Here is a 72,089-nt window from a genome sequence, read left to right as displayed (position 1 = left end):
ACATTAATTCTCTTCACACCTAACTTGGTCCCAGGGACGGTCATTGAGATAACTCATGTTCAGTCCACGTAATGACCCCTCTCGAAAAAAAGAAATGTTAATATTCCCTAAAATTTAATACCCAGACATTCAGGAAGAAGGAAAGTATTCATAGAAAAAAGCATAAGAAGAAATAGGTTCAATAAACACTAACTTAACAAACATTAGCTCTTTTTTTTTTTTTTTAAAGATTTTATTTATTTATTTGAAAGAGAGAGAGAGAGCACATGAGAGGGGGGAGGGTCAGAGGGAGAAGCAGACTCCCTGCCGAGCAGGGAGCCCGATGCGGGACTCGATCCTGGGACTCCAGGATCATGACCTGAGCCGAAGGCAGTCGCTTAACCAACTGAGCCACCCAGGCGTCCAACATTAGCTCTTTTGACTTGAAGCTATACTAATCCAATATTGAATTCTTACATTTAACTACAGGTATACAGATTACAGTTGCTTGAAAATAATACGGTTTTCCTACAAAAGGTGGTTATCAACTCTACAATCACAACTCAAAAACTAGATATCAAGGCTCTCTGTTTACACATTTAGAGAATAAACTAAACAAAGAAAAAAGTATATTTTTTAAAAAATGTAGAATTTTCCAGTTTCTAAAAGGTAAGGAATACGTGTTTCATGTTAAATAAAGTATAAAAACATCCACCTTCCCATATAAAATCAGTGTGAGATGACCCACTCCCATTCTCCTGGAATAATCCAAATGTGTCTCTCATTTCATGTTTAGCAATTAAACACAAAAGACTGATGATGTTTTGAGATATTTTATTCAAATAGTGAGTCTGAGAAGCCTGTATATAAATTAAAAAGGCATGATCTGGGATTCCCGCACAGCATCAAATACTAGTCCATGTAATCAGGGGATCTGTTTTGTCTCTAGCTCAAAGTAGATATTGCTTGACAAATATTTATCTCATTCTGAGATAAAATTCTGCCTCATTTATGCTCAAATACACTTCTCTATATGTCAAAGAAGTATATATTCAGTAGACTTGAATTCATGAGAAATATCCTACTTTTAGTGACTTCCTCATCTGAGCTCTCATAGCATTTCCCCAAAACTCTTACGGCACTTACAATGTTTTGTTTAAAATAATTATTTATAGAAAATTCAATATAACATGGCTTTTACCAGTTTCTAGCTTTGCAAGTAAGAGGATATGAGTTCAAATCCTGACTTTTTCATTTGCCAATTAAATTACTTTAAAGAAGTTACTTAACATCTTCAAACTTTATTTTTATCCCTTATAAAATGAGGTTAATAACAGTACTTCGCAGAGCTGTTGAAAGAATTACTCAATATATATTTTTAACTGTTAAAATTAGCTACTTTTTGGCCCTAAAACCATAAACCATAAGGATATGAATAGAGTTGATTTTTATATCTGTCCAAGTGTCTGGTAGAGTACCTGACATATAATAGAGAATTAATAAATATTTGTCGAATAAATGCAAATAAAAAGGGGAATTGAATGATTGAATGCAAAACATTGAGGTGTGCCTATACACTTCAGGGTTCATCAAAAAAAGCTTTTCAGGATGCCCTATTATTTTACATATTTGGTCAGGATAGAGGCAGAGAAAGAACTAATGAGATAAGGGGTTCTACTATAACTTTATTTTGGAAATTTGGACAAGATTGTACTGAATTTGACGTCTACTCATACAAATTTCAAACCTACTTATGTAGATGTATAAAAACTCTCCTATGTTGTTCTAATGAAACAAATAATGAAATTTATTGCTTTCAGAATTCATCCAGGATGAAGAAAACAAAATGCTTTTTTTTTTTACCTATACGAGAATGAAGGGCATGAAGTGAGTGTAGGAAGGAAACAAAATTACTCCAATAGTTTAGATCATAAAAAATTCTCACATGGATTGAGTTGAGTTCTCAAGAAAAGACATAAAATGTGAAGATGAGGATTTTAATTATTTCCTACACTAAAAAAGTAGAAATCATTTAATGCATCATGTTCGAATAACTTGTCATTTATTCACTCAACAACTGTTTTTCTGTTAAGGCATTTCTATAGACCCACCCTGTTCATACAGTAGCCATTAGACACATGGCACTATTTAAATTTAAGTTTATATTGAATAAAATTAAACACAATTTAAAATTTAGTTTCTTAGTCGCACTAGCCACATTCCAATTGCTCAAGAGCCACATGTGGCTGGTGGATATTATATTGGATAGAGCAAAAAACATGTCTACACTGCAGAAAGTCCTAGAGCATGAGCACCCTTCTAGACAGTTGGGGGACACTGAAATGAGTTGAGACCAGGAGGTTGTAGCCAAAGACATGCTGAATGAGATGAGACATGAGAAAAATCCCTTTAATACCAAACAATTTTAGTTTTACAAAACCAAGTACCCTAGGAATACTGAGGATGGGGTGACCACAGAAAAATTTATGTTAAGATTTGAGTTTAATTTTGAAGAATGAGCATAATTACATTTGCATCAGTTGCAGATCTTAAAATTTCTCACTTCATATAAAAAATTAAAACCTTAGAGCAATGCAGTTAGGAAAGTGAAGGTGTGTAATGCTATTTGGCTAATGTTTTTTCTTACTTGATAAATTTTTTTATGGTTTTACTAGAAATAGGGTGAATTTGTTTTCAACTTAACATAGTTAATATTTGATGATTTCTAAATAACTCTTATTTGTTGAATGCTTGGGAAATAATGCATTTTTGAGTCATTTCAAACTCAAAAAATTGTTTTATTGAGATTTGATATTAAGCCTAGCTCAAGTTTAAAAAAATGAGTATAATGTGTCAAATGCAAAATCAACTTAGGATCAGAGCTATGAATTTAACTTACAAAATTCTTTCCTGAAATAAAACATTTATATTAAAAGGTACAGAAATACTTTTTGTTTTGTCTGACTAGCCATTTCTTTATTTTGTTTTCTTTATCTTTCTCAGAACATAAACACAGCTAAATACATAAGGTTAAGAGTTTAAAATGACTGAGAAGCTGTTATGCATGCCTATTTCACTCAACAGCTTTCATTACTGACTGAGCTCTCATTTACTACAATGGCAAGGGCCTCCCATAGGTGTCCCAGGAAGGTGTAATAACTTACCAACACAAGGTGGTGCTCTGTTCTTATGAAACAGCCTGTCTTTGATTTGGTTCTAAGGAAGCAGAGGTCAAACATCCTTATTGCTTGACCAGGGTTTTGGAAGATTTAAAAAACTGTCAATGTATAATTCTTACTTGAAAACCTCATTGTAGCCATTCAAAAGATCATTTTTAGAAAGTTTTCTTAATCATAACTTCAACCACTCCAGGAGGATCCAATTTATCTCATTGTACTCAACAGTACTCATTTTGATGGCAGGCGACTGATTGTTTCTTTTCATTTTTTCTCTGTTTGTGATTCCTTTTGATCAGATAGTTCTTACACTTTTCTTTGGGTTGTCTCAAGCCTACTGTTTCTGTGAATTGATCAGACTTTTTCTAGATGAAGTCTTCCAGGTTGACCCCCAAATGGTTAGAATGACTTTGACTCTCCTTCAAGCAATCAATAAATTAACTAATCATTTCTTTTATTCTGCTTCCATATGTAATAGTCACATGATTGTATATTTTTATATTTACCCAATGACAAATCTCTCACCTTCACCTTCCTCTGGGGAAAAGCTGACAGCATTATTTGAAAATGTGACTTAAGCAGAGTTCCACATTTAAATAGTCTTCCTTACTGCTGGAGAGAAAGCAAGCCATATTCCATTTAACAGTTTTTTTTTTCCTACTGGAGAATAATTAGATATTGTTTCAAATCTCAGTGTTTTCCTTTTTTCCTTTTCCTGCTTCCATAGCCACTGGACTATTATGAAGTGTGGAATACAGATACATCTCCCCAGAGAGGTCTAAAGTAATGATTATAACACTGAATAATTTCATGTATGCCAAACCTGTTCATGGAATGGAATCTGTTATGCTACCCCACCAGGTAGGCATGTATTTTTAAAAATATTTCTCAAGGAAACCTTCTATAGCTGCTTTAAATTTCTGGGATTTGATCTCAAAATAATGTCAACCCATGTTCTTCTATTCTGAATCTTATAAAAACATGTATCCTGTCTAAGAAATTGGTTAAAAATTTTCTCAAGGAATCAGATTGGGAGAAGTTGCATATTTCTCAAATGTTTTAAAATTGCAAAACAAATAAATTTAAAAAAAGATAAGGAAAAAGTTTCACTTGTTTGGAATGGTGTTCTACAGTCACATCTCTAATGAACATTTGTTGACGCCATGACAGTGTCATGGGTTCAGCTCTTCGAAGAACATACGGTCTGGTTACTATAGTATTTCTATATTTGGATTAATTAGAAACGGAAATGTGGATAGCATTAGCTTTGAAATTAAATGAGCCCCCTAACGGGGAAGCTAATTACTGAATTCATTTTGACGTTCTGTTTTACCAGTGAAAATTTAGGTTATTGAATTGAACAATATGTACTCAGGGCTAGAAATGGAAATCAGGGCATCCATGGACAGAGCAGAGTGGAACCAGTGACTCTTACCAAGTCAGACCTGATATCAGTCTTTTGTTAGAGAGGATTATTATTGTTAATATTGTCACCTGTATGACAAAGGTTCTAATATGAAGAGTACTTGGAATTCTTAAAAAGCTTCCATTAGTCTATTCAATGCCATACTTCTGACTTCCATTAATGTATCTTTCCCACTGTGTGATTAGGTGGCTCCACCGGAAGCCATAATCTGGATGTGCTGGGGAAGATTTAGGGAGGAAACTTCTATGAGCTTGAAAGACAAAAGGGTAATTTAACTAGGCTTCAGTATAAAAAATGTTTCTTCTTGAGATTTCATTTTCTGAACAGAAATTTGTAGTGAACAAAGACTACTACATTCATGGTATTTGCTTTTCAACCAATACACACACACACACACACACACACACACACTACATATATAACCACAATAATAAAGATAACAGGGAGCAGGTGATGGTTTGGGGAAATTCAACTGTCTTTGTTATGCTATTTAAATAATGACACATATTGCACTAATATCCATGGCTGTTTTAAATCAAGTAGCAGTAACTGTGCTATTTCATTAGAAGAGAATTTCTTAGGAACTGGAGAGAAGTTTTTCAGCATTACATCAGATATGCAACTAATACTTAATAAAGGCTGATTTGAATATGCCGATCTTTTGATCTCTTTTGGGATGAATATCCCGGTGTTGTCCTTAAATCCTAATTCAATAAAACAATGTGTGGAAAATGCTGGCCTAAAAGGGCCTTCATGCTAGAAAGCTAGTATTTAATGTTCTTAACAGAGCCCTATGCTAAAAACATGGGAGTTTCACATCTATTCTAGGATGATCCCAATTACTTTCTCTCTGTCCACCTCCCATGGCCCATATTGGGTTAATCTCTAGAATTCTCCCTAAAGGAGATAAAACATTTGCTTAATGTATTTCCTATCAATCTTTATTTTATGTTTCTCTATCTGGGGTCCCCCTATTCAAAGAGCTTCCAGCCATACTGTTGCTGTGTGGGCCAGAGGATGTCATACATTCCTTCCAAGATACTCGATGCATAATGAACTAATAAGGACTTCAATACGACTTATGTCTCCCTGTTTAGGTGAGTTAAATTATTTGTAAATTATGTGTCAAACACAGTAATAGAAACCATACATTTTTCTGTTTTGCTCCAAAAATATTGGCATTCTGTAATTGGGAAATTAAAAGTCGGCTACGTGCTGGGGCATCTGGATGGCTCAGGTGGTTAAGCATCTGACTCTTGATTTCAGCTCAGGTCCTGATCTCAGGATCATGAGATTGAGCCCCACATTGGGCTCCTTGGTCAGCGTGGAGCTTGCCTGAAATTCTCTCTCTCCCTCTCCCTCTGCCCCTCTGCCCCCCACATGTGCACGTTTTTTTTTTAATCTCTCTCTCTCAAAAAAAAAGTTAGCTATGTGCTGATGTACTATTTATCATAGACTTGTGAAGTATATGGCTCCTTTAAAAAAAAAGAAATAGGTCTGAAGATAGTAGAGTGATTTTTTTTCTTTCTTTTTATTTTTTTAAGATCTCACAGCTGAGAACTCCAGGGGTTTCAGGCCCAGGAAACAGGAAAAGAGGAACCTTATAAAATATGGATTCTGGCATGGGCTAGGTAAAATGAAAGGAACAGAGAAGAGGTGCTGTCATGGAAATGAGGCAAGAACTGTTCTGCAGAGTTGTGAAAGAAAACCAATGCTGGGTTGCAGAATCATTAGCCTGTGCTTCCTTATCTGCTTTCTATGTGAACAGTCAGAATGTTCTGACCAGTATGTAGTAAATGACATTGTATCTGTATATATATAATAGTATATTATTCAGTGACTTAAAATGTTGGAAATGTCATGTCACTGGAAAATGTTATTGCTAAAGGGGAAATATTAAAAAGGCTTAATGTGAAAAATTAAAATATGGGGCATAATCTCAACTATGTAAGATAATTTACATAGGAAAAAAACTTGAAGAAAATATGCCAAAAAATTATAAGTGGCTAAGATTTTAGATGGTAAATTTAGGCCCTACATATCTGGTTACTTGTATCTTGCTGAGGTCATCTTTTGCTATCACCCCTCCCATAACTCTGATAGAGCCAAACTGCTGTCCTCCATGTCCCTTGAACACGCTAGGCACACACACCTCTCCAGATGAAATTAGAACCACACTCTATTCCTCTTTTATCCTTTAGTTGTTAACATTACCTCCCATAATATAGTTTATTTATTTTCTTTGTTTTTTACTAGTCTCCCCAATGAGAGGATGAGTTCCAAGAGAGGATGACAGGAGCAAACCGAAGATATATCTGAGGGAGTGATTAAATAATTGACCGTGGCATTTAGGCTGATATGGAAGGAAGTAATAATATTCGGAGGAGGTGGAAGTATCAGGCAGTAACAAGGAAAACAATAATTGTATTGTACCTCACAAAGAATTTTTTGGATCAGGGAACTAGCGTGAGTGACCCTGGGAAAGTAAGAAGTACTGGTTTGTTGGAAACTCAGATTGTGGAGGATGCAACTACTGAAAATGACAAAGTCCACAGCAGCCCCTCCCTACCCAATGGCTTTGGGACTGAATTATTCAGAAAGAGAAGAGAAGGGAAGGGATAAAGGATGAGCCACTGTTACCATTTCGATATATATGGTTAGCAGGCTTCTGTCTATGTAGGTATCACCTATAGATATGTCCCTTCTTTTTGAAAAAATAAAAATAAAAATTCAATCAAATAAGATATCATTTTGCAAACTGCTTTTCTTGCATTTATTAATAGGTCATGAATATTCTTTCTTTCTTTTAAAGATTTATTTGAGAGAGAGCAAGCATGGGGGTGGGGAGGAGGGGAGAGGGAGGGGGAAGGGCAAGGGAGGGAGAAGGAGAGAGAGTCCTAAGCAGACTCCACACTGAGCACTGAGTAGGGTGCTGAGCTCATCTCACAATCCTGAGAACACTCCCTGAGCCCAAACCAAGACTTTGATGCTTAACCGACTGCACCACTCAGGTGCCCTAGTCATGAACATTATTTCTTGTTAATACATACACATCTATATTTTCAAAATTATATAATATTTCATTGTATGTAAAGACCATAGATTATTTAACCAAAAACTGAATTGTTGAACATGCAGATCTTTACATCCTTAGGGTAAATACTTAGAGGTGAAATTGTATAGCAAAAGACTATATAAGAGTTAAATGTTGATATTAATTTATTGAACAGCATTTATAGAACCAATTTATAAGAATTACAACATGCAAAGTGCTCTTCTAGGACTTGTGAACATAGCAATAAGCAAAACAGAAGAGAATGGCATCACTCATGGAGCTTACATTCTGGTGGAAATGTGGTTGAGAATATTCTATGGAAAGTTACATTAAAAGGTGTCTGGGGGGCTCAATCCATTAAGGTCTGCCTTCAGCTCAGGTCATGATCCCAGGGTCCTGGGATGCAGTCCCGCGTGGGGCTCCCTGCTCAGCGGGGAGTCTCTCCTTCCCCCCCGCACCTCCGCTCATGTTCCCCCTCTCTCTCTCTCAAAAGTAAATAAAATCTTTAAAAAAAAAAAGTTACATTAATTTATATTCCCAGTAACACCATATCAAAGCGTCCATTACCTCACATTCTCACCGGCACTGGGTATTTCCAAACTTTTATAATTTGGGTTGATAATTTCTTTGCATATTTTAATTTTTAATAATTTTCATTATTTGATTGAGAAGTATTTCTACTTCTACACTGCTTTTTAATGTCATGTGCTCATTTTTGTTGTTGTTGGAGTATCTGGTCTTTAAATGCAAAGAGTTTCATGCTTTAGTAGAAAATAATTGGGCTGCCCAGCAAACAAATTCCCTTTTTAATTTGAGAGAATTCCATTCTGCTTTGCACTCTGGAAGCTAAATGGGAAATAACATTTTCTCTCTCCATCTTCTGGCAAGTAAAACAGAGTCACATGATCTAAGGATGGCCAATCAGATACTTTTGCTGGGAATGCTGACTCTAGAAGTGATGTGGAGACGGAGTCTATTAAAGATAATATGAGATGGCAGTGGTAGAGTAAAAGGTCTGTAAGTTTCACAATGACCACCTGGTGATAAGATGTTATTACCGTATAGGACCTTGGCTATACCTGCTCTGCCTTGCTCACTGATTCAAACCTACCTCTCAAATCTTCCTGTTAGTTCTATGAGCAACTCCCAAAATTACTTTTCTGTCTATGTTAATCAGTCATCTTCTGTTGTTTGTAACTAAGAACATTAAAGTATTGATGTTTTATAAATATATATCTTCAACCATGTTTTCTAGTTTTTCACAGTGTATTTGTAAAATACTATGTTTTAATTTTTATTTAATTGAATATGTGAATATATATTCTATGTAGTCTACCATTGATGTGTGCTTAGAGGGCTTTGTAATGCCAAAATTGTTAAAATATTTAACTAATATTTCTTCTAGTACTTATATTATATCTTTAATGCATTTGAAATTCATGTTGATCTGAGGTCTGACTTACAGCTCTATTTATTTTATTTATTTTGGTTCTCAATAGATATCCAATTGCTTTTTGCTGCTTCTTCTTTCTTTCTTTTTTTTTTTTTTTGTTTTAGTAACCAAAACCTTGTTCAATGATTCAAATACTTTTGTCAGATATTAATTTTGCTGTCAATTTATGGAGACTTTGTTCTGTTTCATTGATTGGTCTAATCTTGGAGTCTCACCACACTTTCAATCAATGTAGCTTAAATTACAACTTCATATTTGACAAGATTAGTGCCTTCATTACCTATCTTTTTCAGAATTTTACTGGATATTTTTATCTACTTATTTTTCTAAATATATTTTACAAATTTTTCAAGAAAAATCTTTGTAATTTTGATTGTTATTGCATGAAATACACAGCTTAATTTGGAGAAAATTCACAAATATTCCAAGACCATGTAATACTTTTCTATTTACTTGTTTTCTTTTTATATTCCTCAGTAGAATTTTCTTTTCATGTATGTTCTGCACATTTCTTGGTAAGTGTATGTGTTTTGAATTAAATCTTTATTTAACTGAATTTTAAAACATTATTGTTAGCTTTCAAGGGAGTTACTAGGGAGGTTTAGTATATTTATTTTGTATCAGTTTATTTATTGAACTCACATTTTAATTCTAGTAGTTTGGTTTTCTTGGTATGTAACCATATGTATAAATAAGTCTAATTTAATGTTTTTTCAACTCATGTCTTGTTTTGTAATTACATAGCTCTTTATCATTTTAAAATTATAATAGAAAAATATCTTCTATCTTGCTCTACCTACCTTAATAGGTCATGTCCAGGGTTTTTTGTTCATTTGTTTACCTGCTTTCTTTTGTTTTGTTTAGCATTAAATTTGATGCTTTTGGGGGAGGACTACCAATTTTAAGCATGATATAGATTCATATTATTAATAACATTAATTAAGAAATTTGTAGGAGGTCATTGTGGTTGTGGGAGTTGAGGTATTTTTGTCTCTGTTTGCCTTATATTTATTGAAACTTTTCACAGGGAGCCCACCCAGCCTAAATAGAGAAAGGAGGATTTCATGACTGTCGGAAAGTACATTCCAATTTTAGATTGCTCTCCTGTATTGCCATTTTGGCAATACAATTGATAAAATATAAGATTTTCAGTCTAAGGCTTTCTGTGGTGATGCTTCATTTGTCTGTTATTAGTTCACTGCTGTAAAAAGTAGCTTCAAACAGATTGTTTTCATATCTTCTACATTATTCCCCAGTCATAGCAAACTTGGTGGGATCTTGGAATATCTCCTTTCTGAAAAACTGATACTCAACATGCACGTAATACCAGGTATCTACTGATCATCCTCTTTCACAAAGTTTGCTCAATACAAACAAGACAAAATATGGAATTTTTCCTCAAACCATGTCTTGAAAATCTGAGCCAGAGTATAAACAATTTTAGCAAAGGTAGCACAGCAAGACTGATAACTGCTAATTTCTGAACAATATCTTGCTGAACATCATTTTACAATTACAGATAAGGTTGTTACATCTTTGAACTGTTCACTGGAATATGTAGGTTGCTAGAAGAATCCCTAAAAGAGCTTTAATTTGTCACTCACTTCTGGGGATAGGAAAAGGTATATGGTTTACAGGAAAAAAATATTATGTATATACATACATATATAGTGTGTGTGTGTGTATGTGTGTGCATGTGAGTGTGTGTCAAGTGGGCACAGATGTTCCCTCTACTAAGTAAACCTGTTTAAACATTTAGTCCCTCTGTAAGAATTACCCAAATCCAATCTTTCTGCTATAAAATACAACTGACTACAAGTACAAAAAGACAACTCTCTAGAGATTATTGCTAGAAGCCTAACAGACAGTAGGGTAGTTCAACTGTTGGTCCCCATTCACTCTCTCCACTCTTCCAAAGTGATTCAGCCACTCCAGGAGCAGCTCTGAAGGGAAGATAGTGAACCAAATGGCCAATGATTGTTGTGCACGATTTTCTACGGAGCTAATTAAATTTGAGAGCTCTGCAGATAGTGTGGAAGGCATAGATACACAACTGTGACTTTACTCCAGTTTGCCTTTTTGGTTTTTAATCTATGTTTAAAACACACAATAAATTTAAGAAACTTGATATATAGCAATCGAAACAAAGGCAGTGTCTGGCAAAAAGCATTATTGATTTATTTGTTTGTTTGCCTTCCACAAGGGCAGATGATCAAAAAGTGATAATAACTTCCAGGAAATAATGAGACATGGTCAGATCCATGGCTAAGTCTAGTCCTACTAGATAAGGAATGCTATTGATCTGCAGTGGAAGAAAGAGTTTCTATTTTTCCTATAAGATCTCCTAATCAGAGCATATATTGATATTTGATGGAATTTCATCTACTAATTTTATCTCATAATAATATGCTGATACATTAAGAAAAGAGGTTGTCAGTTCCCAAAGTCATCTTTATATTTGATATAAATATTTGAAAAAAATGCTTTGAAGTTTAATAGGGAATAGTAGCAACCAGTGGAATTGTTGCCACTATTTCTTATTTCATTGCTGATATTTTACTCCCCCAATTCCTTCTTTTTTAATCATTTGGACAGATTCCAGAAGTTGGTAAAGGAAGTTATAAGGCAATATCTTTGGCTCCATCTTTTTAAAAAGTTTCATTTAATTTTTCATATCAATGGTTTTGGTCACCATTTTGGTTATGTAAGAGTCAGTTTCTAGGAAACTGTGGTCAGGAAAGCAAGTATGAGATGAGCTCTCTTTTCTCTTGGAGAAGAGGAAACATCAGGTATTTCATGGTAAATAATTGCAACTAAGAGTAATGAGATAATTAAAACTTATATTATCATAAGCTAAAGATTTTTTAGAGATAATGGACACTGTACAAGGATGTAATCTGCTGCTTTTATTGAAAATCAATCCTGCCTCTCTACTTCTAAAGATTGTGTGGTAGGAGCTCTGGCAAACTGAGGATTGTTTTCAATGGAGGAAACCTGGTGAGGAAATTGTTCTGCTGTGAATGGTAACAAATTAAAACTACAAATTAACATGAATCCACAGGAAATATTGAATATCACTCTAACTTCGTCAGTTAGCTAGAGGTACTCCAAATTACACTAGTTTTGGAACCGTAGAAATAGAACTATAACCACTGCCACATTTCTTGTGTTTTTAATAGCAGAAATAAAAAATAGAGAATTTGGCTTTTGTAATAGTTCCTCGTAAGATGAGTTACTTTGGCCTTTACCTGTTTATTTTTTAAAAGGTATTTTCATTTATTTAAACAAAATCTCCCCTTTTAAAGAAATGGTTTTTCAAGGAACATCAAATTTACAAGAATATTACACAATGTTATTTTAAATATTAACCTTTTATTTATTTTTTCAGTTTTCATATTCTATTCATCTTATACTCACACACACAATTATTTCACTACTTGAATGGCTCTCTGTTTTTCAATGACAGATATTGAAGTTTGTGGCATATATTGCATGTTTCCTAATATATCTACAATTATAAACAAAAAATACTTCGGCACAAAATTGTAATGGGTTTGATAGCCATATGTGCCATATCATAACATAACATAAATTTTCTCTGAAATTAAGGCTTTTTGCTTTGCTTTCCAACCTAAAAGCAGATGAGCACCAACATATTTAATATAAACCCTCATTCATAGCTATATATCTTATAAAATAGCAAGACTCAAGAATATATACCAAGTAATTTATTTCTCCAATCAAAATTGTACTTGCTATATTTTCATACTTCTAAATGTATCTATATTCATATTGCTTTCCTACTTGGTAAACACTCTTCTCTCTCTTTTTTTAAGTTTTTATTTTAATTCAGTTAGCTAATACAGTATTTTATTAGTTTCAGGTGTACAATATAGTGAGTGATTCAACAATTCCATACATCTTCCTGCGCTCATCACAAGTGCACTCCTTAATCCCCATCACCTATTTAACCCTTTTCCCCACCCGCCTCACCCACTCTTCTTGGCTCTTGATTAATGTTTTCTTTTTTTTTAAGATTTTATTTATTGATTTGAGAGAGAGCACGCACAGGCGCAGGAGCAGGGGGTAGGGGCGGAGGGAGACGGAGAAGCAGGCTCCTGGCTGAGTGCAAAGCCCCTTGTGGAAGGGGGGGGGGTCCTCAATCCCAGGACTACAGATCATGACCTGAGCCAAAGTCAGGCACTTAAGGGACTGAGCCACCCAGGCACCTCTTGATTAATGTTTTCTGAACATTCCATCAGTTAGTTGAAATCTTACCAGTCTGGAATTTTTTAACGCTACTCACTAAATATTCTAGTTTTTCCGTCTACTCAGCCATTACTTTGCCTATCTCCCATTTTACTTAATATACATACATACATAAGTCCCTCTATAATTATAGCTAATAATTTGTTTTAAATTTTATTTGTTTTGACTATACATGTAATTAAAGATTATATCATTACTAGTGTCCACAGTATTTGTTTTTACACTTCCATTATCAAAGTTACTTCTTTGTTTAAATAAGAAGTCCTCCTCTAATTACAGGACTTGGGTAAAGGCAAGTGGTTAGTATTTCACAACTCTTACATTTCACACCAGGAAGCCATGTTAACACCTTTGATCTAGGTAGAAGGTCTTAATTAAAATAAATTTATTACAGTAGAGGAGTTCACAAAGCACAATTAATGATTCTGTTAATTGGTTTTTTTCTTTTGTTGTGGATATAAGCAGCATTAGTTCTTTATTTGTAAAACAGAGTTCTTAAAATCTGGAACCCCTTCTTACTCTTTAAAAATCCTTAATTTCTAGCACAGTGTCTAACATATAGTAGGCACTCCTCAAAAGTTATTAAATGAAATTTTAATGGATTCATAATATAAAGATTTGTCCTGTTTCCTTATTAGAATATGAGCTTCTTAAGAACAATAGCCATGTTTTCCACTGTGCCTGTATTACATGCTTATTTCTAATAAATAAATGAGTAATTTCAAATAAAATAAATTCTAATTATATTTAGGTACATTTTAAATCGGCATCTTTAAAAGAAAAAAATGTCAAATAGAAAAACAAAGGTATGCATAATCAAAAACTAATATCTTGATATAATACAATTTAAATGGCTCAGAAAGTTTTGTAGATGTTTCTAGAGTTTTGCACTAATTCGTTCATTAAGAAAAATTACCTGTTGAGTTGCTCCTATAAATCAGGAATGGAGAGATGAAAGACAGAGTCCCTGAACCTAAGTGACCTACAGTCTAATGCGGAGATATTATGCAATTATAATAGAATAATATAATTTCTACAAAGATGCTGAATGCATGATACATTGAGAGCATAATGACAATTGCCTAAGTGTGCCCTGTTAGGGAGGAAGAGGACAAAAAAACTTTCAGAGAATAAATGAGTAATGCACAAGTTAAGATTTACCAGCAAGACTGAGCTTTTGAGGCCAGGATCCTACCTACTCATTTACCTCTATTAACAATATCTAGCACATTGTCAGACACACAGTAGGCACCAAATAAGCATTTATTAAATAAAATGCTAATGAGTGTATAAGACAAATTTAGACAGAATACATAATAAGCAGATAGATTAGATAGGTTGATTGACAGATCAATAGATAGACCTAAGATAAGAGCAACTTGAAAAAGAAGTGAAGTGGCTCCGTTTGAGGAGTTAGCTAGGTACGTGATAGAGAGTAGGCACTGGAAATAGAACAAGAAGGAAAAAAAGAGCCTGTGCCAATGCAAATGTGCTTGAGAGAGCATGGCCCCTTTGGAAGCGTACATGAAATTTAATATTTTGAGAGTTCAAAGTAGAAATAGGAAGGAGTTGATGTCAAAGAGGTGAGGACCAGATGAAGAAGATCTTTAAAGAAAGCCAAGGGAAAAAGGGAAAGACTAGAGTGAGAAAGCCCACAGACAAGGTATTGTAATGGTCTAGACAATTGGTGATGCATTTCTAAATGAAGATGGTGACAGAGGGCCAGCAGGGGAGCAGTTATCTTCAAGAAAATATGGGTAGGATCAATAGGACCTGGTGAATGACTGGATATAATCAGTGGGGAAGATGAGTCTAGTATGATTTCCAGTTTCTCATTTAAGCAACTGGATGGGGTTATTAACTGAGATTGTGAGTAAGGGAGAACTGTTAGGTTTGGGAAAGAATGGTGCTAAATTTATTTTAGATTCATTGAACTTGAAACACATTCCAGTAAGTGAATTCCAATTAATAGTTTGGTAAATATATTTAGAGTTAGATATAAAAGTGTAAGATAGAGACAAAAACTGGGAGTCATAGGGGCACCTGGGTGGCTCAGTTGTTTAAGCTTCCATCCGACTCTTGATTTCAGCTCAGGTCAGATTTCAGGGTCGTGAGATTGAGCCCCTAGTTGGGCTCCATGGTCAGTGTAGAGCCCACCTGAGATTGTCTCCCTCTCTCTCTGCCCCTCCCCCACTTTCTCACTCCCCTCCTAAAAAAAAAAATGGGAATCATGGGAATGTATGTGGTAACTGATACCCTAGAAAAAGGTGAGTTTACCTAAGGTGAAAAAAGATACCCCCAAAAAAATTGGGCTGAAGAAAAATTCTATGTAAAACAAGTGTTCAGTGGGCTGCAAAGGAAGACTCTCCAATGGATCAAATTGGGAAGCAACAAGATAGGATGAAAAACAGGAGGATATGGTGTCACAGACTCCAAAGAATGAAAGAGTTTCAGAAAAGAAAGAGGAATCAGTAACAGCAATTACTGGCAGGATGTAGGAAAGGATGAAGACTACGGACTGTGGCAAACAGGACATCACAGGTGATCACAGTAAAAGCAGCTGTGGTGGAAAAGGGAAGTGGCCACGTTTCAAGAGGTTAAGGACTAAACAGGAGCTAAAGAAGTAAAGGAAAATCTAAATGCTCAACACAACATTGGTGCAATGCTGATAATTTTCTCCTTGCCCCAAAATAAATCTCCTGAGTATACAGGCAAAATAACTATTCTCCTGATAAAAGCATGGCAAAAATCTTAATTAGAATGTTGTAGACCATTGTTTGTGGTGCATTCATAAAAATTATAATAAACACAGGTAGGTCAAACAAATGAAAGTTTATATTTTAAAGCTAGATAATGCAGAATATATAATGCAAAATTTAGGAATAATATAAAGCTGCACCTCATCATCTAAAGCTTTCACACATTTATTTCTTATTCATTTCAGGTCTTAGAGTGACAGAGCAAAAAACCAGTTACTAAAACTATTAAGGAAAAATAGAAATAAAGATCTAATATATCACCAAAGAATTTCGGAAAGTTTGTACAAGCAATTTGGAGAATTTAAGACAAACCTGGACTTTTCCTTTTTTTTTTTTTTTTTTTAGCTTAAGCTTTCCAAACAGATCACTGAGATGGCTCCATGCTTAGCATTTTTATAATGGGATTAATGCTATACAATTAAAACTAGATATTTAAATTGAGTACTACAATATCACTTATTTGGATACTGATGGGCTAAGGGATTTCTACAAAAAAAAAAAAAAAAGAAAAAGGCAACCCTTTAATTTGTTAAACTGCATCTGGAAAATGTGATTTTGCCAATATTAGAACCCATCTGACCTTTTTGAGCTGGCTTTAAATCTTTGGGGAATTGCACTTGTTTATCCTTATAAAAATACGACTTCCTGTTTAAGAAGAAAACTAAAAAGCCAAAGGACTTCTTGATCATCAGGTAGTTAGTACCATAGTAACTTTTTCAGGAGTCATGCATTAATTAATTATAAACATATGTATTTTATTTCTTCTAAAAGGAGAAATTGTCTTTTTTAATAAAAGAAAATACTGGCAAAATGCCTTTCAAGTTCTGCTACACATCACACTCTGAAAGAAAGTTTTAGAAATAGATCACATTTATCATCTATACTTAAAAACAGAATGTTATTTACCCTGAATAATAGTGCTGTGCTAAAACTACAATCATATACTAGGATTACCCATTATTTTTATAGTACTAAATTTATAAGGAATTCTCTATGTTTGTGGCATTTGAAGATTTAACACTCTTGAACGTCTACTTTTTCCCACTAATCCAAAAAGTCATGACTATATTAGCTTGCTAAAGCATAAATGTAAGTCAGGAAACAAATCCCTGGTATCCACATCTCAATGTAATTTTGTGGGTTTTGTACTCGTCTTGTGACATTAACACTCATGGAGTAAAATATTTTGTCCTTTGAGAAAAGTGTCCATGAAGAAAGATAGAAGTGTCAGTTAAAAGGAAATGAAAAAGTAATTAAACTGTTATATGAGAAAATGCACAGGAAACACATGACTTTTGACAAAAGGATTTGAAAAAGCTGGAACCTCTACAAACATTTCCGCATTTGCAAATTTGGAAACAGACATTTTCAGGAAGAATTGTTCTTGAAAGTTGGACTTTTTCCATTCCATATCTTCACTGCAAGCAACTAAATCACATTGGAATTTCAAAATAGAATAGATGAATTCAAAAGACTGCCATTTAAAATGGATGCATTTAGCATTAGATAATAGCACTAAAAACAACAGGTACTTACCATTTACTGGGCCCTTCCTCTGTGCCCACTGTTAGTATTTCATGGAATTCACAAAATAACCCAACAAGATAGGACTATTACTTCCCTCATTACACACTTGAGACAACGGAGGTTCAAAAAGGTTGTAGAGCCTACTCAGAAAGGTTAAGGTCATCCTAGCTCATCAGCCAAGTCTATTGAACTTTAGCCTGATGTTTGTGAGTTTTTTATAAAATAACATATTTCAGACATGACATATATTGATTGCCTCTGGCTGAGTTCATCTACTAGGTTCTATGTAAAATATATTTAAGGTAAATGGGAGGCTTGAAATTATTACTGAGTAAACAGCAGGTTAAATGAGTGGGCTCTGGAAACCTGAATGACAGTTCAAAGCCTAGGGCAGCCTCATACTGGCTAGGTCACTTTGGACATGTTACTTATAATCTATGGCCTCAGTTTTCTCATCTGTAAGATGGGGGATAATGAGGGTGCATACCTCAGAGTACAGGTACATGTAAAGCATTTAAAACAGTGCATGGCGGGGTGCCTGGGTGGCTCAGATGGTTGGGCGTCTGCCTTCGGCTCGGGTCATGATCCCAGGGTCCTGGGATCGAGCCCCGCATCGGGTTCCCTGCTTGGCAGGGAGCCTGCAACCCTCTCCCTCTACTGTTCCGCCTGCTTGTGCTCTCTCACGCTCTCTGTCAAATGAATGAATAAAATCTTTAAAAAAATAAATAAAACAGTGCATGGCAGATAGGGCTCCATTATGTTAGCTACTATTATGGACAACTTATCTCCATGACCCAAGTAAGCTTACATTATCCAATTCTTTGTTATTGTTCTCCTCACTTTCCCTAGAATTTAGTCAATATGGTCATATATAATAAATAAATTAATAGCTATTTTGTTGGGGTAAGGAGTTTTATAGAGAAAGATATACTTTTAAAGGTTTTAAATGTAATTCTGATTATATGTGCTACAAATATTTTCACTGTTTATGGTAATATGTATTTTGCAAATTCATCATGAGATTATACATGAAAATAAGCTTTAAGTAAACCTCCTTAATAATAAGTTTGTATAACATAACAACATAACATAACAACATAACATAACATTTCAGTCAGAACTGGAAACAAGTTTTCAAATGCCACAAAGGAAGAGTCACCCGATTTGATATAACCTGAATTAAGTAATTTGAATTCTTTTTAAAATGGCATTTAACTAGCAGACAGAAAGACAAGAAAGCTGAGTTAACTTAGGAACTTCCTGTATTTTGCAGCAATGGTGTTGTGATCCTTCAAGTAGAGGGAGATCAGTTTGATGCCATTTTGAGCTCACTGTGCATTGGAGCATAAAAGGAAGAGGTGGGTGGAAGCAAAGCTGAGCTAGGAGCCGACTGGCATGAGACACGGCAGGAGGCGAATGGAGCGGTTAGACAGATGGGTGGATGAAAAGACCGGAGCACACAGAAAGATGTTCAATGATGACGCAGCTAAGAAGGGGGAAAAGGTTATGATATGACCCAATTACCACAAATAACCAAAGAAATAATAACTGTGAGAAGAAAATGCAAAAGGAGAGATTACAGGCTCATTGGGATCTTTGCTGGAATTCCTTTTGCAGTCCTCCTCAGACCAAGTCACCCAACTATAATTATCTCACTTGATCTGACAATTCCTCACTTTGTGTTCATGTATTTCAGTACAAATATATATAAATATATTTTTTGTTTCTTTTTCATTAGATTATAGCTTATAAAGGGCTAAAATTGTATCTTCTACTTCAGTATTTCTCCATGCTGATGTGAATTTAAAATGTTGTTGCTTGTCATTAAGAGACAATACTTCAAATATTGATCAGGATTTTTTCATCAATGTGTGTTATCTAAGTTGGATTCAAAATAAAGAGAAGTTACTTGGAATTTGGATATTGATTTAAAAATCTCTGCATATTTGAGAGATTGCCTTTCATTGTTCATAACAATAACAATTATATACAGAACATCAACTTAAGATTTCAGAAAATTTCAGTCATTTTATAAAATTATTAGACTCCTAATCAAACATTTCTCACCTAAATATTTAAAATTTGTATTTATTTATTTGCAAAGTAATTAGTTGACAAATAATTCTTGAGTATCCTGCATATATTAGCTCTGCCAAGGTACTTATGACTCCATGTTTAAGATTCAACTTTTGTTTTCTGGGTTTAAAGATTTTGTACTACAAACAGAATAACAATGGATGAAGATGTATTCCCAAAGACCCAATTCAACAATTGTATAATTAAACCTCCCTATCCAGTTCATGTATTTACTGTTAAGCTTATCATATACAATTTATTTTGTGTGTGTGTATCCCAATGAGATTCCTTGAGGGAAACGCTGATTTTGTTATTTGCAATATTTAGTACAGGCCCTGGCACATAGTAGCATTAAAATATAATTGTAGAAAAGAAAGACAGAAGGAAGGAGGGGAAGGAAAGGAGGGAAGGGCAGGGGAATGGAGGGGACGGAGGAGAAAAAAAGGAAGTCAGATATGCATGAACAAGAGAAAAGAAATTGTGTCATAAACCTGGTTTCATATTATATTGAAGTATAATTTTGTAGGACAGGATTCCATTGGACTTAGTGTCCCATGAAGGGCCAAAGGAAAAAAATAGTGTCTTGCATGTATACAGCATTTTATAACTTACACAATTCTTTCATAGTCATTATTTGTTTGATCTTCACAGTAACCCCAGGAGTCAAGAATCATTACTGCCCTCTTTTGCAAAAGAAGAAACTGAGGCTCATATAGTTTAAATGACTATCCCAAATGTACCCAGATAATAAATAGCAGAGTTAGAAGCAAACTGAAATCTCCCAAGTACCTAAATGTCTCAGGAACATAGTTTAATTTTATTAAATTAATTCTATACAATAGTATGAATTCCTTGAGAAGAATCCTAAAATTTGTACCTACCAAGGAATAACAATAATAATAGCAGTAACAACAACAACAGAGCTAGCATACATTAATTGCTTGCTACTTGGGAGACACTGTTCTGAAGATTTACATGTATTTGCTTGCCCATCTAGTCTTCACAACAATGCTATGAAAAGAGTACCATTGCTATGCTTATTTTAAATGTGAGAAAAATGAGGTGCTGAAAAGTGAAGTAATTTATCTAAGGTCACATAGCAACAGTAAAGCTGAGCTCAAGCCATTATTATCTTCTATTAAAATATCTCTGTCCTTGATGTATTATAAACATGTACTAAAAATAAGAGAAATCACAGCTAACTCAGAATGTCAATCTGGAAACTTTAGACCAGTTTCTGAAGCCAGTTAGTTGTATTTTTTGGCAAAGCACTTAAGCCTGTTCTGTATCTGCTTCTTTCCCATGAAATGAGGCTAAATGAGATGATGCACGAGCTACCAGATTTCTAAAAATCTAGGATAAAAGTCTGCACACAATCTTCATGGCACTGCAGTAGTAGACCATGAAAGAAGAAATCAGATTGGAAAAGTCAGCATATCAATCAAGAAAATGATGAGTCAGGAGGAGTAAGCACTAACGATAAAATATCTACATAGTTTACACATATTTTAATGTTCAATATTTATCCTGGTATAACTGTCTACAGCCATTCAGGATAAACCACTTTTAAGGACATATTTGTGATCTTTTATTTCAACCCTGAATAACGACAGAACTTTGAAGACAGGGTTCAGACCAGAGAGCAGAATACATTTATTAAGTGTCACAGGGAGGTGGGAGAGAAAGACATTGTGGAGGTTCAGTTGACACTCAGATACCCTGGATGAACTGGCTCCACTGCAACCTACCCATCACCAGTATTTCAGGGCTTTCCATGACTGATTTTCAGCATTGGCTTTCGGAATGCTAAATTACCTTGATTTCCATCGGCCCTTTCAATTCTTCTGCTTCTTGTTTTGACTTCTTTTTTCTGATTTCTGTTTTTAAATCTCATTTAAAAACATGAGAATCCACTGTCTAGTTCTTGACCCTTTGTCCCTCTTCTGCTTAACTGTCCCTTGGGAAACTTGCACAATCTAAATGACTCACTCAAATTTATGAGATGAGCCAGATCGCTCCCTTGCCCATTAGTCCATTTCAATTAGATGTCTCAGCATCACTGCAAGTTAAATAGGTATAAAATCTGAAATAATAAATTTTTCCCCAAGCAGCATTGTATCTAGAATGTCCTATATGGTTCTGCAATCCCTCTGTAGTTTCTCCCTCTTCCTTCCACAACTCAGTCCCTGTTTTCTTAAAATGAACATCAGTGCCTGAAACAACGAATACATTATTTTTTGTGTTGTGCTTTATTCTAAATAATTATTTCCAAATCTTTTGAATGAAGAATGTTGAAGACAGACCTGATCTAATCTCATTCAAAAATTCTTAAAAGATAAGGGTTTTAAAAATAGTAAATCAGTTTGTATTTTCTCTTCTATATCTACATCGAAAATCAACTATAAGGGAAAATACATATTAGTTGAAAAACACTTTTGGAAGATAATGATATTTTGTATCTATCTTTATCTTTCTCTCTCTGACTAGATTATCTTACCTATTGCTTTGTGTGTTTTCAAAGTGGCCATGACTATTGAACAACATTGAAGCTTAAGTGATGGACATAAATTTATAAAATATAATTGGAGTAGTGTTCACTGTCTCAATTCTTGTCCAAGTGCTGACATCAGTTTGAGCTCTAAACACCAAAACTCCTGGGAGCATTTCAGAGTTGAAAGCATGCTACTCAATGGGAATCAGGTATTAGTTCTTGATAGGCTACAAGCAAATTTGATGACTTTTTTGAACAAGTACTAAATTCCATGAGTTTTATTGTTGCCATCTGCATACTAGGGTACTAACCAAAACAACACCTCATGTACTTAGAAATTCTAGGATGATATGCTTCTCAATCTTGTTCTTTTTCTGGCCTCATTCAAATAGAGCAGTGAATGAATAACAATAAAATTAAAAATTGATTTGAAAAGCATATATTTAAAGCTTAAAACATGAATTACAAATATAGAGGTATTTGGTGTCCCTCCAAAAGAGACTTCAGAATGATCAGGTAAAATACATTGTTATCTGTAGGCTTGTGAGATTGGTCTCAAGCTACTTTTAGAACTGTTCTTGAGTACTCAGTAGGGGGAAAGTACTTTTGTATATTTTAAAATTTGTCATCAACTTGAGGATATATTCAATTAAGGTGTCATGTCTCATCTCAAGTGGAAAAACAAAGGTAAAAAGCCTAGTGGTACAATAGCATTTAACAGCTGATAATAGTTGTTTCTGCCTGATTTGGTGTAATTACCCAGATTGAACATGCTCAGCTTCAGAATTATAGGCAACCATTAATTATCTGTTCCCTATCCCAAAGTGTATATATTTTTCATGAGCTTTTAGGGTTAGGAATCAAAAGGAAGTGCAGCAGTTTGTTTTATTTAAACTTTACTTTGTGGTATATTTTATAAAACTTTTGGGAGACAAGTAATTTGTAACTTACCACCACTAACTTTAGTGGTACTGAATAAAAAAAAAAAAAATTCTGGCTTAGCTAGCCAACTCTATGGACTTTAATGATGTCTGAAATGATTTTTTTTCTTAAATATCACACTGTATTACAACACTTCTCATCTTTATTCTACCTGTAAATAAGGCCAGTTCCTATAAAAATCTGATGACTTTTAAACCAGTGGGACAAGAAGAAACCTATTTCCTCCATTCCCACCCACCCATGAGTATGAGATATTGAAAGAGAAAGACACAAAGAAAAAAAAATTAAGTTCTGTTTTGTGAATGCAATCCCTTTTGGCATTTTCTCTAAGCACTACAGTAAAAATTTAAATTGCTGTTCAATTATTGTAAATGCCAGATTCATATATCATCGAATGCAACAATGAGCTAAGACATAGTAACTTGGCTTTATACAAATGATACAAAATTTTGAGATTCACTAATGTCACTGGATCTTCTGTGATAGCATATCCAAAAGTAAAGTGCATCCTCTTTTATAACCTTCACTTCTGGGTATCCAAGCACAGTTGTGCAGGCTGTGCTTTGCACAAAGGTTCCCTGCTAAGAAACATGATTGGGGGCTGAAATCAGCCTGAGTTTAGCTCTCCAAGTCATGGGTCTGTGGCATGAAGCTTGCACTCCCCTGCATAGCCCTTGCAAGGAACAGCTTTTCCTAACGTTTTCACCCAGAGAAGATACCTTTTCCTAATGTGTGCTTACGTATGTGAAAGCAAAGCCCTTGCTACTTTTTTTCTCTAGAGTAATTCTCCATCTAAAATTTTTATTAAGTTTTATACTCTATTAAAAAGGAACAGTGTCCTATTTGTCTTTGTCATCTAGCACACTGCCAGCCTCCTACTAGACACTGACTATATGTTAGTAGAATCCAGAGACCATGGAGTAAACTACTTGAGTTCAAAGTTAAGACTCTGCACAACTGCAAGGCATGCCATTTACATGGAATGCTCTGGAAATGGCACCCCCTAGAATTGTGGAACACTGTTACATAATCTTAGATGGACTCCTAATTTTATAATGGTGTAAGATGGCATTTTTTAAAAGGGTAACTACATCAATTAACAGTTGATAATGTGCTTTTCATACACAGTATCTTACAATGTCTCATTTATTCTTCACAGTTAGCAAGATTATCACTATTTTTTAGATGAATTAACTGAGCCTTAGAGAATTAAATTTACTTCTTTCCTAAGATCATATAGCCAGTATTTTTCTGAGTCCAAACACAGATTAGTCTGAGATTTTAAATTATGTGATTATAAATCATCTTCTTTTATGTAAATATTTGAAAGACTTTTATAGAACTACAGATTCTGTATATATGATTGAGTCCTAAGGGAATTGATTTGTCATAACAATTAAGACATTAAGTAATCTTTCACTAGTAAAATACTGTGTCATGCTAAATTGTAACAGTTAAAAGTACACACCAACATATTCTGACTCTGACTTTTGGTAAAATAACAAAGTTCTGCAGTAGTCATTAAAGTTAGCTTTTAACACAGAGACAAAAAACAAACAAAACAAATGACCACCTAAGGTCCATCTGATTATAGCTTGGTAGATATTCATTTAGGTGAGGATACAAGAGGTGAAAAACAAAAGAGATTATGTTATTACACTAATTTCTAGAGTGTTAAAAAACTTCATTCACATTATTCCATTTGATCTCATTTTACAGAAGGTAAAAAGATGCAGAGACTAGTTACTTTTAAAAGATGATGGTGTTAGTAAGAGGAAACTGATACCAAGACTTGGACATTGGTCTTCTAACTCTAAATTAAGAATATCTATTTCATCAAGAATATTTTTGGCTGGAAAAGATTGGGATCATTCCCTGCATATTTTTGGAACACAATGCTTTGAAGCTGGAACTCAATCACAAGAGGAAATTTGGAAAGAGCTCAAAGACATGGAGGCTAAAGAACATCTTACTAAAGAATGAGTGGGTCAACCAGGAAATTAAAGAATTTTAAAAATTCATGGAAACAAATGAAAATGAAAGCACAACTGTCAAAACCTTTGGAATGCAGCAAAGGCAGTCCTAAGAGGGACGTATATAGCAATTCAAGCCTTTCTCAAGAAACAAGAAAGGTCTCAAAAATACAACTTAATCTTACCCCTAAAAGAGCTGGAGAAAGAACAGCAAATAAAAGCCTAAATCCAGCAGGAAAAAAGAAATCACAAAGATTAGAGCAGAAATCAATGAAATATAAACCATAAGAACAGTAGAACAGATCAACAAACTAGGAGCTGGTTCTTCAAAAGAATTAATAAGATTGAGAAACCCCTGGTCGGCCTTATCAAAAAGAAAAGAGAAAGGACCCAAATTAATAAAATCATGGATGAAAGAGGAGCGATCACAACCAATACCAAAGAAATAGAAACAATTTATAAGAACGTATTATGAGCAACTATATGCCAACAAATTAGGCAATCTGGAAGAAATGGATGCACTCCTAAAGAGGTATAAACTACCAAACCTGAAACAGGAAGGAATAGAAAACCATAACCAGCAAGGAAATTGAAGCCATAATCAAAAATCTCCCAACAAACAAGAGTCCAGGGCCAGATGGCTCCCAGGGGAATTCTACCAAACATTTAAAGAAGAATTAATACCTATTCTCCTGAAGCTGTTTTTAAAAAATAGAAATGGAAGGAAAACTTCCAAACTCTTTCTATGAGGCCAGCATTACCTTGACCCCACCAAAAGGGAGAATTACAGACCAATATCCCTGATGAACATGGATGTAAAAATTCTCACCAAAATACTAGCCAATAAAATCCAACAATACATTAAAATGATTATTCACCACGACCAAGTGGGATTTATTCCTGAGGTGCAAGGATGGTTTAACATCCTCAAATCAATGAATGTGATACACTACATTAATAAAAGAAAGGACAAGAACCATACGATTCTTTCAATAGATGCAGAAAAATCATTTGACAAAGTACAGCATCCTTTCTTGATTAAAACTCTTCACAGTGTAGGGATAGAGGGAACATACCTCAATATCATAAAAGCCACATATGGAAAGCCCACAGCAAATATTATTCTCAGTGGAGAAAAACTGAGAGTTTTCCCCCTAAGGTCAGGAACACAGCAGGGATGTCCACTATCACCACTGCTATTCAACATAGTACTGGAAGTCCTAGCCTCAGCAATCAGAAAACAAAAAGAAATAAAAGACATCCAAATAGGCAAAGAAGAAGTCAAACTCACTCTTTGCAGATGACATGATACTGTATGTGGAAAACCCAAAGACTCCACCCCAAAATTGCTAGAACTGATACAGGAATTCAGCAAAGTGGTAGGATATAAAATCAATGCACAGAAATCAGTTGCATTTGTATACAGTAACAATGAGACAGAAGAAAGAGAAATTAAGGAATCAATCCCATTTACAATTGCACCAAAAACCGTAAGATACCTAGGAATAAACCAAACCAAAAAGGCAAAGGATTTGTACTCAGAAAACTATAGAACACTCATGAAAGAAACTGAGGAAGACACAAATAAATGGAAAAATGTTCCATGCTCATGGATTGGAAGAACAAATATTGTTAAAATGTCCATGCTACCCAAAGCAATCTATACATTGCAATCCCTATCAAGTACCATCAACTTCTTTCACAGAGCTGGAACAAATAATCCTAAAATTTGTATGGAACCAGAAGAGACCCTGAATAGCCAAAGGAATGTTGAAAAAGAAAACCAAAGCTGTTGGTATCACAGTCCTGGACTTCAAGCTCTATTACAAAGCTGTCATCATCAAGACAGTGTGGTACTGGCACACAAACAGACACATAGATCCATGGAACAGAATAGAGAGCCCAGAAATAGTCCCTCAACTCTATGGTCAACTAATCTTCAACAAAGCAGGAAAGAATATCCAATGGAAAGAAGACAGTCTCTTCAACAAATGGTGCTGGGAAAACTGGACAGCCACATGCAGAAAAATAAAACTGGACCATTTTCTTACATCATACACAAAAATAGACTCAAAATGGATGAAAAACCTAAATGTGAGACAGGAATCCATCAAAATCCTAGAGGAGAACACAGGCAGCTGTGTGACCTCAGCTGCCACAACTTCTTGCTAGACACATCTCCAAAGGGAAGGGAAACAAAGGCAAAAATGAACTATTGGGATGTCATCAAGATAAACATCTTCTGCACAGCAAAGAAAACAATCAATAAAACTAAAAGGCAACCTATAGCATGGGAGAAGATATTTGTAAATGACATATCAGATAAAGGGCTAGTATCCAAAAATCTATAAAGCACTTGTCAAACTCAACACCTAAAAAACATAAAATCCAGTCAAGATATGGGCAGAAGACATGAACAGACATTTCTCTAAAGAAGATACAAATGGCTAACAGACACTTGAAAAAATGCTCAATATTACTTATTATCAAGGAAATACAAATCAAAACCACAATGAGATACTACATCACATCAGTCAGAATGGCTCAAATTAACAACTCAGGCATCAACAGATGTTGGAGAGGATGCAGAGAAAGGGGGAACCCTCTTACATTGCTGGTGGGAATGCAAGCTGGTGCAGCCACTCTGGAAAACAGTACGGAGGTTCCTCAAGAAGTTAAAAATAGAACTACCCTATGACCCAGCAATTACACTACTAGGTATTTATCCAAAGGATACAAAAATAGTGATTCAAAGGGGCACATGCCCTGTAATGGTTTATAGCAACAATGTCCACAATAGCCAAACTATGGAAAGAACCAAGATGCCCATCAACAGATGAATGGATAAGGAAGGTGTATATATACACACACACACAATGGAATACTATTCATCTATCAAAAAAATGAAACCTTGCCATTTGCAATGACTTGGATGGAACTAGAGGGTGTTATGCTAAGCGAAATAAGTCAATCAGAGAAAGACAATTATATGATCTTGCTGATATGTGGAATTTAAGAAACAAAACAGAGAGGAGCACCTGGGTGGCTCAGTCAGTTAAGTAGCTGCCTTCAGCTCAGGTCATGATCCCTGGATCCTGGGGTTGAGCCCCACATCTGGCTCCCTTCTTGGTGAGGAGCCTGCTTCTCCCTCTTCCTCTGTCTGCCACTCCCCCTGCTGTGCTCTCTCTGTCAGATAAATAAATAAAATCTGCTTTCAGCTCAGGTCATGGTCCCAGGGTCCTGGGATTGAGCCCAGCATCGGGCTCCCTGCTCGGCGGGAAGCCTGCTTCTCCCTCTCCCACCCCCCTACTTGTGTTCCCCCTCTCGCTATGTCTCTATCTGTCAAATAAATAAATAAAATCTTTTTTTAAAAAAAAGTAACAAAACAGAGGATTATAGGGGAAGAAAGAAAAAAATAAAACAAAATGAAATCAGAGAGGGAGACAAACCATAAGAGACTCTTAAGCATAGGAAACAAACTGAGGGTTGCTGGAGGGGAGAGGGGTCAGGGAATGGGGTAACTGGGTGATGAACATTAAGGAGGGCATGTGATGTAATGAGCACTGGGCCATTATAAAAGACTGATGAATCACTGACCTCTACCTCTGAAACCAATAATACAATATATATTAATTGAATTTAAATAAAAATGAATAAATTTTAAAAATTCTGAGAAAAATAAGGATTTGAACTATACATCTAAAAAAACCAATAGCAAAATCCTTTTATCATTTTTGTTAATAATAGTTATGGGATGTGGGTTGCTATGTGAATAAAGATGAAATAGGATAAAAAAAGAATATTTTTGGCTGCTACTGACCACTGACCAGACTGAGCAAATTAAATATGTCTTCTAATACAGTTTTTTTCTTAGCAAAGATGCCTACCAAGAGTTGGGCAATTTCACTTATTTAGATTTGACTAGAACTCACACTGATCAAAGCAAAGCAATTTCTATTAAGTTATCTTGCTGATTTTTCATGTCCAAAGATGAGTGGAAATAACAGATTACTGCTGCTCTAGACTTAAGTATTACCAAAAATAATTTATTGATGAAATGAAAAAGGAAGGAATCTTAGAAGAAAACGATCATGTCATATTAGCTAAGGAAGGGAACCCTAGGCCTGGTCTCACATGCATCCCATCTTATGGGGGGGGGGGGGAATGTGGTTGTGGGGGGAGGGGTTTAAGCTTCGTGCCACAGTCCCATGACTTGGAGAGCTAAACTCAGGCTGATTGCAGCCCGCAATTACATTTCCTTAGCAGGGCACCTTTGTGCGGAGTACATCTTGCATCACTGTGTTTGTAAATACTGAATTGAATGTTATAAAAGAGGATGCACTTTACTTTTGGATATGCTATCATAGAAAAAGATTTAATAAAAATTGATTTCTAGAAATTTGGGGGATGGAAAGGATTACTGCTATTATCAAATATACTCAGAGGCAAGATATTTCAATTAAAGAGAATATGTAATATCTGTGTATGATCCTAAGAAGAATAAACCATGGGGGAAGAAGGCACTTATTTTCTAATTAATTTTTAAATAAAAATTGTATATATTTGAGTTGTGCAAATGATGATTTGATATACATACACATAGTAAAATGATTACTATAGTCAAGCTATTTAACATATCATCTCCTCACATAGTTACCTTTCTTTTGTGTCTGATGAGAACACCTGAAATCTACTCTCTTAGCAAATTTTCAGTATTTAATAGAAGATTATTAACTATAGCACTTATGCTGTACGTTAGATATCTAGACTTATTCATCTTACATAACTGCATCTTTGTACCCTTTGGCCAACATTTCTCCATTTCCCCCACTTCCGCATCCGTGATAACCACCATTCTATTCTCTGTCTCTATATATTTGACTTTTTTACATTTCACATGTTAGTGAGATCATGCAGTTTTCTTTTTTTTTTTTTCCTTTTTGTTTCTGGCTTATATCAATAGTATAATGTCATTTAAAATACAGCTCCCAGGGATGTCTTTGATGATTCCAGGTAAAGGACATATGGATAAGTGGAAGAAGGAACACATAAAAAAGGAGAGAGAAAAAACGCATGATAGAGATGTTGAAATGTATAGAAAGGACAGTTGGGAACAAATTTTAGGACAAACAACAATGTAAAGGGTATTTACCAGTATGGTTAAAGCTAGACAAAGGAGGAAGAAAAGGACATTCTCCCGTATTGTAATATTATGCCTCTATTAGTTTTGCACAGTCATCTATGTCCACTGATGGAATTAGGAAACATCTGTGGGAGAGAGAAAATAAGCATTAACCTGAATCCTATTTCTCCATTAAGAAGAATGACCTTAAAACCAAACCTACCACAGCCAACTGGATTAATGAGAGACAGAATTTCAAGTTGAGTAGGGCCAGAGTTGTAACTTGATATAACTTGATATAATATATATATTTATATATAATATAAATTTAGGCTTAAATACTGATACTTCTACTTATGAGCTGTGAGCTCTTCAATAACTCATTGGAACCCTCTGTTCAGCAACTTCTTCTTCTATAAAATGAATGGCATCAGTCCCATGATACTGTGAGGAAAAAATAAGCATTAGGGAGCAAATATCTGATATGTAATCCTTCTACACAGGCAACACTCAATCTCTTTAACTCTTATTATGATGATACTTGAAGTCTTAGAAAGCAAAATCTGTTTCTAGTTATTATAGCTCCATCCCCAACTCCTAATCCAAACATGCTGGGCTTAAATAAATACTTGGTGAACAAACAAACAAAAATCAAAATAATACAAGACCATGGAGCTGTTTAGATGACTTCCAGATCCTGAGTTCTGACTAATTATATCCCAGGAAACAAAATCTACAGATATGATCACAGAACCAACTGTTACTGATTATCGAAGAATTGTAACAAATATGACAAATCCCAGAAATGTGGAATAAAGAAATATTTTAATTTTTAACATGAGAATAAAAGGATAGATTCCAGAAATTACTCACTAGCAATTTGGAGACTGATTCACCGCATAATCACAGAATGAAGCATAGAATACAAGGCTGTGAACTCTTCAGGAAATTGGGTTCTCTAAAGGAAGCTAAACACTTGAAGCAAACAGAAGAAATATCACATAATTGAATTTTAATTAAAAAAAAGTGATACTATCTCAAGATATCTTTATAAACATAAGAAACCCTAGGCAGGGTAATAGAAGTAATAGTGATTCATGGGTGCTTGAATGATAAAAAACAGACAGGATTCATCATTGTTCTTACCAGGAGGAAGTTCTCACATGCTTGCACACTACTGATGCTGCTTCTGATTCTCTGCCTTTTTAGAAAGCTTTATTGATGATTAAAGCCATACAAAGATAGAAACCATGGGGGCGCCTGGGTGGCTCAGTTGGTTAAGCGACTGCCTTCGGCTCAGGTCATGGTCCTGGAGCCCCGGGATCGAGTCCCGCGTCGGGCTCCCTGCTCGGCGGGGAGTCTGCTTCTCCCTCTGACCCTCCCCCCTCTCATGCTCTCTCTCTCTATCTCATTCTCTCTCTCAAATAAATAAATAAAATATTAAAAAAAAAAAGATAGAAACCATGTACATGAGAGACACAATTACCTTTCTTATCAGACCCAGCCCTGTTGGGATGGAATCCTCCATGTCATACATACAATTTCACTGTCTCTGGCCATGGTGTTAGGAAACTCATAGATCAAGAGGCACCAATGAGGGCGCCTGAGTGGCTCAGTTGGTTAAGCGACTGCCTTCGGCTCAGGTCATGATCCTGGAGTCCCGGGATCGAGTCCCGTATCGGGCTCCCTGCTCAGTAGGGAGTCTGCTTCTCCCTCTGACCCTCCTCCCTCTCATGCTCTCTCTCTCAAATAAATAAAATCTTTAAAAAAAAAAAAAAAGAGGCACCAATGAGACATTTAGGGTACTCCCCAGTCCCTGGCTTTCCTGTTTTCAAAACTTTGCTTCCTTTTTCAACTACAAGGCATAGCTGAGCTGCCAATACAAAAAATGTCCAGATGGGAGAGGTTTTATTCATAAGCTACATCGTCAGTCTTACATAGTGGTCACATTCTGCAGACCCTAAGGCCAGATATAGCATGCAGATATGCTGTGGTTTGCCTATTAGTGTTAATTTGCTTTGATCTTAATTGAAACCCATTTGTCCAATTGAGGGTAAATGAACCTATGGGCAGGGTAAAAAAGCAATTTCCTGGATTATACAGTTTGGAGCTGAGTAAAAATTACCTCCTTTAGAGAGGATATGTGTTGTTCAATTTGCCAAACAAATTCTCTTTACTAGCGCCATATTCTTCATCTCCAAACTCAGGTAAGAGCCAAAAGACAGACATTATGAGGAGACAAATCTCAATTTGTTACAAAGAAGTATTAACAACAGAGATCTAAAATTTATAGGACTTAAGGTTCAATGGGATTTGATCCCACAAGTTCACCTTGATCCTTTCAAAGTGTCACTGAAATAACCATATCTATGTAAAACTAAATATCAATGAATTCTGTTGTGAGGTACTAAGTTCCTTGTTAAGCAGTTTTTAAAGAAAGAATAGCAAACCCTTGTCAGGATGAAACAAAATTGTTTCAGAATTGGATAAAAGATTGAATTAGATCACCTCTATTTCCTCAAAATAAAAATTATATCATATTTTCAATGAAAAAATGATTTTATATTTCAATCTGTCTATAAATACTTATTGTATATGTTACATCCTTAGCAATAGGCATTAGTGTGGAATGTTATATTATTTTTCACAAAAATTGTCCACTTTTCACCCTATGAATACTACATTTGGCCATGTGAATTACTTCAGCCAATGACCTTTGAGTATAATTAATGTGTGGCACTTTTGAGCAGAAGCTTTAAGAGCCAGCACATGGCTTACCATGTCTTTTTACCTCTCCCATATGAGTGGCAATGTCTGAATTAGAAGCCAGCATGGGTACTAGAGTGTAGATGACACACAATGGACTTGTAACATGAGCAAGAAATAAACCTTTGTTACTATAAACTATTGAGATTTGGGAGTTGTTTGTTACTGTCACATAACTTATCCTATCCCGACTGATACAAATGGGAAAAGTCAAAGGAATTGAGAAGGACAAGAACCTAAGATGCCAGTGTGGTGACTGTGTTTTCTAGACAGGGAGAGTGAAGTCACTCTGCCAGAACTTGGGGTGGAAACAATCCATGAGAGAGCTGCTGAGGTCTTCAATGCAAGAGGGAGTGAGTGAGGTCAAGAGATGGCAGCGGTGGAAAATGGTTTAGGCAAATGCCCTCACCCTTTAAAGACATTTGAGAAAGTTTATCCGCTACTCTGGCTAATATCCCATTAACCAGAACTTAGTCACATGCCACCCAACTGTAAGGGATTCTGGGAAATATCCTTATTCAAGCCAACTATGACTCAGCTAAAAACTGGAACTTCCATTACAATAAAAGAAAGTAGAATGAAAACCAGGGACAACCAGCAGCCTCTGGCCATGGATTCAAACCCAGACCAAAATACAAACAGGGTTTTGGAGAATGAAAGCCTTCCTTCCACTGCAAGCTGAGGAAAGCTACAAGGAAGATGATTTTCTCAAGGAAGAGCCAGTGCTCACTTAAGGACGGGCATTATCAGGATGGATCAGTGAGGTGATTAAGGATGAATAAGAGTCTAATCATCAAAGAACAGAAGTTTCTCAGCACATCTGATATTTTGGGAGTTGCCCAGAGAGAACAGTAGTGGGCTGAGAAAATGAAAGAGAAAATGGATGATCTAAGGGGCTTAACCTCTTTAATGATGGTTGGAGAAAATAAGGCCATGGTTGGATCAGCTTGCTGCAAGTGTGTCAAGATAAGAACTGACCTATACCCTCAGCTCATCAGGACACAGCTGCGTCTTGGAAAGACCCTTAGAATGTGAGATGTGAGAGTGTGTGCATATTTGACAGCAGCGCTGCATGGAAAATCTACTAGCAGTACAGGAATGAGGAAGAGACCGCCCAGTTTATGGCACAAAGGTAGAGAGCAATGTTTCAAGAAAAGTTGACATGATTGAGAGCCTCTAACAGAATCTGCAAAATCTAGTCCCTAACTCTCAAACTGACTTTTCCTAACTCCTGTTAACAGAAATATCCTCTAACAGGAAAGCAAACAAATAACATTCAACGTGAATACAGCACCTCTGATGGTGAGAAGTATAAGCAGATCCAGATACAATCATGCGGATGCCCCAAGACTAACAACTTGCTGCCTCTTTTAACAATTGTGTAAATATTTTAAATATTTATATAGAAAGGACACTGAGTATCTCATTCAGAAAGACCAAAGGACAACTACTGGTAGCAGAGCTCAAACTCCTCTTTTATCTTGCTTCTTGCTCCTGTCACTAGGCTCTTTGAAGAGCTTGTACTTTCCACTGGAGAACTCTAAAGTCCTACAATTAAAAAAAATCCATGCTCCTTAGAAGGCAATTTACTAGTCATTTATTATTGCTTGAACATACTCATTAAGGTCTAACTTGCCAAATGTAAGGACATATCAAAGAATCCCTTCTAACAGAATGCAATGGTCTTCCTAAGAGGAAGCCAGGAAAATACTCCCCCCACCCCATCCTACTGCATTTCCAGTGATATCTGAGCATCCCTATAGATTAGTGCTATGTAGAAAGATTTTTGGTTGATATCTGTATTTAGAGTTCAACTCAGGTCCTAGAAACACAAAGAAGAATAATACATAGCCCTTGTTCTCAGAAAAATTACCGGGATTCCAAAATAGACTTTGCAACTATTTTTCCTTATAGAAATAAAAAGCAATACACAAATTTACTTCTTTTGTTTGTTTTGTAAATAATCTAAATTTGCCTGCTTTGGAAAAATGTTGTTCTTAATGCTAATGCTTTAAAATACTTACTTATAGACATCATGCTAAATTCTATGTGGACAGTTTTACTATTCAAGCCTACTATTTCTGACTATTTGCTCATCTGTCTTCTGGTTGAAATATTTTTCCTTCTCTAAATTTCAATCTAGCAGTATTAGCTGCTTTTCTCCTCCAAGAAAAAGGATTCTATCTTCCTCTTCAGAATATCATTTTCAGATTTTTGTATCAGCTATTCTAATGTTTTACCTTCCCCTTAGGTCCTGATGGCATTTTGTCACTTATGAACCTCTGTAGACTCCAGAGAGAAATTTTCCTATTTGGAAAACAGAGCTTTCCAATGAGTAAAAATGATAGTAGCAACAATTTTCCAGAAAATACTGTACCTCTGAAAGGTGGCACTTGCAGAATTCATATCCAGCAAAATCTTGTTATATACTTAAAGGCAACTTTCCTAGAATGAATTCATTTATTTCTAAAAGTGTGTGTGAAACAAAAATAATGCCATCTCCAGTCTACTTGGTGAGAGAGAGGGAGAGAGAGAGAAAGTCTTGTTTACAGTTATAATGAGTTGGAACTAATTCTGTTTCTTTGTTTCTAGTTTGCCATGCCCAGTCTAATTGTTAGGGTATGTGTACCCTTCTAAATATACTGCTTTGAATAAGATCTGAGTGGGAAAGAGTCTCAGTTCACAGCCTATGGAATCTATTTGCATCTCCAAGGAAATAGTTGTTTACTATTCTGTTGTCATTTGTTCAGAGCACAACACAGAAGTGAATTGCCATCAATATTCATAGTCCTTGTAGCCTCCAGAGGCTCCCTGTGTGATTGTGCTCCATTTAGCTCTAAATCTGTATTCCCATATAGATTTAAACAAGAGAGCTAGGGAAATTTTGAAGTCTTTTGTTCTCAGTCACAGTAATATTTAAATAGTCCACTGGGTATGCAAGTATTGCCGATTCCTTTATTGCTTTGTTACAGTCTACCACAAAAAGATCCACCTTAGGGAAACATAACCATTTTTTGTTTTTGTTTTTTTCATTACAGATTCTGAAAAATCCTACCTCCACCCTAACTAGGTTAGTTATAAATCAATTTTGTTTCTTAAATTCACACAAAGTCAGGCACATAGAATTCTTTTCAATGCTAACGTTATGTCCTGCACTTCTATTCCCACTCCAGTGTTCTTACTCAACAGCTTAAATATGTACTTCCTTAGATTCTTCTTCTTATGAAACACCACCAAATATTTAGTACATCTGTAATTATTCAGTAAAAAATATATAATGAGCTGTGATGACCATAAGATTAGAGAGAAAATCTTCTAGGTAATATGTCAATTCAATAAGAAGAATTTGCCTAAAAATCAGCATTCTACATCTGTATTTATTTTTAAGCAAATATTCAGCAAACTCTCTGAATTGTGTATGTATATCTGACAGGTGAGTTTTACTCTGTTCCTGCAATGGGAGGGAGACTTACTGAAATTTTCCTTTCTTTCCTTTCGCTGTTCTTAAATATGCATACATACCTATAAGAACTTTTATTTAAATAGATACATTTAATTAAAATTCCAAATTCCTCTAAGTATTTATCTCACATCTTCTTACATAGAAAATAATATGATGTGCCACAGGTACAACTATAGAAAGTGAACTTAAAATTAGTGGGATTATATAAAGACGTAATTCTTGGTGATAAGGTAATAAAAACACAGCTCTAAATACCAATGGAAAGTCTAGAATATTGTTCTATAGGGTTTTTTTTTTTTTTTCAGAAAGAATTTGTGCCATTTGCTTAGAGTGGTTTAGAAAATACAAACCTAAAGGGAAAACAAATAAACGGGATAGACAGAAATAAGGAATAATCTATTTTAATATAATCTTTTCAATATGCATTTAAGGTTCTGGTGCCAGTTCAGATAAAAGCAAACATACTTCATCCTGTCTCTCCTACTGAATACAACTAAAAACCTAGACAGATGCATTGAGCAGCTACCTAAAGACTCTGAAAGTTAACTGGTAACAGATAGAATGATAAAGGAAACCAGAACTCAAAGTCAGACCAATATAAGGGTGAATTTCTTTTATCTTTCCCTCCAGTATCTCCCAGACTCGATGGAAAAGCAGTGCAAAGGCCAAAATTACACTCTGGTTGTAGGCTGAAAGAGTTCCAAGAGAAGACCTTTATTTCTGGTCTGAAAAACAGGGAAGAGATCCCCAGGGTCAGAGAGTGGGAAAATTCACTCCCCCCCCCATTTTCTCCATTCTAGTCCCAGGCAAACCCATGGGAGCGGTGGCAGGGCTGGGCAGTGGCAGCTGGGCAGGCACTCAAACTTTGAGGGAAAAGAACCCTTTTCTCTAACAAAATAAACTGTGGTCCTGTGAATGTGAAGAAGGATCCCAATTCTTTTTTCTTTCTCAATTGTCCTGCTGCTGCTGGAACGCAAAGGCAGACACATTTGTGGGAGGTACACAACCAGGTGGGGAAATGAAAACCCTAGCTTTCTAGTAAGAAGAGAATGGAAGCCTCTGGGAGCCAGAGAGTCAAGGAGACTGCAAAGATGAAGAAATTCAAGTGATCCCATAAAATTGTGTATAACCTGAGCTACAGATGCATGAATGTGACCCTAAACAGCACACCAAAGTCTCTGAAAACTGACCTGTCATTGGTAGACCACCCTGAAGGTCTCACACTGGCCTCTGGATGGCATACAGATGGACAGAGCCAGCTAACACCGCAAACTCCTTTAAAAGATGAACCAACTTAGAACCATAACTCACAGAAGGTAGTTTCGAATTTTCAGCCTAAACCTAGCCAGGTCTATTAAATGATAAAACAGGTTTATTAACTGATAAAGCACACTATACCCACCCCCCTCACACACAAAACACACACAATTGACCTCTAAGAATTAAATAGGACCCAGAATTTCATGACACAATGTACTAAATGTCCAGGATACAATCCAAAATTAGTCAGCATATGAAAAACCAGGAAAAAATCAATAACCTAAAAAGAACAGAAAAGCAACAGATGTCAATTCTGAGATGATGCAGATATTGAATTACCTGACAAAGACTTTAAAGCACCTATTATAATCAAGTGTCAAAAAGTACAAGTGAACATTTTTGAAAAGAATAGAAATAGACAATGAAATAAATGATATAAAAAGGAACAAAATAAAAATTTTAAAATGAAAATGTACAATAACTAAAACAAACAAAAATTCCCTGGAAGGACTCAATAGTCAAATAGAGAAGACAGAGGAGAGAGCCAGTAAATTGAAGATAGTTCAATAGTAATCATCCAATCAGAACAAGAAGAAGAAAAGACTGACAAAATTAAACAGAGCTTTATGGATCTGTCAGACAGCATCAACAGGTCTAATATTTGTGTGGCCAAGGCTCCAGAGCAAAGGATAAAACAGTGTGCCAGAAAAAAATTTTGAAGAAATAATGACTGGAAACTTAACAAATTGGTTAAATACATAAGCATCCAGATTCAAGAAGCTCAGCTAATCCCAATTAGAATAAACACAAAGAAATCTATGCTTTGAATTATCATAGTTGAATTTCTGAAAATTTACAGATGAAAAAAATCTTAAAAGCAAACAGAGAGAAATGAATGATGTATTATCTTCAGAAGATCACAGTCTCAATGATAATGGATTTCTCATCAGAAACCATTGGTACTGGAACAATATTTTTAAAGTGCTGAGAGGGAAGAACTGTCAAACCAGAATTCAATATACAGAAAAAATATCATTCAGGAATGAAAGTTAGATAAGCTCATTCTCAGTTGAAGGAAACCTAAGAGAATTTATTACCAGCAAAACTGTTCTAAAGGAAATGCTAAAGGAAATTCTTCAGACACAAGAGACATAATAATAGAGGGAAAGTGGTAATTTAGAAATGAAAGAACAACAGAAATGGTAAATATCTGTGTAATATAATAGACAATTTTTCTTCCCTTAAATTCTTTAAAATATGTGATTGTTGAAAGCAAATATTATAACATTACTAGAAATAGAAGTGAAGTTCTTTAACATGATAAAGAGCTTGTATGAAAAACCCACAGCTAACATCATACTCAATGGTGAAAAGACTGAAAACTTCCACTTTAAGATCAAGAACAAGATAAGGGGTCCTGGGATGGAACCCTACATCGGGAGTCTGTTTGTCCCTCTGTCTCTCCCTGACTTGTGTGTTCTCTCTCTCTCTCTCTCTCAAATAAATAAATAAATAAAATCCTTAAATTTTTTTTAAAAAGAATGCCTACTTTTACCACAGTTATTCAACATTGTACTGGAAGTTCTAGCCAGAGCAATTAGACAATAAGTAAAATTAGTCCTATTCACAGATGAAATGATCCTATGTGTGGAAAATCCCAGAGGCTCCATAAAAAGGCTACTAGAAGTAATAAGTGAATTCTTCAAAGTCCAGGACATAGAGTCAACACATAAAAATCAGTTGTATTCCTATACACAATCCCTGAACAATTTGAAAAGTAAATTAAGAAAGCAATTCCATTTACAAAAATATCTAAAAGAATGAAATACCTAGGAGGAGGTAAAAATCTTGTACACCAAAAGCCACAAAATATTGCTGAAAGAAATTAAGTAAATGGAAAAATATCCCAAGTTCATAGATAGGAACATTTAATATTGTTAAGATTTCAATACTACACAAAACAATCTACAGATTCAATGCACTTCCTATTAAAATTCCAACAGACTTTTTTGAAAAAATAGAAAAACTGACCCTAAAATTCACATGAAATGCAAGTGGTCCAAACTACAAAAGATACAGTATTCAAAAGAGGCTAGTACTGGCATACAGATAAACATATAGATTGATGGAATAAAATTATGAGTCCAGAAATAAAACCAAACATCTATGGCTAGTTGATTTTTGACAAGAGCACTAGGCATTCAATAGGAAAAGAATGATCTCTTCAACAGGTAGTACTGAAACAACTGGATTTCTCCATGTAAAAGAATGATTTTGGACCCCTTCCCTACACCACATACAAAAATTAACTCAAAATGGACCAGTGACCTAAATATAAAAACTAAAACCATAAAACTCTTAGAATAAATCATGTTATTCTATCATCTATCTATCTACCTATCATTTATTCTAAAACTCTTAGAATAAATGTTCATAAACTTGGATTTGACAGGAATTCTTAGCTATATGACACTAAAAGCACAAGCAACAAAAGACAAAATAGATAAGTTGGATTTCATTAAAATTAAAAATTCTTGTTCATCAAAGAGCATTATTAAGTAAGTGAAAATACAGCCTACAAACTGAAAGAAACTTTTTTATAAACCATATATCTAATAGTGATTTAATAGGTAGAATATATAAAGAACGCCTAAAACTCAACAATAAAAAAACCAAACAACCTAACCCAAAAATTGGCAAAAGACTTGAATAAACATTTCCCTTAAAGAAGATATACTAATGGCCAATGAGCACATGAAAAGATGCACAACGTCATTAGTCACTAGGGAAATGCAAATTAAAGCCACAAAGAGACATCACATCATACCCACTGAATGTCTATAATCAAAAATATAATAACAAGTGTTGGTGAGAGTGTGGAGAAATTCAAACCCTCATGCACTGTTAGTGGGAATGTAAAATTGTGCAGCATTTTTGAAAAACAGTTGACTCTTACTCAAAATGCTAACATATGATACAAAATGTTAAATATGATACAATGATTATGCTCTCAGATATATACCCAAGAGAAAGGAAAACACATGTTCCTACAAAAAGTTGCAAACAAATGTTCCTAGCAGCATTTCCTAGCAGTAAAAAAAAAAAAGAAAAAAGATAGCAACCAAAATGTTAATCAACTGATGAACATATAAATAAAAGGTGATATATCCAAATAACATATATTTGGAAATAAAAAGAAATGAAGTACTGATACATGCTACCAATTGGTGACCCTTGAAGGTATTTTGCTAAGGAAAAGAATCAAATAACAAAATACACATATTGTGTGATTTGATTTCCTTGAAATATCCAGAATAATTAAATCTATAGAGGTGGAAAGTAAATTAATGGTTGCTTAGAAGTGGAGGTAGGAGGGGTAAGGGAGATAGGGATTGATTGCTTAGGATTGATGATATAGGGTTTCTTTCTTTTAGGAGGGGTAAAAATGTTCTAAAATCAGATTGTAGTGACTGCTGCACAACCTTGTGAATATATTTTAAAACACTGAATTGTACAATTTATTTTATTTTTTTTTAAGATTTTATTTATTTGACAGAGAGAGACACGGTGAGAGAGGGAACACAAGCAGGGGGAGTGGGAGAGGGAGAAGCAGGCTTCCCGCATAGCAGGGAGTCCGATGCGGGGCTCGATCCCAGGACCCTGAGATCATGACCTGAGCCGAAGGCAGACGCTTAACGACTGAGCCACCCAGGTGCCCCTGAATTGTATATTTTAAATGGGTGAATTTTCTATATTGATTTTATCTCAATGAAACTGTTTAAGTACATGTCTGTTTTTAATATATAAATAGACTAAAATATATAAACATAAATAGACTAAATAATTAAAATAATATATGATAGAATATAGATATAGAATATATATATATATATACTAAATAATTTCTATGTCTCCTGCAAACTTTAAAAACTATAAGCCTATAATTTATGCCCTTTACTTGGGACTTCTAATTCTAACAGAGCCTGTTTACTGTCAGAATCACCTCAAATTCTAAATTATAGAAGTCAAACTTGATGTGTTGTTAGTAGAAGGTATCCCCGTTAATTTAAAAATTAACATAAATTGTTTAATATTCAAGTCACAGAGAATGGGAAATGTACTTAACACAAAAATATTTTAAGTGATATGTTCATAAAGTCACTTTATGAAACCCAGGCAACAAATATTTTGCACTAGAACTGCTCACGTGAGAATTACTTATGATGCAAACTTTCAAGAAGAGGAAAAACATAAAGGAAATCTAGAGTAGAGAGTGAAAGCCTAACATCATGATTCAGTCTTGCACAATACTATAGCGTAGACACCCAACGTATGTCAATGACTTTGGTTTGGGGGATGAATTTAATCTCATAAATGACACACAGCCTTTCTTTGATTCTGTAAACAACATTAGTACCATTTTCACAAAATGTTAGTGAATGAAAGAAATATTGACCATCCGGCGACAATGTTTATCATAAGAAAATGGTCACTTACCTACTAAAGATTAAGAAATCTACAAAATTCATAGAGCTAGATCTTGAAAAAGTTAGAGGAGAATCAAGGATTCCTGATTACTTGTCTGATTTTCTTTCAACCAGTCTCATGCCACCTAATTTGTTAAGTCCACTGGGTGAAAAAGGAATGTAACTAAACCTTAGTATAACTTTAGAATTGACCCTGTCAGCTATTTTTTCATTGTGTGCAGCTGCTTAAATGTATTGTCTTCAGCAAAAAGTAATGTAAGTAATTGCATAGCATAAAAGTAAATGTTAAATTATAATTAAATTATTCTGCAAGCTTATCACACTAAGTTTATGGCCATTTCATCATATTGCAGCAGCACACAGAACAACAATTAGAGAGAAAGAAATGTTCTAAATTGAGATCTCAACTTTCTGAGAACTCGTCTCCTTGAAGGCATCTCCTAACATTGTTTATGTCGTTATTTTTCATTTTAGTTTTTCAACTGTCAGCTCTTCTTTTATGTATACATTTCTTGTGATCCTTTTTCCTTCAGCAGATAGCCAAACACTGGAAGTTTCCAAATTAAATGCTTCCTAGTTTGACTTAGTACAGAAAAGTCCTGATTTATTATTCAAGATTTACCCGGTGCTTTTCCTTCTCTCAGATTTTTGCAATCATTTATTAGCTTTTCCTGAGGACTGTCCTGTGAAGGTCATTTTTAGCACGTTTATTTGACAGATGAGAACACAGACCTTAATTGAGAAAATTATTTTGACTGAGGTGGCAGAATAAGGTTAGCTCAGAGTCCAGAACAATGTCCAAGGTCATGTTAGCACACTTAGCTCTGCTTTCTTTTCTCATCATTCCTACTTTTAACAGAGAAGCATAACCTATTCATTTTGAAAACCCCTTTTCTCCTGATTGTTCTCAGAGCCCCAACTTTCTATAGGGACCAGCACTTCTCATGCCTTATCTTTTACTTAGCCCAAATGAATCTTTGCAAGATACAAATACCCTTAAAGTACACATCTTAACACAATTGTGACAGCCATATCATCTAGCAAATATTCGTGTGTGTGTGTGTGTGTGTGTGTGTGTGTGTGTATACATGTGTCAAGTCAAGGGGGGTGATTTATTTGAAATGTATTCACTCAACAAGAATTTAGGGGAGCTTACCATGTGGCAGATATCAGGTTCTGGGGTTTTTAAGGCAAGTAAGAACAAGTTCCTGCCTTTAAGAAGTTAAAAACCCACTGGGAAAACAGAAGAATATGACAATAAGAAGGCAATTATATAAAACACACACAACCACCACAAACATCACCAACAATGTGAAGTCTCAGTGACATTAAATATACAGAATGTTTATTGGAGTTCGAAGAAGAGGATGGCCAAGAAATCAGTGACACATTTGAGAAGAAAGGGACATATCTGTGTAGCTTCAGAGAGGCATATTTTGTGGGCAGAAACTGCAGGAGAGGAGCAACTCAGAGTCAATTTCTCCTCATGTATCCCCTGTCTTCCTACTGTGCACTACCGCTGTGAAAAGGTGAGAGAATACAAAAGTAATATTAGGCATACACTGTGCCCACCTGAAATATCAAGATAACTGAGGAGATTCTGTCTTGTCTTTCTCTGTCACCACAGACTGCAGGAAAAGCAAATGAATTCATCCTCCATAACACTGAATGTCATGAATAAAATGATAAAAATAAGGGCTAGGAATATTGTACATATAAACTAGTTAGCACAATATCAGACACAGAGTAATTGCTTAATAAATGTTAGCTATTTTCAGCTGCTATTGATGTCTCAACTACTGTATAAATAGCTCTTTTCAAATGTGCTTCCTGCTGCCATCTTGATAGAATGAGTAGAAGGAAAAGAAAAGGAGGGAAACAATTAGAAAATGTTGGCATTGGTGTTTTAAGCGGAAAAAAATTTCATGAGATAGAATCCATTCTTGATATTACCCTATTTTTGTGCTATTCATCGTGCTAATTATACATTGTTTTATTTACTTCTTACAACAAGGAGATAGGTAGGTAGACTTAACTCCATTTTACAATTAAGAAAAATAATGATTGAATAAGTTTAAGTAATTTTACAAGGTCATATAGCTAGTAAAAGGTGGCACCAGGAACTGAATCATTTCTCCAAACTCCGATCTTGCTAGTTTTATACATTCTCTTCTGAAACTCATAAAATAGCAAAACCATGGTTTAATTTAACAAATATTTTCTGAGTCCCCACTATGTGTCAGGATCTATATACAAGGTACTGTAAAAACAAAAGTGTCCCTTCACCTATGGTATCTGATCTTATTAGGCTAAAAATACAGAGGGAGAGGAACAGATAATGAGGCAATTGTAAAGCAGACACAGAGGAGCACAGGGAGGAGTATTTAACCTGTGGAAGGTTAGGGAAGATTGTCAGAAGGAGTGATATCTAAGCTGAGACATGAAGCCTGAGTATAAAATTAGCACGATGAAGTATAAGGAGGTGCGTGATGCAGATGTAGAGAAGAGCCTGTGTGAAGGCTCAGAGAGAAGACCAGTAATGTTGATTTTGAGAATAAGACTCTCCACCATAGGATAGGGCTATGGAGTAGACAAGTGATGACGCTGAAGGGTCCAAGTCACGGAGTCACACTTGAGAGCCACAGTTGAAAATAACAGTCTTACCCTAACTTAGGATATGGGGCCTTATGACACATTTTAAGCAAGGGAATGAAGTAATCAGACTTATGTTTTAGAATGAAACTTTTTAGTAAAGCAATAAATTAGAAAAAAAAAAAAAAAAGAAGAAAAGGAAATGACAGTCACATCTTTTCCTGAACTTAGCTTTTATAAAAACTATGAGGCTTGTGTAAATAATTAGTAGGTGAACCGCCCTGCAGTGAAATACAGTCAGGCCAATGAAAACTTACGCCATCTTCAAAGCTAAACAGGCTTGGCCTGACAAGATGTGCTGGTGAAGTTAACTGTGGAAGGCCATCTGTTTAGTGATCGTTGAGGACGTTTTAAAGAAAAACATGCATTTAGCACTCAGTTGGAACTATGTGACAGGTTGCTTGCCATGGCTTTCTACTTGTAAGAAAAAATTTACAACAGAGAAGGCAGTTCAGGTAGTTGAGATGTGGCCATTTGCTAAGCATCCTGAAGCTGGTTCCATTCTAATAAAGAGGAAATGCCATTTTTTTTTTCAATTTCAGACTTTTATTTCTGTCAGGTCCTCATATGACACCTTACCTTCAGCAGATAATTCTGCCTCTGGATTCACAGAGAAATAAAGGCAATTCCACCCTATGAATTCCCTCAGTTTCTATCCCTACCACACACAAATGTTCCATTCTTCTCCCTCTCCCAATTTATCCTCTTTGTTACACTTGAAGTTGATGATAATCCTGTTCTTGGCAGGTCTACTCTTTTATCTTAATTCTCCCTCCATTCCCTCCCTAATGAATTAGAACCTCACTAAACCAATTTTCTCCCTCTTTCTCCTGTCTTCTGCCTCTCCTTTTTTGCTTGAACTCTCCCTAAAGTCTACTAATACACTCAAGTCTTTCTCATCTAAAAAATTTGAAAAAAAAAGTTTTCTTACATAAAGATAGAAATGTTGGCTAGATTTCAATTTTACGTAATTCACGACTGTACCGGAATTGGGGTAAGAGAGGGAGAGTGATGAAGAGGAAGGGAGAAACTTGTTTTCTTGATCTCATACTTTCCTATTACTACTCTCTTTTTGCATTCTCTCTTAAACATCTTGGCTGTGGTCCAAACTTGCTACTGACATGGCCCCCCTTCCACCATTTAATTTATCCCACTGAAATCCAGACTCCACCCATCATAGTTGCTTCTCTTGCAAAGATTATGGCAGATTGCCCATCTGATGGACCTTTTTGAATCTTAGATGGAAGAGAAGCCCTAAAGTGGGCTGGAACTGGATATTTCTCTTCCCCCAAGTCAGTAAGCCTCTAATAATACTCCAACAGGTTAGGCTCTGGTTAACTAGTTTCCCTTGAAGAAGCCTTATGCCCTGGTGTATTTCAGTATGGTTCTTTTCCCTTTCCTCCTTCCAGTAGCTCAAGGCAATTTTTCTCCAGTATTTACTGTGAGAGCCTACTTGAGCTCCTGGAGGTAGATCTCACAAAATTGGGCAGGCTCCCCTATGATTGGGTGCCCCTGGATTTTTTTTTTTTTTAATTCTCTAAGTTGTCCAAACTGAGCATCCACCAATTTATCAATTAATTAGTTCACGTTTTCCTACTCTGGTGAGAGTTCCCATGGTTTCTGCTGTGAGTTTCTGCTCTGGTAGGCCATGACTCCTTATTCAGCTGGTTGTCTGTTTCTCTAATCATGGAGGAGTGGTTTGCCCTGTGTCCTCACTTCTCTTATGGATCCAAGAAGAGTTGTTCATTTTTCAGTCTGTTCAGCTTTTTACTTGTTAGGACAGAGTGACAATTTCCAAGCTCCTTATATACAAACTGAAAGCCAGAAATCCTTAAGTTGATTTTTTAATCTGCTACTTCCCTAGATTCTTATCAGTCCTTTCAGTTTTTCACAATGGATTTTTTATTTTGAGGATTATCAACCACCAATAATGATACTTTCCTTTCATTTATTTAATCCTTAACAGTTATCTTTTTTTTTCAGCCTTATAACACTGTCCAGGAATTCTAGTGATATTAAATAAGTAGGAGTAAAAATTGGTGTCTCCTCTTATTCTTTGTCTTGATGGGAAAATGAATAGGTTTCTCCATTAAAGGTTGTGTTTTTAATAATTTTTTCACATATATCTTCAGGCTAGTGAGTTAACTTCAAAACCCAGTTTTCTGCTTATTTTTTTTAAAGATTTTATTTATTTATTTGTCAGAGAGAGAGAGCAAACAATAGCAGGGGGAGTAGCAAGCAGAGGGAGAAGCAGGCTCCCCACTGAGCAAGGAGCTCAATGCGGGACTCGATCCCAGGACCATGACCTGAGCCGAAGGCAGACGCTTAACCAACTGAGCCACCCAGGCATCCCTTCTGCTTATTTTTTAATAAAGAATTGTTGAACATTATGTAATGCTATTTAATGACTTTTTTTTAATTTGGTCCATTAATGTGATAAATTACATTGCCAGAATTTTCTGATTTTGAACCATTCTTGACTCCATATCAAACCCTATTTGATTGTCATGTATACATATACATACTTTTTTTTAATTAATTACTTTTTTTTTTTTTAGAGAGAGAGAGAGACTGTGGGGAGAAGAGCACAGGGAGAGGTAGAAAGAATCTCAAGCAGGCTCCATGCTCAGTGCAGAGCGTGATTCAGGGCTTGATCTCATGACCCTGAGATCAGGACCTGAGCCGAAATCAAGAGTCAGATGCTTAACTGATTGAGCCACTCAGGCACCCTTATTATATATTTTTAAATATGATTTAATTTGGTTAGCTAATTTCTTCAGTATTCTGTAACTGTTCAAAAGTTAAATGAATTCATAATTTTATCTTATTTATTCTCTTACCTAGTTTTGGAATCTAGATTAGAGTAACTTCACATAATTTGTTGGGTAGCTCTCCCACATATATTATTTTCTGGGGCAACATAAAAGCTGGGATATCTATTCCTTTAAAGTTTGATAAAATGTACTTATTAAGCCCAAATATGTCAAGACTTTTTGAAGGGGGAAGTTCTTTGAATATGGTTTCAGGTTTTTAATTGATTAATTATTTAGGTTTTCAGTTATTTTTCTTACCCTAATTTTTGCCTTTTATATTTTTTGTCTATTTACATAGATAAGTAAATCCTCTTCAAATTATTAAGCTAATGAACATATAGTTATTGATGATAATTATTATCTCATTTGTGTCAATAGTTTCTTCCTGTATTTCCTTCTGCATTTTGCTTAATTGCATATTCTCTTTTAATTGATCATCTTTAACTAGAAGGTTTTCTAGCCTATTAATATTTTCAAAGAAAAGCTTGGTTTTGCTAATTATTCTGTTATCTCTTTTTTATTTTATTGATATCTACATAGTTTTAGCTTTGTCTTGAGAGTTAAGTATGTTTCATTACTCATTTACTATCAGATACAGAGTAAAATATAAGGATATAGGTATAAAATAAGTTACTATGTGGTATTAAAAAAAATAAGAGATGGAATTAAAAACAACCTAAATATTCACCAACATAAATGAGTGAATAACTTGAGACAGATAGTAGTGAAATGAGTGAATTTAAACTATAAACATATATAGTGATGAATCTCATAAATAGAGTTGAACAGAAACCTTGATTTAAAAAAAATGTATAAAGTATGATCTCATTTACATAAGTTTAAAAACATGCAAAATCACTGAGTGAGAGCTTCCAGTCTGCAGGTAATCACTTCCCTCTCTCTTCTATGGTCGCCACCACCACACCAGGTTCATACATTTACAATAAAAAGTGAATAAATAGCTCTGGTTCCGGAATGAGATATAGACTCACTTTTCCCTTTTCACCTTCTCATTTCTAAATACAGTTAAATGCCTTGAAAAATACCCATCAGACAATGATAACAGGACTCTGAAAGCTGGAAAGAAGGAAGACTCGCCAGGAACCTCAGGTCTTGAGGAATAACAACGTGTTGAGATTCTGGGTTTTCTTTTAATCAACCATATGCTGGTGGAAAGGGTGCCAGAAAACCTATAACCAGGAATCCCCAACATGTGTACATACACAGAAATACTCACACACATACATCACCCAGGAAAGTCTGAGCTCTCTGACCGAAGGACCAGTGGAGAGCCCAGGACAGGCGTGCGGTGAGGCCAAACCCCTGCTTACAATGCAAGTCCCATCTACAGCTTCTCCACCGCAGCAGTGGCAACAGTGAAGTCTCAGGCACTCCTGCTCTTGGGTTCACCACTGGACATTGGTGGGTGGACAGAGCTGCCCTCAAGGCCAGTGTAAACAGCTCCCGAGTCTCCCAGTGATATAAAGAGACCTAGGCTCAGGTTTCCCATGCACAGCAAAAGTTGGCCAAGTGACGCCCAGCACCATTCACCCCAGAGATGCCACCAGCAGGGACTGAAGGGGGCTCCCAGGAGTACCCAAAGAATGAAGCACACTGAAATATCATTTGCAAGGGCTCTGAAAACTAAACCGTCATGGGAACTAAAGCCACCCAAGGAGACCAGAACCTAGACATTAAACCTACACTGAGCAACCACTCACTAAATGGAAGGATTAGATAAGATCAGGGGTCTCCAAAAATCATAACAATAATGTCTATGGTACAGTTGAAAACCACTTGTCATGCCAAAACAAAAAACAAAAAACAAAACAAAACAAAAACCCCAAAACCAGAAAAGTCACAACTAGAGAAAAGACAATCAACTGAGCCAATACTGAGATGAATTAGATGTTAGAAATATTTGACAAGGATTTTAGCTATCATAAAAATGCCTCAAGAATCAATTACAGTTTTTAAAAGCAAAAACTAGAACATCTCAGCAAATAAATACAAGTGATAAAAAAACAAATGAAAATTACATAACTGAAAAATACAGTAAACAAAATGAAAAACTCTGAAGGGTCTCAGTAGTAAGATGGAGATAACAGATGATAAAATCTTTAAACTTAAAGAAAGATCAACAGATCAATACAATTTACTCAATCTGAAAAACAGAAAAAATAGACCAAAAAAAAAAATGAGCAGAAACTCAGGGATCAGTGGAACACAACAGCAGAAGATTTAATATTCATATCATCAGAGTCCCAGAAACAGAGGAGAAGGAAGGACTGAAAGAATATTTTCAAAAGTATAATAGTGGTTGAAAACTCCCTAAATTTGGTGAAAAAATGCTGGTGGGAGTGTAAAATAATACAACTATTCTGAAAAATAGTTTAGCAGTTCCTTTGAAAACTAAAATGGACATACTATACTACCTAGTTATTGCACTCTCCGGCAATAACTTATCTGAGGGAATGAAAATTATGTCTACACAAAAGCCTGTCCACAAGTGTGCACAGCAACGTTATTTGTAATAGCTTTGAAAACAACCAGAAACAACTGAGATGTTCTTCAGCAGGTGAATGGTAAAACCAACTGTGGTACATCCATAGAATGGACTACCACTCAGCAACAAAAAGGGAAAAATACTCATACAGGCAACAACTTGGATGAACTTCAAGAAAATTATGCTGAGTGAAAAGAGACAATTTTCAAAGGATACATACTGCATGATTCCACTTATGTAATATTCATAAAAATAACGCAAAACTGGAGAACAGACTAGTGGTTGCCAGCAGGTGGGGCTGGGGGAAGAACATGGGTATGGGCTATAAAAAGCAAGCCTGAGTGAATTTTGTGGTGACAGTACAGTTGAGTGAGCATCTTGACTGTCATGTGGGTTATGCAAAATGTACACGTGATAAAATTGCATAGAGCTATACACACACAGGCACAAATGAGTACATGGATACATTATGAAGTTTAAATAAACTCAATGAGTTGTACCAATGTCAATTTCTTGGTTTGGATATTATAGCATACCCCAGGGTAAGCCTGGGGGGAGGGTGCATGGGATTGTCCTGCACATTTGTTTACAGTCTCCTGTAAATCTATAATTATTTCAAAAAATTAAAAAAATGTTTAAAATGAATGAATAGCATAGAAAAATTGTAGCCAAACATTGGAAATCAATCTTGGACAGCTTTGTGGGATGCCATTTACTCCGGGCTTCTAGAATTAGGGACAAAATTGATAATTTCATGCTTTGGAAAGTGAGAAAGCTTCTAAGTGAACTCTTTTCTATCAGGAAAAGTAGCAGAAGTTAACAACCTCTTGCTGAATATACAGGACCTGTCAGCGCATTATGTTATGAACCAATTAGTTAAGCAAGACTGCATAAAGGAAATATATCAAAACTATATAAGGAGTTAAAATGGAATCCCCAACTATATCATTATAAAACAAGTGAGTCTCAGCACTATATGTCTTAGGTTAGTGATGAAGAGAAGGTATGAAATAGAAAATTTTAGCAATATCCATGGCAAAATAGATACTGTTTTTATAACTATGATATTAGAAGAAAAATTCCATTAACTTATCAATGATTATAAATAAACATAATTCATACATTTTGTATAATCCATTGGTGATTTTCAAACTAGACTCTAGCTAAAATGTGCAGAGTTTCTCATAGTATCTGGTAAAAAGTAGTTCTAAGAACGTATGCTTTAAGGCTGACATTATTTTCTATAAAAAGGCCCTGAATGATGTAACTGGTCTATATATCTATCACTGAGTTCCTGTCAGTATATTAAGGAAGTGCCTCTGGAAATAACTAGAGTGGAAATAAAATTTGTTTAGCTGCATGCATCAGAAGATATTGAATATTATCTTAATTTTTCCACATATCTCTTTGGCTCCTGTTACTTTATACAAATGAAGAAACATTGCTGCACCAAGATAAATGACTGTTTAATAATGATAGTAAAACATTTGGCTTCTTTATTAAAATAAAAAGTACAAAACAAAATAACATACTGTCTACAAATGTGTCCACAAGTACTAAAAACATGAAGACATGCATGTAATTATGCCCACCAAATTCAGTATAGTGAAAAGGAATCTGATTTGGTGTGGCCAAGCAAAATACTTACATGAGAAATGTACTAATTCATTATTCCTTAAGCTGGATAATAGATTTATGTTATTTATTTTATTATTTCTTTTTTTGTGTGTCACAAATATTTAATAATAATAATAAATAGAATACAATTCCATATTCAAATTATTTTCCTTAGAGTTTGTGACCTCATTCTTGCTTCGAGTGTCACTAGAGAGAAGTCTGACTTTCAACTCAGTTTTTTTTTCCCTTATGAAAACTTTTGGTATTTTCTCGCTATTGCTGATGTCCTTAAATTTCACCATAATGTATCTATGGGTGAATTTATCTTTATTTATCCTATTTGACATCCTAAGAATCTTTCATCATGATTTATTTAACCTTGCTTTAGTTCTGAGAAACTGTGCATGATTATTCCTCAATAATTTCCTCTCCAGCCAATTTTTTTCTTCTCCTTAGTCTCTTAATATTTAAATTTTTATATGTCTACTAAATTTCACATATCTTAACTTTTCTTTTATAATTTCTCCCTCTTTATCTTCCTAATTCTTTCCATGAGAATGTCTTGACATGATCTTCTAGTTTATTCATTTTCAGTAGTAATCATTCCAGTTTTTATCCCATCTATTTTTTAATTCTAATTATTATCTTTTTATAGTCAATTTTTCCACTATGTGTGTTTTTTTAATAATGGCTTGCTTTTTCTTTATTTTACCACGTATTAGAGGATATTATTTTATTTTAAGTTTTTGATCTGCCTATTTCATCTAGTCTTATTTGCTCATTTTCTTTACTCTCTTGTATTTATTTATTCTCCTTTATCTGTCCTTCAAATGTCTGGCTCCTTTTGGCAGCGAGTACATCTTCCCCTGGGGGTGTCTGGTATCTTAGCTGGTAATGTGGATAGGGGAGAGCAGCATGTGCTGTTCCTTGTTTGGTTACGGTGGGAGGATTGCAGCCCAGGGCAGTGGCTTAGGATCCACATTCCGGACTTGATCCTCTCTCTTCTGTCCCATTTGCTGATCCCAAACAGGTAGCACTGCCCCTCAGGGAACCTCTGCTCCAGTTCTGCTCTCTCCCTAGAGCCTTTCTCCATTGGTTTGTTTATCTAGAGCTCAGAGGAGTGAGCAGAGGAGGAGAAGAGAGCAGGAATTGCTTAGAAGCCTGCACAGCAGCTCAGGCTGCATGGTCTTGAGCCTCTCTGATGTCCCTCTGTTCATCCCAGTGGTCCTGGGCAAGGCCCAGTGACTTTTTTGTCAGTAATGAGGGGGCAGGTGGGCAGGTGGACACACCACAAAGTCTGATCAGGATTCCAACATTGACAAGCAAGATGACTTGGACTTGACTTTATTTGCATTTGGTTTGTTTTGAGGAAACTCATAAGCCAACAATGCAAAGAATTAATGCAAATGGGAAAGGGAACATAGCTACCTAGGACATCTCTAGTCCTTCATGGAGGGTGTCCAAAGTCTGGTCAGCTACACAGTGGAGGAGAGTGCCAGTCCAGCCAGAGCATCCCAAGGCCAGTATTCATTGCCTTTTGCCATTAGGCCACATCCCCTACAAGGGCCTACAAACATATGAGGTGATATCTTGCTGCACCTGGGCTGTCTTCCTGCTTCATAGGGCCTACAGCATTTATCTGCACTGTATGATCTTGTTCTCCAGTGGCAAGAACCTTAATTCCTTTCTTTTTTTCCTCATATTTGTTTCCTTTAGCAGTCACTCAAGTGCAGATACCCTATTTATTTCGGTATTCCAATAGTTTGCACATTGCAATAAATACTTATTTTATTATTGCTTTTTTGTTTATGAACAAATGGAGGGATGTAATGGATTAACATGATAAGTGTTAAACAGTTGAAATCACAATTCACAAATGAGACATTTGTGAAGCAGTTCCCATCTGGGGGTGTCAGTCTTGGCATGAATTCTACTTTAAGGTAAGGAAAGGAAGGTGCTCCCCAAAACCAAGGGGAGTATCCAAAGGTCACAAGCAACTTAGGAGCATGGAGGCCATCAGTTAGAAAAAATTTCAGCCAGTTGTCAGGAGTCTATACAAAAGTGAAAGAGAGAGACGAAGTTAAGCTTGTTCAGGTCAGTTAATATAATTGTGGGGCCTCAGTAGATTGACTGATTATAGGGGAAAAAAACTAACATAGCAAAACAAAACCTGTCCCAAGGACATCTGAGGTGACCCCTGACCTCTCTCTTAACAGTGTTGGGTCTGGGCTACCAACGAGTGGGCAGATTCCACCCCTGAGAAAGGTGAGAGCAGCATCTAAAACAGCAAAGGAACTGTGGAGAAGAAAGCCTCCCTTAGCACTATTTTCCTAATATTTCCACTCCAAGCCTCCAGGGGTCTGAGATGGTGAAGCAGTCCCTCCAGTAGTGTCTGTGGGACAGGTTATAGTCATCTCTCTCTTAATTCCTAGGTAGATAAGAAATTATTTTCCATGCAGTGTTCGACAGTTTTCTAATCTCTGAATTCCTGTCTCTCTGTTCAGATTTAATGAGGCCATTAACTACAGATGCTTCATGTTTGAGAGTTGTTTTTAAGGAACACATAAAAAATAAATTAAATGACTGGTAGATACAATCAAGTAAAGGGTCATTACCCTCGTTTGAACAACCAATATACAGAAATTAATGGGGATTTCTCAGTTTAAAAATATTTTCAAGGAGCAAGACTAAATTACTATGGGAAAAATGAAAAGTTAATTAGTTATTTTTGACTTGTGCCAGGCTTGATTGTTATGCAATCTTTTGAGGTCATCTTTAGAAATAGGGTACTCGTGTGTCCAAGGTGCAAAGCCCATCTGCTTGTTCTTGGGGTTCTAATTAACTTCCATGCTGGTTTGATTAGCACTGGCATTTGTTTTTCCTAGTGGAAAGCAGCCACTGTATGAAGGAGCTTAAGTGAGTCACCTTTTGTTAGCAGGTTTGACAATCACAAGGTTTTTTACTTATGTGGCATCACATTTTTTTGTCTGGACTTTGAAATACATGACTTTTCTTAGGTGTAAAGAGTTAGATAAAATGCATATCTTTTATATTTCTTCTCAAAAACTCAAGGGGCACTATTCCTATGAAGATAAATTTCTATGAAGATAGGCATGAGAAACAATATAAAATGGGTCATTTCATTTATAGTTAGTTAATTATATTAATATTACAATATTAAAATAACTAGCATATTTTATATTTTCAATGTCCACTTGGATAGCATATACAACATAGTGATTTCTGAGTTTCTGAACCTATCTCTAGGGTTCTTCTCTCTCCATCTCAGCCCCCTGTTCCCATAGCCCTGCCCTGGATATTATTGTCATCTAACTGCTCTACAGCAAAACCACCAAACACTCTACTTTATAACCACAGTGACCCTCTTCTCTTCCAGCTAATGAGGCATGATCAGTGCCTGTAGTGGTTCTTAGGATGAGATATATATAGATGACAAAAGAGCATTTAAAAGGACATTTCACTAAAAAAGAGAATAAATGAGATTCTGAACCAAAGCGGTAGCTATGAGAAGGTGAAAGACAGGAGTAAGAAATACTGTATAAGCAGAAGAGTAAATTCTGCCTCATTTTAGGAGCTCATTTGAAGAGCAAATGTGGAAATTGGAGGAAAAGAAGTGTATTAGCCTTCTTCTATTGCTACATAACAAATTACTCCAAACCTAGTGGCTTAAACAACACACATTTATTATCTCTAGTTTCTTTAGGTCAGAAGTTTGGGCATGGCTTCACTGGGTACTCTGCTCAAGGTTCACAAAGCTGAAATCAAAATGGTAGTGGGGCTGCATTTCATCTGGAGGCTTGACTAGGGAAGGATCGACTTCCAAATTTCTTCAAGTTGTTGGCAGGATTCATTTCCTTGCTGCTATAGAATTCATGGCAGCTTATTTCTTCAAAGCCAGCATGGAGAGTGACTCCTATTTCCTCTTACAAAGGACTTACATTATTAAGAGAGGTCTACTCAGGATAATCTCTCATTTGATTAACTCAAAGTTAAATGGTTAGGGACCTTAGTTACATCTAGGCAATTCTTTCACCTTTGCCATATTCTACTAGTTAGAAGTGAATCACAGTTCTGCCCACACTAAAAAGGAGACTATTACAAAAAAAAGTATGTATTTCAGGGAGTACTAATCACAGGAGCCACTTTAGAATCCTGCCTGTCAAAGAAATAAGCACAACTCTAAAGACTTGATCCTAAGGACTGGGAAAATGATGGCACTCATAAAATGGTACCCCCCCAAATCAACATACAAAAGATTTTGGGAAAGCAGATAATTTCAGTTTTGTTCATACTTTTATTGAAATACCAAAAATATAAGAAGCGTTGCCCAGAGGAATTGAAAATATAAGATGGAACAAAAGATGGAAGTCCAAATTAGAGATATTGATTTATCCACAGACGTTACTAGTCATGAGATTGGGTTACCTTATTAAAGAACAGAATAAAGAAGAGAAAAACTTGGTGGAAGGGAGATAGAAGCCAGTAAAGTAAAGAGGAAAGCAATTAGAAATCTAAAAGTAGAATAAATATCATGCTGTATTTGAATAAAATTGGCTAGAAATATAGGAGAAAATGGAGGAAAGCAATGACACACAGCATGCAGACCAGTGGGCTTTATTTATTTATTTATTTATTTTTTAAAGATTTTATTTATTTATTTGAGAGAGAGAATGAGATAGAGAGAGAGAGAGCATGAGAGGGGGAGGGTCAGAGGGAGAAGCAGACTCCCTGCTGAGCAGGGAGCCCGATGCGGGACTCGATCCCGGGACTCCAGGATCATGACCTGAGCCGAAGGCAGTCGCTTAACCAACTGAGCCACCCAGGCGCCCCAGGCCAGTGGGCTTTAGACTTAAATGTACAGAAGGAGCCTGGGAAAGCGTCTTAAAGATGCAGAGGCAGATTCCCAGGCCCCACTCTTAGAGATCTCTGCAGTGAGAACTATTAGTCTATTTGTCGACAAGCACTCCAGGTGATTCCTAATCAACATTTTCAGAAACTTTGTTCCAAGGATTAGTAAAATAAGATCAGCATAAAAGGAAAAGGGTACAGCTTTCTTAGAGAGTGCATCACAAAGCTGTAGTCTAAATACTCCCTGTAAGAGACATCAAAGGGGTTTTGAAAAATTCAGATTCTTGGACTCTACTTTAGACCTATTGACTCTGAATCTGCATTTTAATAAATTTCACAAGATATTTTTATGCCCTATAACTTTGAGGCCAAAGTGTAGTAACTGAACTGGCACTGATCCTTGTTACTCGTCTGGAAAGGGAGAGATAAGTACAGAAATTGAAAATAAATGTTTAGAAATGTTTATAAAATTCAATATTGCTGTGACATCCAAGTGCAGAATCAGTGATGTCATCTCATTAGCAGTGTATACACCAAATCAGGGGTTATAAAACTCACATGTGGCACAGTGTTATAATGTGTGACATTTTAAGATTAATTCATTAACCATGATCCAAAAACATATAAGAATATGAGAAAAATAATTATTTATATTTTTACATCTTGTTATTTTAAAATAATTGTAATTTTTAATCAAGCTTGTTTTAAAATTTGTAGTCTATCATTATTAATTAGGAAAATAAAATTTGTATTTATTTTTAACCCTAATTTACAAAAGGTGAAATGAGCTTCACTAGACCTTTTTGCCAAGAAGGACATAGCTCTTCTATATGCGAGCCATAATAACAAACTAAATGATAATAGTGGAAGTATCTCCAAAAAAATGAAGATCAGTAGAACACATAATGGTTTTACCATAAATTATATACAATCCCTTATACACTGAATTTGACTTTTTAGTCAGAATTGATGGGGAAGTGCTAAAACCAAGGTATGTTATTTTTTAGTCAGAATTGATGGGAAAGTGCTAAAACCAAGGTATATTATTTTGGAAATATTATTTTGGATTAAAACCATAAAGAAACACAACATGAAGAACATAAGTAACAAAATCAAAACAATTTTTTAAAAGAGTTTTGAGTTCAAAAGCTGGTAGACATTGAATAATTCTCACTTAAATACTATACTTTGAAGATTTCTTCTAGAGTAGCAGTTTGGTTTACTATGAATAAAAATCTAAATATTAATTCTCAAGATATAAGTAAAAAATTACGTCAAAAATACTTGTTTGAGGAATACTTGGGTGTATCTGTGGCAAGGTGGGTAGCTCGAGTACCACTTTCCAGTGACAGCATAGCTCAAAAATTAGGAACTGGCTAATGATAAGGACAGAAACATACAGTCAGTAAAGCTAGTGACTCATTTTTACTTGCAATTTGTTGAATGCACAGACATTGCTACTATGGCCTTTCTTTGAGTATAACTGCAATTCAGACATGAACCTTCCTTCCTTCCTTCCTTCCTTCCTTCCTTCCTTCCTTCCTTCCTTCCTTCCTTCCTTCCTTCCTTCCTTCTTTTGTCTCTTTGCCAACAAACACAACTAGCCCTGAAATGTATAAAAGTAGTCAGAAAATGTGGTTTGGAGTGCATGTTTTGTGTAGAAGTATTTTCTGATAGCACATTTCACAGGTGCAAGAACAGGGAAACATTCTGTGTTGTTGTCCAGATTTCAGAGCTTGAGTAAATAGTGTAAATCAACATGGAGCTTCCTTCATCAAGAGAGTCTCTTCCTATAAAAATGTTTTCAGTGGAACTAAACAGAAGTCGTGGTATCATAATGAAAACTGTGATTATGTAAAGGCTAATGTATTAACTTTGAGATTATTCCTTATTTTACAAAATTCCATATTTATATTTAAAAAATTGTTGCATAAATGAGGCATATTTATTAAGGCAAAAGTTTAATTGAAAATGCTTAAACCAGGGGCACCTGGGTGACTCAGTCAGTTAAGCATCTGCTTTCTGCTCAGGTCATGATCCCAGGGTCTTGGGATCTAGCTGCGTATGGGGCTCCCTTCTCAGCGGGTAGCCTACTTCTCCCTCTGCCTGCCCCCCCTACCTTGTGCTCTCTCTCACTATCTCTCTCTCTCTCTCAAATAAATAAATAAAGTCTTTAAAAACAAAAACAAAAGAAAATGTTGAAACTAGGTAATAAACTCAGTCCATTTCCAGTTTGGCCTCAATTTTCTAAAGATGTGATTTTACAGCCAGGCTTGCTTACTTGACTGATACCTTTGGTATTTTTAATTATCTTAATACTTCCATGCAAGGAAGGAATGGGACATATTTTTTGATAGCAGATAAATTAAACAAAAATGAAATCTAAAAGCACGGAAGAACAGAATTTCTACAGCTTGTTATGATAAGTTCCATGCTTTAACAATAAACATCGCTGGAAGCGTGTCTTGATAGTCCTTACCTTTAGAAAGTTACCACCAAATACCTCATGCATTTGATAGAATATTGTGAATTTACTCTTTCATCAAAAGAAGAATACCATAGAAATTTTCATACATGGGAATTTCATGGTTTTGGAATCTATTTCTTTTCATCTAAATTTAACTGCCACTTTATAGGATGAATTACTAAAAATCAGCTACTGATGAGGATGCCTGGGTGGCTCAGTCATCAAGCGTCTGTCTTCAGCTCAGTTCATGGTCCTAGGGTCCCGGGATCGAGTTCCACATAGGGCTCCCTGCTCGGCGGGAAGCCTCCTTCTCCCTCTCCCACTCCCCCTGCTTGTGTTCCCTCTCACTGTGTCTCTCTCTGTCAAATAAATAAAATCTTAAAAAAAAAAATCAGCTACTGATGAAAAATTGAACATAAATTTTGAAAACAGAGCATCACTTATTTCATTTTGGATTAAAGTTAAGAACAAATACCCTAAGCTTGCTGAAATTACATCTCTCTCACATTCCTGTCAACATTCCTTTGTGAGCCAAAGGTACTTCTAGGTACTATGAAAGGATAATATAAAAACATTTTAGGTATGAATTATCTTCTACAAGTACATAGTTATCATACATTCTAGATTAGATGAATTAGGCAGTAAGCAAGTTTATTTTTCACATCAAAGACAAATTTGCATTTATGTGTTATTCAGAAAGAATATGTAGCGGATAATATGGGGAGTTGTTATTTCACTTAAAACTTTTTGTTCCTGTTTAGTTATGATTGCATAATACTACACTGATATTAGTATTATGGCTATACTTTCAATGTATTATGTTTGATTTTTATAATTCTTGTCATTTTATCCTATTTTGTTTTGATTATATTTATTGGAATATAATTTTATGTTGAATCGTATATTAAAATTTTGCTTTCTATTTAGTAATATCTTGGCTTTTTATTTTTATTTTTAATTCATATTTTAAACTCATTTTATTTTTATTTTTAATCCATACTTATTGTATTTTACTAATGTATTAGTTGGGAAATAAAAACTGGTCTTTTACCTCACAGTCTGAAAAACACTGCTCTAGAGTATTAATAAAGATACACAGGAGAGGCTGAAATATGAAGAGAATAGAGAGAGTGAGAGACAGAGAATCAGATGAAAATGAAGAACAGGCTCAGGAAAGAATAAAGCAACAGGAAAAGTTGGAAGGGATGAAGGGTAGAGTCACAAAGTGGAAGCCTGGAGTTCATCATCTTCCACCTAGTAAGTTCCAAGGAATTTCAAGGTTCAAGGTGTTCTCACACTTAAGGGAGGCTATGGGGTCATGATGATGGAGGCCACTGGTGTTGAAGGTGAAACTAGTGTGTCTCACGTCAGCAACATGGGCAATAAAGCCTCTGAGAGAAATGATACTTCCAAGTCATGAGAACAAAATGATAAAGAAAATGAAGAATATGAAGGTGTGGTCCTTGAAGCAAACAGATCATGTCAAGAATGGGGAAAGAGGGGGCGCCTGGGTGGTTCAGTCATTAAGCGTCTGCCTTCGGCTCAGGTCATGATCCCGGGGTTCTGGGATCGAGCCCCGCATCGGGCTCCCTGCTCCACAGGAAGCCTGCTTCTCCCTCTCCCACTCCCCCGCTTGTGTTCCTGCTCTCGCTAACTCTCTCTCTGTGTCAAATAAATGGATAAAATCTTAAAAAAAAAAATAATAGGGAAAGAAAAGTAACCATTTGATGTCATCTACTTCAATGAAAGAGGGATTGTGAAATGGTGGTGGTGGGATAATGACCTGGAGGAGCCTTCAAGAAATAAGGAGCAGGATGCCCCTTCTTGCACCTTGAGTGTGAGAAGTAGAAAAAGAATTTACTTCCAGTGTAAGATCTGATAGAAATGGCACCTCCAAAAGAAAGGCGTGCTTCAGTTTCAGGGAACTGAAGCAGCACTTAGAAAAGACATGCAGGTTGAAGAACTCTGTGCTAGAAGTAATGTTTCTACCTCACATGAGAGAGAGGTAAGGAAAAGCCCAGGGTTTATGAAGTAGGTGTGTGGGGGGAGGCTGGGCAAGTTGTATCAGCATGAATTTCATTCACAGTTAAGGATGATTACCTGAGATAATAGGTGAGCTACATGGATGTTAAAAATGCTGGAGTTCAGGAGAGGTAAGAAATCATGGGAAATCTTGTCAAAGGGAGAGGTGAGTGGAGAGAATTTTATTGGTAGAGAATTTTGTGCCACTAAATGGCCTATAATAGGCAGAATGATGCCCCCCACCAAAGATGTCTGCGTCCTTGGACCCAGAACCTATAAATATACTACCTTACCTGGCAAAGGTGACCGCTGCCTTGGTTAAATTAAGGATTCTGAGATGGAGAGGAGGAACTTATCCTGGATCATCTGGGTGGGACCAATATAATCCCAAAGGTCCTTATAATAGGGAGGTAGGAGAATCAAAGTCAGAAAAGGAGTGCTGCGGATGGAAAGGGAACAGAGTGATGCCATTGCTGGCTTTGAAAATGGAGGAGGGAACCACGAACCAAGGAATGCAAGTGGCCTATAGAAAACAGAAAAGGAAAGAAAAAAAGATTCTCCCTGAGAGCCTTCAGAAGAGGTAATCCTGCTGACACTGATTTTAACCCAGTGAAACCCATTTCAGACTGCTCACCTCCAGGACTGAAAGACAATAAATGTGTATTGTCTTAAGCCAGTATGTGGTAATTTGTTCCAGAGCGATAGAAAATGAATACACCACCATTATGTTTTAATTAAAATGTTTAATTATAATGATAAAACCATGATTACCTCTTGTACACACACACACACACACACGCACGCACATGCACAAATACAAATACAACACACACATACAATCATAGATTTACAAAATCCTGCATTGGAACCAACATGTACAACAGTGCAAAATTAAACTATTTTACTTACTGGTTTTCTTTGAATTTTCAAGTTTGTTTTTTTAAAAGATTTTATTTATTTATTTATTTTAGAGAGAGAGAGCAAGTTGGGGGGAGGAGCAGAGACAGAGAGGGACCAGCAGACTCCCCGCTAAGCATAGAGCCCAATGCAGGGCTCGATCTCAAGACCTGGAGATCATGACCTGAGCGGAAACCAAGAGTCGGATGTTTAACCGACTGAGCTACCCAGGCACCCCAAATTTTCAAGTTTTATATAAAGTTGGTACATTAAAAAGTTGCCTTCTATTTAATTAGTTAATCTAACTATAATGAAAACTAATATTGAGAGTATGGATGCAAAACAAATATAGTCATTCTGCTGCTCTTAAAGGAATTGCTAAGGTAAAAGTGTAAGGTACTCAAGATCATCATTTAAAGAGAATCTTCCAAAGGGGGTAATTACAATATAATAAAAAAAAAATTCATAAGGCCATGACTCTTAAAAGCCAAAGTGGATAAAAATCATTGTTGAAAACTTGTAAATATCTTAGAAATTTAATTGATTTCAAAAAATGAGCAGGAATGTCACTACAAAGAGAGAAACCCAAGAAAGAAGCTTCGCCCAAACATCTGTTTTTACTAGCCTTCTTGTACAGCAATAAAACTCTCGGTTGTCCCAAGGCAAGACCTTAGGAAGTGCCCACCAACAGTTTAAACAGTCATTACGCATGTACTGTGTTCTCATCTTTGCCCTAAGGAAGTTCAACAGTAACCCAGTACTTTTTTATTGACATGCTTTATTAAAGTCACACAGGTAAAAGGTTTCCGATTGTGTTTTCAGAACACATTTTATTTTAGTGCTTTCAAATGTTTTGAGGATAATTGTTAGAGGGATGAAAAAACATATAGGAGCTCAGTCTGAGAATAAAAATCTGCTTTGGCATTTTAATGTCTAAAGACTCGAGAACTGCCAAATGTTTGCTAATCAAGAAGCAGTAGAAATTCACAATCAGTCCCCAAAATATAAAACAGTTCTATTCACTGTAAAAATATGTTTACTGCACTTACTTACCGGCTGTTTAGCACAAATGTTTTTTGTCCCAAAGTGGAAAAGCTGGCAATTCTTTAATTTCCAAAGTGCTCATGGAGTGCAGCTGTAGATACACAAGGCTTTTGTTAATAGCATATCCAGGTACCATTTGCTTCCCTTTTGTCAGATATCGCCTTTATTTGAAGTCAACAGAAGCCCTTTCCCTTTTCCCTCTGGCACCATTTGTAGTTATTGTGTTCTCAGAGAAAGCACAAGGCATCAGGGCATGGACTGATTTTGCTCTGAACCCATTCAGATGCAATGTTGACATTTTTGGGGTAACTTTATATTTTTTGCTTTCTAATGCACTACAGCCTTCAAAAATAGCCGAGAGTATTGCACTTGGGACTCATCAACATTAAAATATCTGCTACCCAGAGTAAAATTCTAACAATAACTACAGTTTTTAACACCTCAAAGCACACACCTTAGACTTGAAGGAATTTCATTGTCCTTTTTAACAGGCAATTTCTTTAGTTGAACCATAGTCTCATCTCCCTTATTGGATCCCAAATTTCCTTTTCAAGTATGAATCTTAAGAGATCAGTGGATTAGTGCTTGCTGATATAATCTTGGTCTCACAATAAAAGCACAGTCATCAGGAAAAGACTGCCTTCCGTGCATAGGAATAATGACTCCAGGAATCAGTAAAATAATTCTGTTGCCCATAAAAGTAAATCAAAATTATGGCTGTCTTAATTCCTCTTTTGGAACAGAGATGTTTGGTGTTCAAGAAAGAGGAAAAAATATAGTTTAAATTTTTTGGAAGTCCCAATATTCAGTAAATACCATATGGTACACAACTATTTTAGAAGGGGAAAAATGATAAGAAAAGGGCTTTAACGGGTTAAATGTGCTCTTGGGCCGTGTAAGTGTCAACATATAAATCACAGGAGCATTACCACGTTACCTCGGGTTCAGCCTGTCAGCAAAGTAGTCACTAGCTAAAGAGACGCTCAGGGTTCCTCCAATGAGAGGACCTTTCTCAGAAACCCAACTTTTTCAGCTTGGCACCCTTTCAGAAACCCACATGTTGCTACCACCTCTTAAAATATTTCAAAAAAAAATAAAAACAAAACAAAAACAAAAAACCCCACCAAAATAATCACTATAGAAGTCTTATAGACTGTTACCTAGACTATCAGATTCATCCAAAAGAGTTCATATACCTGATTAGCAATATTCCTCTGAGTAAAATAGGAAGTTGAAAAAGATATTTGATGGAACAGGTATTTGGGGTACTTATTTCTGAGGCCACTTTAAATTTCACAATAACCCTCTAAGGGAAATAAAACTCCTATTAAAGCCTTAATTAAGTTAAAAAGAACTCTAACAGGAAAACATAAAAACCACACAGCCACTGCTGACTCCAGGCATTAAGACCTATAAAAGAATATCTAAGAAGCAGAGATGGGGCTGGAACATTCAGAGATGTATGAATCTAAATTTCTGCTTCCACTGTGCATTTTCCAGCCCCTGCATTGGTGCAAGACTAAAGACTCTAGAACATTATGAAGCACTGATCATTCAACATGCTGTGAATATAATTTCCCAACACTTTTTTTCTTCTAGGCCTGGAAGCCTGATCATTATGGAAGATTATATATGGTAGGTATATCAGGTCAGTGCCCACAGGTCAGGAAGGAAAAGTTTTGAAACTAAACAAACTTCCAGTTATAAGATGATTAAATTCTGGGGATCTAGGGGCACCTGGGTGGTTCAGTCAGTTGAGCAACCGACTCTTGATTTTGGCTCAGGCCGTGATCTCAGGGTCATGAGATCGAGCCCTGGATGGGCTCTGAGCTTAGCGCAGAGTATGCTTGGGATTCTCTCCCTCAGCCCCCCACCCCACCTCCACTCACACATGCTCGCTCACTCTCTCTCTCAAAAAATAAAAATAAAAAAAAATTCTGGGGATCTAATGTACAGTATGGTGATTATGGTTAGTAATACTGTATTATATACTTGAAAGTTGCCAAGAGAGTAGATCTTAAATGTTTTCAACACACACACACACACACACACAAATAGTAACTATGTGAGGTGGTGAAGGTATTAGCTAAGACTATGGCGGTAATCATTTTGCAATATATAAGTGTATCAAATCAGCATGTTGTACACCTTAAACTTACACAATTTTACATGTCAATTATATCTCAAGAAAGCAGGGGAAAAATTAATGGAGTGTATGTTAACATGGTCCAAGAAATCTGTACATGCAGAAAAACCATATATTCAACAATCACTTAACATCCTGACCTAATTTTCCTCCAATTTTCCTTAAAGATAATCAACAAAACACATTTTCAAAAATCAATGGCATATTGAAAAACCAAATTTGAGCAGAACCTGCACTCAGGCTCCAGAGTGTATGTTTGTGTACAGGAAGGCAGAAGAAGGGGAGGTGGGGGAAAACAGAGGGGTGGGATGTGAACTCTAGTTGTGATCGAGGGCTAGACACCTGATGTGTTCCCCATTTAGCCTTCCAACTGATGGATCAAATGAGAAACTGTTTTGCTCTGTTTCAGAACTGATTGACATTTTAATTATTCTACAGCTGGAAGTGTTAATCACACCAGAGAATGAGGGAATAATTCCCAGCTGGTAAAATTTCACACAATACCTTGGCAGGCACCGACATGCAGATAGTTTAAATCATTTGTTGAAGAACAAAAAATCAATATTTAAAATCCCTTCACAAATTAAACCAGCAACAATAGATCTATACTTAAAAATCTCCTTAAGTATGGTCTGCACTTTTTATTTTTGACTGTCAGAGAGTCAAAACATTTTATGAATCTAAGGAAATTACAAATTTAAATATAACTAATTTGAATAATATGAGATGATTAAAAGGAATTAAGATAATGAATTAGTTTTGTTTATAAAATATAAACTTTATTACTCTTCAAACTTTCATTATTTTTATTATTAGAATCCTCTCTCTGAGAAAGTCCATGTTGCCTTTTACGTAAATGTCTCAAAAGACATGTTTAATTCAGAGAAACATTTAGGTTAGTTCTTTACATACTTATCTGATCAGAAGAATCACCTAGAGTGTTATTACAAACTCTCTTAGAGCTTCTGATTTGATAGCTCTGCAATGAGCCCTGGAAATCTGAATTATCAAAAAGGACCCTGGGTGATACTTAAAATCAGACAATTTTGGAAAATACTGGAATGCATATTCGGATTTTTCAATTAAACTTTATTTAGTTCTATTTGCATATATAGAAAAATCTGGTTTTTTTCCCAAATAGTAAATGATAGAGACAACGACCAAAATTAATTAAAATACAAAATTTCTGCCTGTTTAAGTGATAAAAAATAAACTAGAAACTTTTTCCATCAAATTCTAATAAAAATTCTAGTTTTGACATGTAATAAAACTTTTGACAGTCAAATGTTTTTCAGTTTTTAACTCAGCTGTAAACCCTGAGAATGTGCTTCCCTTTTAACAAAAGGAAAAGTTTTCAACAGAAAACACATTCTAAGAGGAATACCATTAACTTAGATATTAACATTTTGCCTTCAAAGCAAGTTTTTCCCTAGATTTTCCTTAATCTGTATGAAAGTGTCAAGCTTCAAAAATAATTATAAAGATGTTTTGAATCCATATGAAATACACAGCAACAAAGTTATGCCAGTGTCCCTGATTAATTAGGGAAGTCTTCAAGGAAAGGACGGAGCTGTCCAGCATTTAATTCTATACAGTGTTACTGTGCACGAGGTTTTGTTCTAGGTAAAAAAGCAACCTCAAGGTAGCTATTAATATTTTTATCATCGTTACAATTCCCATTTTACAGATGTGGAGATGGAAATATAGTGAAAATAAAGAATTTACCCAAGATTACACCTTCATTAAGTTATTAATTAGCAGATCTGGAAACTGAACCTATGAAGGCTGGCTAATAAAAAACAAAACAAAACTGGATCTTTACCTCCATGCTATACTGCTCCTTCACTTTTTATCTTTATTCTAAATATATTACTAAAATACAACCATCATTAAATTGGTATCCTTCATAATCCAAAAGACTTTTTTTCCCCAATTTGGGAATAAAAATCTAGAAAAATTGCCAGCCCTCTGACAAGGCTGTGGAGGAAGCCCTGCTGTATCAGCCGCTGTCCATGATATTCAGCAAGCTGTTGCTGTAGCTGCTGTTTCAGATCTAGGAAAGTAAGGAAAGAAAGGAAATAGAACTGACTTCCAGAACTAAAGGTTTAGGAAGATAGTCCCAGAAATTCCTTGAGTTGTAAAACAAATGAATCTGGCTGGGTTATTTTTCAGAGATCTCTTTAATAAATTGACAAAGCAGAGACTAGATTGGTGGAGATCCCAGTACGTGAAAAGGATCAACTTCCCATTCCACACCCATTTTGTCTTTCCTCTTCTTTTGCTTCAGCTTTTGTTATAACAAAGATGAAATGGCTTCTTGTTCTGTCATCTAACTTTTAGAGGAAAAAATGATTTAACAAAAGTAACTTCATTCTTTCTCTAAGACTTACATTGCTTTATTTCAACAAAGAAATAAATCCAGCCTTACTTTTCGAGTAAGACTTACTTTTAGAATAAGAAAATAGTTCTCTATGGATGTTGTACATTCTGCTTTTTGTTGTTGTTAAGAAAAAAGCAAATTGCCTCTGCTCTAGGTTGTGAAGCTCTTAGGCCCTTGGGTTGCTGATTTACAAGCCTGATATCAACATGCTGTATCTTTTTATGTCCCAGTTTATAATGCAGTTATGCAGGCCTCTTAAGCTATTAAGACATCATCATTGACGTTGCAATTTGTGTATATGTTTTATACCTCATTAAATTCTCATCTTTCTAGCTCACAGCAATAGGCTTCTGGCCTAGGCTACAGCATAATCTCATAACATAATAAAAAATGTAAAATCATCACAGAGAAAGTTGATGGTTGAAATCTTTACCCCCAATCAATTGATTTATTGGGGGTAATGGCTTTATAGTCAAATAGAAATTTGTCCATGGTATAATTCAGATAATTTCTAAAAGCAGAAGTTTAGCATCCTTGTCAGTAAATCTTTCTGGGTTTTTTTGTTTGTTTGTTTGTTTGTTTGTGTTAAGCTGTATAAGTGGCACATACATTAACAGTATGGACTGTTTCTCTATGAAATGATAAAGTTTTAGATTCCATAGGAAATGAATAAATTTGTAATCGATGCTACTTTATAACTCCTGCACTTTATAATTCAGGAAGGCAATTCTTCCTTTTCAATCTTATGATGTTATCATGAGGAAATGTATCAAGCAATTCCAGACACTAATGATTGTTTGGAATTTTCCCTGACCCAGTGATTAATCCCAACCCCTGACTCAGTGCCTCAGACACAGTAGGAGGCCAAGAAGGATCTGTTGGCTGAAAATAACCAATTCATTTAACTGAATTACCTGCTACCTAAAATAAAAAACACTACCCAAAGTCCACAGGAGGAAAGAACAATTAAGAAATTAAGAGAGTCATTAATTGTCCTTGTATACTTCTATTTAAAAAGCTATTCATCTGTTTGATTAAGCATATATATACACACACACACAAACACACATATTTAAAAGTAATCTTGCAAAACATCTAGGGAGCCTGGATTCTTTATATGAAGTGAAAAAAAGTTGCATTTTCATAGTAAGTTGAAATAACAAATCCCTTTTCACACATAAAAATATTAGTATTAATAATAGACACATAAAGAGAACTTCATTTTAATCTCTTATAAGAGAATGTTTTTCCAATTTGGCTATAAAGTGACAAATGTTTGTCTTAATACTTTGACCCTGTAGTTCCTTCTTCCAACTACAATAATCATTTTTAGTATGTCCTAACTATAAAAAATATGTAAGATATTAGCTATAGTTTATGTATAAAATATGACATGTATCAGTCATAAAAATGTAATAGGCCTGCAGAGATGGGTTTACCTAAGCCTCATCTGCCTCATGATACTGACTCAATCTTCAGAGTAGTGGGCAGAGGAGAGAAGTGAAGGAAATTTTTCTTAGGAGCTGTAAAACCATACTCTGAGAGTCTCAACTCCAATCTGTCTTGCTTCAGTGCATACATAGATTACAGTAAATAAAAAATGGGTTAAATAAATGATAAAGTCAACAAAATGGTAACATTTGGCAAAGAATAAATCAATAGCAAAGAATAAATATTTGGCTAAGAATAAATGCCAACCTCAGACAAATAGATTAGATTTGGGACAAAAAAGAGTAAAGAAAAAATAATGTATTTTTTGCAGAATGGTTCTTCGTGAAAAATGCTTTTCTCATTTCTTTTCCTTTTCTATTGCTCCTAATGCAGATTTAGTTTCAGACAAGAACCAGAGTTAAGGGAGAACATCAATTGGCTGCAAATAAAACACTTGTGATTCCTTCATAGCCAGGCTCAATCCCTGAGCGCCTGGTAGCTTGTACAATGTCAAAGACATAACAGCCAATTAATAAACATTTGCAAAATTAAAATGCAACCTGTATCACGGCAAGGAAGAGTCTATTGCCAAAAAAAAATTCAACCTTTTAGCAAGTTGATCAGAGAGGCAACACTACTGGCACTGGAGTATTATTTACCCATAAATCCTGTGGAATTTATTTTAACACAAAAACACCAGTGTTTATGGCAGGGGAAAATTTGATTCACACATCTGATTTGTTTCTGCCTTGATAATCAGGGCTATTTTATGAAGGTCACAAAGGCCAAAGAGGATTTATAAAATAGCTGCTTATAAACTAATTAAAGCTTTGTTTTTATTATAAACTGGTAAAATCTTTTTCTTAGCATGAACAATTTTACTATACACATTACATTTTTTCTGAAAGGGATCTGAACTCTTAACTTTACATTTGTTCAGCTTTTTTCTGTTAGCTGGTATACAAAGAGTAAATATGACACAGAGTGCAGGCACCCACAGGCATGAGCCTGACAATACGTGGCATATGGATCTCAGACACAGTCATGATTCAAAGATAATACCATTCCCTTTTGAACTCTTGATCATCCAAGCTGCTGCCATTTGTATAGCTATGGCATACTTCATGTCATAAGGCACCAGTTAATGTACTCTTAAAATATTGTGTTACATGGTGATAATGGCATACACAGCAATCATTGCAAATTGAATCAACTCCTAACTTTAGGGAAAATATCAGGAGTCATATGACTGAAATGCCCATATGTACAGGTCTACAGCTTATAGTTTTCATCTTGGACCATGTGGAAATGAAGTATAAGTTACAAGCAAAGTAGATACGAGTGCTTCATGTTCTGGATAGAGAGTAACACACCTTTTGGAATTCATGTTGATAATAAAAGAACTGAGGAATTCTGCAATTGGCATCTGACGAAAGTGAGGAGAGAGAAAGAGCTACCAGGGGTATGTTTTATTTCTGAGGGAGTTTTAGTAGCATGTGCTCACATTTCTCAAGGGCTGGTTGTGTTTTTGATTGTTTGAACATGAATAGGAATGACTGGTTAGCATCAAACTAGTAAGCCCCCATGGATCAGGAGAAACTGCTGAGATGCTGTTCTGCACCCTGGTTCCACAAGAGCAGTATAAGTGGAGGAAGTGATCTCCTAACAAGACAAGCATTGAATTTTCTAGAAATGAAACAAAAGGTCAGAGTAAAACCAGAGGAAAATAGATTCACTAGTGAATCTCTCTGAGAGCTCAGTTACAAATATTTAAACTCTCCCATATTGGTGTTAGAACTGGTCCCAGATGCTAGAGCAGAACTGATCCCATAGTTGGGATGGGTGTAAGGAAAGGGTGCTTGAGATAAAGGAGAGTCCAGACTACTATTAGCTTCATCCTCAACTCCTTTCTTTCCTTCCTGTTTGAATTTTGGACCAGTTCCTGGCACTTCATTGAGATCATATCTTAATTCTAAAGCTAATAGCACTTTTAAAATGCACAGGGCAACTTGGTATAATGAGTGTGCCCAGCCCGTTTAAAAGGAAAAAAAAATGGATCCCCAAGACTTCATCTATATGCCCTAATTTTAGGGGAAAAAAAGACTTGATAGATGACTAAGCAATGCTAATATTGGGATGCTTCTATTTCTGAGGGATTTATCAGAATTCTAGCACCCTTAGAAAATGAAAAATAAAAGAATAGATCTTTTGGTAAATATTTCTTGAGGGCATAGCAATGTGCTGGGCACTGAAATAGAGTAGTGAGATGAAGAGGCATGCTTCCTGACCTCAGGAAGCTCACAACTCAACTCAGCAGGGAAGGTAAACAAAGAGGCAGTTGCAACTACTATGAGAGGGAAAAGCAAAGTTCTATGGAAGCACACATCCAGGCACCTTGTCTGCAGAAAGAGTCCTGACGAACCAACCAGATGAAAGAGGCACAAGGATAGTGGGGAGACAGCGAAGAGTATTTTAGGTAGAAAGGACATGATGTATAGAGGTCTAGAAGCAAGAGGCTGTGATACTCTGGAAGAGCTGAAAATTTAGCCTACCTGAAATTCAGAGCACTGAACACACTAGGTGAGTATTGGAGGCTCTAGAATCAGGTGGGATCAAGTCACATTGTAATATAGAAGCTGTGATAGGGTCTAGGCATCTTCATTTTCTAAAGCCGATTCTAACAGTTAAGATTCGAGAGTCTATTCTTAACAAGCTCCTTTTGAGCCACAAAATTCAGTTCTTTCAGTTAGCTGCCTTTACCCTCACTCCGTGGCTTTCTGGACGTTGGGTGAGTAGATCCAAGGAGAGGCAGGAATGAGATCCTAGATGGTCTTTCAGCCACTGTGGTCCCTAAAGTTTCCATGACAAGACATCTTGGGTCATACATCCTCCAATTCCACCCACATCATTTTAATAAGAATCCTCAAGTTGGTAATGATGCTGATACTTACAGGACTACTTCTGAGAAGCACTGGTTTACCCATTTGAAATAGGATACAGATATTTTATGCCTTTAAAAGA

At 35.6% G+C, this 72,089-nt stretch overlaps 1 long non-coding RNA gene across 1 annotated transcript; it reads right to left on the bottom strand.

The window, feature by feature from the left end:
* Positions 1-30,316: 30,316 nt before the first annotated feature.
* Positions 30,317-63,174, bottom strand: LOC116635199. The gene is made up of 3 exons (XR_004300125.1): positions 63,121-63,174; positions 31,122-31,223; positions 30,317-30,394 (listed from the first exon to the last, which is right to left on the bottom strand). It is a non-coding gene; the product is annotated as an uncharacterized LOC116635199 (long non-coding RNA).
* Positions 63,175-72,089: the final 8,915 nt, after the last annotated feature.

The sequence above is a fragment of the Phoca vitulina genome, unplaced genomic scaffold, assembly GCF_004348235.1.
Source record: "Phoca vitulina isolate PV1807 unplaced genomic scaffold, GSC_HSeal_1.0 scaffold10, whole genome shotgun sequence".
Classification (NCBI taxonomy): Eukaryota; Metazoa; Chordata; class Mammalia; order Carnivora; family Phocidae; genus Phoca; species Phoca vitulina.
Note: the sequence above shows the minus strand (reverse complement) of the source record. Positions and strands in the feature narration are given on the sequence as shown.